The sequence below is a fragment of the Primulina eburnea genome, chromosome 4, assembly GCF_022965805.1.
Source record: "Primulina eburnea isolate SZY01 chromosome 4, ASM2296580v1, whole genome shotgun sequence".
In the NCBI taxonomy this organism is placed as follows: Eukaryota; Viridiplantae; Streptophyta; class Magnoliopsida; order Lamiales; family Gesneriaceae; genus Primulina; species Primulina eburnea.
Window position 1 is genome coordinate 11,428,664 of NC_133104.1, and position 72,089 is coordinate 11,500,752.

The following is a 72,089-nucleotide window of genomic DNA, read 5'->3' on the forward strand; positions in this document are numbered from 1 at the left end:
TGTCATCGTATCATCATGTTAGTCACAACTAAATCACTTCCTTCAAAACGTGTCATCATATTCATCACTTAATAAAATCATGCATATACGTAATTTTTCCTTTAAACCAAGCATGCACCGTATTTATCATAATTGCGTAAAAATCTTAAACATGATGCATAAACATTTAAAAGCATGATAAAATGTGCTCAGGGCGCTGTCATGACCAAAATCTCACCTCGGGTACAAAATGTCCACTTTGCCCCTGTAAACCCAAAAATTATCGTTTCACCCCTAGACGTAAAATTCCACGTTTTTTACATTTACTTAATTCCATTGACTCTAACATGTCCCAAATAATTATTTAAGCCTACAAGAATTTTCTCATATTTTTATTTGGCTTAAATCGATGACTTTTAAATTAATATTTAAATATAACATATTAATGCGTTTTAATCCCGAATTAAACCAAACCTTAGCATAAAATTCTCAAATTAAAAACTCAGACTTCTAAAAATTATTTGAGCTTAAATATAATTTTTCATAATTTTATTAAGCTTAAATCTAGGTATTTTAATTAATTCTTTAATTAACGTTTCTTGCGACGATTATATCACGAATAATTCCAAAACTGATCATTTTGACCCGAAACTTACCAAACTCCTTAAAATATCCCAAAACATATTTATAAGCATTCCTAGACGTAAACTCGAGCCTATTTTACAACTTAACCAATTCTTTTTAAAACTTAGCTCAGGGTCTAGGTTTTAATCCGAATCGAGCCGAAACTTAACCAAAATTTTACCAACTTTTTACCACCCCTTCTAAACACTTAAAAGGCTCTAAAACCACTAAGCCAGCCCCCTTAGACCTTCGAACAAGACCCTGAACAGCTGCTGGAAAATCCAGCAAGCCATCGTCCAACTCTAGCCTTGACCCTAGCATGCTTCTACCGACTTCATGCTTAAACCGACTCAAACCGGACCCGAACCAGGCCCTAGACTTAACCCTTAGACATAACTTAAGACCATGGTTAAGCCCTTTTTAACTCAGAACCAGCGCCTAAGCCCCAAAAATTCAGAAACATGACAGCAGCTACAAGGGACTCAAACTGTGCAGTTTTCATGCTTCTGGTTGTACAGCTTTCTCCAGCCAACCAAGCCACGAACCACCTTAACTAGACTCATCCTAGGACCCTTAGAGACTTCCTAAACCATAGCCAAAAGCCCTAGACCAACCCATGTGCAGAATCGAACAACGAAACCCAAACTTCCGATCTTGTACTCAACCACAACAATGGCTACTATCCCGAGCGTTTCCCCTTCGAGCTTGGAAAAACCGAGACTCCCTTATTCATTTGCCCTTACACACGACACATACAGCCCTTTGCATCATGCATTTAGCAGCCCCTTGCACAAATACTAACAAGAAACGTGAGTTGGATGAAGAAGGTGCAAGAACTATGAACAAAACCGAAGCCTTCCTACGTTATATGCAAGATCAAGAATTTTATGCAAATAAACCCACGTAACAGCAAGTATCTAGCATGTATGATGCAGAAATAAAAATACAATGCGTGCCTTGAAGAGTAAAATGCGAGGCGGTCGAAGGATTGATTAACAATGCAACGCCGAAGGATTTTCTTTGCAAGAATAATTGAAAAGCAAGGCCACCAGCTGGGTTTAAATTCTGAAACCGAGGATAAGGAAATTTTTAATAGGGATGTCGGCTGTTGGGGGAAGTTGATAATGGTGTAGGGTCAATATGTATTATTTAAATAAATATCTATTAGTTTATTGAGTTCTTAATTTAAATTAAAATGAATTAAAAGAGTTTTGAGTTCAATAAACTTAAAAGTAGACCCATTAAATCCAAACATACTCCCGAAAAATATTTCGTGTTGGAAAGTTTTTGAAAATATTAGCCGAACCTTCAAAAAGTCCCCCGTTTCGATAAAATTTGCTTATCGTTAAAAATTAAAATCTCGCGGGTAAAAATACCCAATAAATCTCAATTCTTTGAAAAATACCTTTAAAACATCTTAAATTAATTAATAAAAATTAATCTTGTAATAAAATAATTTTCCTGAAAATTTTCCGGTCTCCGCTCCTCGTTCGAGCGCGAAATGAAACTTAAAAATCACAGTGCATGAACTTTTAAAATTTCATAAATTAATCCTATCATGCCATAATAATGCATAAAATTCTTAAAAATAATTAAACACAATATAATAAAATAAAAATACATTTTATGCTTTAAAAGAATTTAATAATTTGCATGCATATGGTTTACGTGGACTTTTCGATTTTCGGGACGTTACAAATAAACTGAAGCATGAGGTCCTCAGGTTCCTACTAATGCTGACCCAAGCTAGCTCACTGGTCCCTGCCCTTGGTCCCGACCTCATCAGTACCTACAACAATCAAGTCTAATGAATCTAAAGACTCAACATGCATACATCGTGAATAACAAGTAAATATATCATAAAATTTCGCTTAACATAAAATATCGTATCGTAAAGCGTAGGGTGAAAATCATGTCATGAGTAATTATAAATACGTGCATAACTGAAAATTATACGTAAAAGCTTTGTTCGATAGAGCTCTGTCATAACATATCATATCGTAATTTTTTGGTAGAGATCATGTTTCTACGCAAGTGGCCCATAACATAACATGCACGTCTGATCTGACTAAACCACAATATACTGGGCGGTAGAGTTCATCACAACCCTTGGACTGGATATCCGTACATATACATAATCGTAAACCGGTCGTAAGTCACCAGGTGAAGCAATCCCATAAGCGTAAAGTGACCACAAGACATATCGCATATATCTTAAAAATATACATTTTATATTTTATACACGTAATATAATTATAATCCTGTTTTTACCAAATGAGTTGGATCGTTCCCAGGCTTGCTGCGACCTAATTCTAAAGTGAGAAACATGTAAATAGTCTTAACTTGACAAGAACTTAACATCCGAACCAAAAACGAGATAATTACGCCCAACAAACTTAGTATTCAACCATGGCTTCGTACCAACCCGAACCAACATTGAACCATCGTTTAGACATGATTAAAATACTCCTAAAATACTGGAAAACATAATCCTAGGGCTGTAATACACAAAAAATGTGAATGGAGGCCAAAATCGTGAAACACTCTTTCGATAGTCACTTTGGCACATTGCACCGTAAATTCTCGTACGACTTCTAAACTTAACCAAATCATGAACGGCCAAAAATATGACCTTTCTAACTCATTGAGGTATTGTCAAGTCCAAGGCCATAGGCTAAAAGCCAACCAAGAAATCGCACGATACCTCTGAACCGCAGCAAAGGTGTTGTCGAAAGCCATGACAGCAGCCATGCTTTCCTTTGCGTGGTTTGTGAAACCATTGCAATTGAGGCTTGAACCACCGACCAGAGTCTCTTCCCAACGTCCTAAGGTGTGGCCTGAACCATGGCTATGGGAACTTGGCCAACCACAACTCAAGCAAACACCTAGGACAACCGAAGCTTGAAACCGAGAACACCAAACAAATTCTGTACCATGCAATGGTGTGGATCGCTTGCTGCCTTGTGTCGTTCTAGTGGTCATATGGTCGACCATGGCTCGATCTATACATGATGAAGTGTTATATGAACCATGGCTATGGGCTAGAAGCCAACCACAATCCACCCAACACCTCAAGATCGAAACTCACACACCCAAAACAGAAAAAAATAGAATCCATGGGACACTAGTGTTGTTTGTTTAAAATTTCGATGGGACCATGAACCAAGCCTTGAAGGTTCATCTTGGTCACGTCCTAGACATGCTAAGGAAGGGTTCTAACCATGGTTACAGGCCTTAGAACAAATATGATCCGAACCTTCAACTTAGACGACCGAAACAAGAAAATCAAGGCTCAACTTGCAACTAAGGGAAAGTTGCTGTCAAGCCTTCATCCAGCGTGTAGGGGCTTGAACTAATGGACCAACATGATCTTGACACACCCTAGTACGTGCCTAGATGCATCCTTGAGCACCTAGAATCGAGCCAATCCACGAAATCACAAAAACAAGCCAACCCGTGAAGCAACAAGGAACGGCCGAGAATTCTGTGCAGGTTTTTCAAAAACTTTTTCTGTCAAGTTCCGATTTTTGCCTTTAAAATCATGTGCATGTGATGTTTAAAATACCTATAGGACTTGATTGAAGAGCAAAGAACAATATAAACATGCCTGGAATTTGTTTAAGAAGAAAACAAATACTACAACGAACGCGGCGCGGCGGAGACGGAGTTTCTTTTCTTTCTTGTTTTCTCTCTTGTTTATCTTGTTCATTTCACGATTTTTGTGTTGCTGTAAATCTCAAAATTTTTGAAGGTAAGGGGTGGGAGGAAGGCTAGGAAAAATGAGGGGAAGGTTACCAATTAAATGGGGATTGAATGACAAATGAAAATCTTTCTATCCTTGATTCTTTGGGAGATAAGGAAATGAGATAATATTATGGGATTTGAGGGAGATTTAGGGGTGGTGATGACCGAAATTTTGCTATCAAAACAAGGTAGAAATATTGCTTAATTATTAATTGTTGGTGATTAAAAGCGAGGGAATTATCTTACCAAGAAAGGATAAGGAAAGAAATAAAAATGAAGAGTTGCCAAAACATAATTAACTTGTTTAAGGGAGTGGCCGAAAATTGCTATCAAAATGGGGTAAAATATTTCTTAATTCATGAATTTCAAACCCTTAAAGTTTTATACACTTATTATGCATTTTAGTGAAATAATAAATTAATTTAGGATAGAAATTTTTCTTGCATGCATGGCTAAATCTTAAAATAAATTATTAACATGTTAAGTTACAATTTCTTAAATAAAATAAGCCTAGATTAATTTGTCCCAATTGGTTACATCTTTTAATTTAGACTTTTAATTAATTATTGGACATAAGAGAACTTATTTACTACTTAACTCCAATTAATTAAATAAATCCCTAAACATTCTTTTACATTACAATAAATTATTCTTGGGCTTAAATTAAATTTAGTAATATTTTCTTATTATTAAATTTTATCTCAATACTCCAACTCCAGTCTGGTCTCGCGTACTTAACCGAAAAGATAAAACTAAACTTCTACGATTTAAAATAAATGATCATGACTTAACAAATTTTAAAGTGCCTTAAACACTACATAATATAAAAGAAATCATTTTTAATTTAAATAATAGCAATTATGCATGGCTATACGTAATCTGATTTATCGTGTTCTACATGAACCCATGAGCTCTTTCTGATACCACTTGTTGGAATCGGTTAAGGACGATGATGTGTTTAGAATGGGGTTGAATAAACACTTCGGTTTTTGTAATCTTTTTTGGATATAAATAAGTTCTCTAAGGAACTAATTCATAAATCTTGAGTGTCAATATCAATCAGCTAACTAATTATTGTAGTGTGGAAATAAACTAAAAGAGAGATTGAATATGTTTGGATAAAGTATTGAAAACAAAAATAATAGAATGATGAACACAAAGAATTTTATGGATGTACACAAAGAATTTATGGATGTTCGGAGTCTTCATCTGTTCCTACATCACCCCTTCTATCTCAATGATAGGATTTCATTAAAAGACTTTGATTGATTACAAAGATTTGTAATAATCACTTCAGTTAGATTTATACAATGCCAAATTGAAACTCTTAGCTTATCTTTTTAATTATCAGTTTGATAACTGAATAAATATAATAAGTAGCATGAATGCTACGAATATAACAATGACGTTAGAGCAAAATTTTGCGATTTGTAACTAAATAAACTTGAAAGTAAATCGCAGATAACTGATAGTTGTTGTAAGATCTAGGAATTTCGAACTATGTAACCTGAATGCATGTATTCTAGGGTTTTATTAAAATATGTGGTTAATTATTTTAAAGCTTTAAATGCATGATTATTGCATGGATATGTGTTTTATTTCATGGTTTATTAAAATTTCATGCATTAGGGCTTTTAGTAGTATTTCGCGCTCGAACGAAGAGCGAAGACCGGGGACAGTTAAGGAAAAATATTTTTATCAAATAATAATTTTTAATTATTTAATATATGATGTAATTAAGGGTGATTTTCGAAAATGGGCCTTGGTATGGTGTTTTTACTCTCCGGGTCATATTTTAAATCGGTACGCAAAGTTTAGCAAGTCAGGGGACCTTTTGAGGGTTTGGGCATTGTTTTCAATACCTAAACGAAATATTTTCGAGAGTGTTTTGGCACTTAATGAGATTATTTAATGCATAATGAACCCAAAATTCTAATTAACATCATTATTTTTAATTAAGGGCCCATTATACACTAAATATTATATTAAACCTACAATGAAAAAACAATAATCTCCTACCCTAAACACTTCAGCCTTCAACATTATTCAAGTTTGTCAAAGATATCCTTCCTCGTCTCTCCGGTGCAAGTTCAACGTGAATATCTCTACGGTTTTATACCTCGTTTTTCTCATCGTTCACATCATTATATGTCTATTTGTGTGTTTATCCATGAAAAATATCAATACTACCATTTCACGTGCATAGGGATCGAATTTTTATGGAAGCACTTTACTTTATTCATGTAAACTTACGTTTCTTTTGGTTATGGTTGAAGGGGCTGCCTAGACCGAGTTGTAGGAGACTCAAACAAATCTAAATAATGGTGTTTAAATTTTATGTTCGGTTTTGGAAGGGGGTTTGTGAGGTACCAGCCGTGATCGGTTTGGGGTAGGGTAAGCATGTCTTAGTCGGGCTTTAGCTTAGAAGGTAGGCTCCGGGGGGGGGGGGGGGGGTTGTCCAGGAGAGTGGATGGAATCTGGGAGGCCTGAGTCATAAGCCATGGTGGCCTGCTCGTGGCCTGGTCGAGGGCAGGAGGATATGCGCATGGCTAGAGATCGATATAGCCATGCCACACTCACCATAAGTGTTTCCACGGATACCTTAATGCATGGCTCGATGGGTTGGTCCAAGGGGAGTCCTAAGGGTTCGGTTATGGTCCTAGGGCGTCTGAATAGGGTCTAGTCTTGAGGGCTTGGGACTAGGGCCGAGGGTTAGCACCTAGGGTCAAGTAGAGGTTGTATGATTCTTGCGTGCGAAAGTTCCAGCAGCTGGTCGAGGGTTTTCGAGGGTCTTAGGTGATATGAATTATGTGGTTTAAGAGTTGATCATGCGTGGTTAAGTCATGGTTTAAGTCTGAGAAAATTTAGTTGAGTTTCGGGTTAATTCGGATCAAAACCGGACCCCGGTCCAAGTTTTAAAACGAATTATAGAAATTGACGCAAGAACTCGAGTTTATGTCTAGGAAATGATTATAATTATGTTTCAAGGTGTTTTAGTAGGTTTGGTTGGTTTCGGGTCGAAATTTTGAGGTACATGGATAAAATGGTAAATTAGGGTTTCCAGGGGCAAAATGGTCATTTTGCCCCCGAGTCGAGTTAGCGGTCCTAGCAGCACACTGAACACTAAAATTTCATGTTTAAAATTTATATGATATTATGAACATGGATTTCTATGAAAATAAGAAAATTCGTTGCATGCTAGATTTTAAGGAAATTTACGTATATGCATGATTTTTATAAGTGATGAATATGATGATATGTTTTGAAGGATGAGAGTTGGTTGTGAATAACACGAACACATAAGGCCAATGCTCAGTGGATGAGTAATACTGTCGCTGATGTCCCCGCGCCGGGTACCGCGGTTATACGTAGATGGATCCATCGATTAAAGCTGATACAAAATTCACAATTAATAGTCTGAATTCAAATAAAGAAAATGAACACATATATGTTGAAATGATGAAATATTTTGTGGACACGTTTATGATTTGACATGTTATGTTTATGCCCATGTTTTAAGATCATGAAATGTATTTTAATTACAGTACTTTTCACTGTTACATGCTATTTATATGTGCATGCTATAATGTTTCAGGCGTGTTGAGTCTTTAGACTCACTATGTGTGAATGACTCAGGTGAGCATATCGATGTGGAGACTGGAGGCGCCGAAGACTAAGTAGGAGGAGCTGGGTGTGCGCACATTGACCCGAGGACCTCAAGTTTTCTGTATTATATGTTTATGAGTTAGGAGTAAAACATGGATATTTTTATACATTTCTATCTTTTATATGTTGATGGCTTGACAAGACTTTGCATGTTATATATTTAATTTTTTTTAAAATGCAATATTTTTACCTAGTAGTTGAGTACTTTTTAAAATGTGTGATTGTCAACAGTTATAGCATGCATGCATTTAAATATATTTTCAAAAATATTTAAAAAAATTGTAGTAGTATTTTAGTAGCACGAGTTGTCACAGTTGTTCGTGGATGTTTTTCTGTTGGTATTTCGTTTCGTAAATTTTCTTCAACTGAACTAATCTGCTATAAATAGTCTTCGATTTCAATGTTCACATTGAATGCATTTAATGATTAATATCTGTTGAATCGTCTTCTAGTCCATGTAGACCACTTTATTCTGACAGAAGTACGATGTATCAAAATTTTCTGTTTCATCTGTTCTGCTTTGGTACAGACTGTCAGTTTGTCTGCTGAAATTTCAAAATGCAGCTGATGACATGGGTAATTGATCAGGATTCAAATAGTTCGACTGATCAGTTCAGCTGGACTACATCAGTTGTACCTGATGTCTTCTCAGTTTGAATACTTCAGTTGAGTTAGGTCACTTCACTCCAGTTTTACAAAATCTTCAATTCTGATCTTCTATTTGTTTAACGAACTTCGAATCATCAGTTTTATGACTTATTTATACTTATAAGAACTTTACTCTATTTACTTCAGTTCTTAATCCATTTAAGTCTGATAAGTCTTTTTTCAGTTACGACCTCTCAGCTACGTCAATTCAGTTTGGTTCTTCAGTTTTTTTACGGATTTGTTTGTCAAACTCTGAATTTCATAAATTCCAACAATTTTCCATTTTTCAGTGTTTGACAAAACTTAGATTTCTGAACTGTTAAACCGAGTTTTTTTGATATTCTTGATATAACTGATTTACTGCAACTGGTTGTAGATAAAATAATATATAGATTCATACAGAATAAGAAATATATTTTCACTGAATTTGAAAGAGGTAAGTATATATCCATGCAAACATTTCAAAATGAAAATTTGTATACAGACGTTCCTCAGACTAAGTAACTGATGTAGGACACTTGTTCATTTCTTTGATTTCTTTTCAGCTGGTCCTTTATCTGTTGGTTTTTCTGGTTTACCGTGCTTCTTGCTTGTCTCTGCTACTGCTGCTTCTTCAATTATTCCCCCTTTTCTGTTTCATCTGTTCTGCTTTGGTACAGACTGTCAGTTTGTCTGCTGAAATTTCAAAATGCAGCTGATGACATGGGTAATTGATCAGGATTCAAATAGTTCGACTGATCAGTTCAGCTGGACTACATCAGTTGTACCTGATGTCTTCTCAGTTTGAATACTTCAGTTGAGTTAGGTCACTTCACTCCAGTTTTACAAAATCTTCAATTCTGATCTTCTATTTGTTTAACGAACTTCGAATCATCAGTTTTATGACTTATTTATACTTATAAGAACTTTACTCTATTTACTTCAGTTCTTAATCCATTTAAGTCTGATAAGTCTTTTTTCAGTTACGACCTCTCAGCTACGTCAATTCAGTTTGGTTCTTCAGTTTTTTTACGGATTTGTTTGTCAAACTCTGAATTTCATAAATTCCAACAATTTTCCATTTTTCAGTGTTTGACAAAACTTAGATTTCTGAACTGTTAAACCGAGTTTTTTTGATATTCTTGATATAACTGATTTACTGCAACTGGTTGTAGATAAAATAATATATAGATTCATACAGAATAAGAAATATATTTTCACTGAATTTGAAAGAGGTAAGTATATATCCATGCAAACATTTCAAAATGAAAATTTGTATACAGACGTTCCTCAGACTAAGTAACTGATGTAGGACACTTGTTCATTTCTTTGATTTCTTTTCAGCTGGTCCTTTATCTGTTGGTTTTTCTGGTTTACCGTGCTTCTTGCTTGTCTCTGCTACTGCTGCTTCTTCAATTATTCCCCCTTTTTGTCAACATCCGTCACTTTGGAAAAGAGGAGGAATAATAAACTTACTTGAGCGGAAATTTCAGCTAACTGATTCTGCACAATGTCAATCTTCTTCGACAGACTGGTGTGCACAAAGTCAATCCTGTTGATGAGTAGTTCCTGGGAAGTGATTAGTTTAGAAGTTGTAATTTTTTCTCTTTTCATCTTTTCCACAATAGAGAATAAAGTAGATACATCCTTAGTCAGCTTCTTTAAGTCTTTCATCGTATAATCTTTTGGTGTGTCCAGACTCAAAGAATGTAGCAGATGAGTAGACTTGATTAGAGATATGTTTGAACCAATATATGTGAGGTTTGAAAATATACTATCCTGCATCACATCAGTTGCTAGTGACAGTTCAGGGGAGAATTATTCAGTTGTAGCCTTTTCTTTCCCTTTTCCTCTTCAGACCGAATTCCACTACTGCTAACTAACTTGGAGCAACATCTTGGTCAATATTTTCTTGCAACTTTTACTGTCTCTTCTTGAACTGAAAGTTTCTAAGGCTGATCCTGATGATAAGTTGCAACACTTGTGCCTCAGCAGTTGTAACACCCCGAAAATTTAAAGGTTCACGCGAACCACATGCATACAAGTTATTAAATTCTCTTGTATTTCAATTAAATGTTTTAATTGCATAAATTAATTATGTTGTACATATTGACATGTTTAAATTATACTTTTCTACATGGTTGCATTAAAATATATTTTTAAAGGTTATTCGAGTTGCGATTGAGGAAAGGAGACTGATGGCTGAAAAAATTAGAAAATGTTTTTATTAAATAATTGTTTTAAATTATTTAAAATATGGGGTGATGCTTTTCATATTTTTGAAAATAATGGGGTTTGAGGTGATTTTATACGCCGGGACATAATTTTTATCGGTGTTGGATTTTCAAACAAAATACGAACGTTTAGGCAACCCGGCTAATAAATTCACAAACTTTTTTAAACAAAATTCTTTTTAAAATTATAATTAAGCACTAATGGGCCTAATTTATCTACTTAATGGGCCTATGCCTAATTAGTTATTAATTAGATATAAAATATGTTAAACCCCACCATTAACCCTACATGCTCACGGCCACACACCCACAATCAGATTCAAACTCTTTCAAAACAAGGTACACGACACACACACAATAATTTGAAGAAAATTGGACGAAGCTTCAAAGTTTCAAGGGAAAATCAAGTCGTCTTCGTGCCGCCGTTCTTTGATTTGTAAACGTAAAATCGTGCGTTTAATACGCAAAGGCACGCCATATTCTTCTTTTACTCATTATCACACCATATTATAGAATTATGTTCGAAATTGCATGAAAAACAAGTTACACTTTGCATTATTTTCGTTTTTATGCATCTACTTGCCTAAACTTATAAATTAATGCATCAAAACATGATTTATATGCTCATAAAGGGGCTGCCATGGTTAGGGGATGTTTAAGGGTGTGTTTACACAAGTTTAAGGGTCTAGAACATGCACACAAACACAGCAAAAACGAAAAAAACAAGCTGGAACGAATTCTGGTATGGGTTTGATCAAGGGGTGCGTCTTTGGGGGTTTCTGCTGGTGGGCTCGGCCAGGGATGGTGGGGGCTTGGTAAGGGGCTAGTCTAGGGTCTGGTAGGGTCCTATCATGGCTAGGACTCGTGGCCAGGCGGCTAGGAAGAGCCCATGATCACATGGACTCTTCCCTTGCATGCTTTTGGTGCAGCTGAGTGCTGCAACTTTCGAGGGGTTAGGGGCTTGGCTAGGGCAGTTCAGGCGATGAATAGGGTGGTCTAGACAGGGGGATCAGGGTGGTACAAAGTGGGTCAAGGAAGCTAGGGCTCGATGGTGGCTGTTGCAAAGAGTCCTACGAAAAGTAGGACTCTTGTGCTCATAAGGGGTTGCGCAGGTGTTGTCCATGTAGAGCGCCTTGTTGCTGGGTTCAGGGACTCGGGCTGGGGGTGGCTCGGTTCTGTGACTGGTATAGGGTCAATAAGGGTCATGGTTGCTCATTGGTTAAGGGCTGGTAGAGTCCTAGGAAACCTAACACAAGCTAGGACACCTGACACACACACATACATACAATTGGTCTACTGTCCAGCATGGATTTTGTGCGGGCCAGGGCTGGTTTTTCGGGCTGGGCTTGGTCAGTAGAGTCCCTAGGTTGGTTGGCTAGGTTTTGGCTCAAGGTGGCTCGCGTGTGGCTTGAGTAAATTAGGAGATGGTTCGGTGTGTTCGATAAGGTGTCTACTTCAAAATTTTAAAGGCTAAAAATGAATCCATGGGTCCACGGGTTTGGCTCATGACCTGGAAGGGTAGAATAAATCTTAAAAATGCTATGTTTAAAGTTTGGGATCAAAATAACGAGGTTTAGATTTATCCGAGATTTTAGCGCCGCACGAAATGCTAATTAACGAATTAATTGAAACGCCTAATTTTATGATTTATAAAATTATGTAAAATTATGTTTAAGCTCAAATAATTATTAAAAGTCTAAGTTTTTTTATTTGGAAATTTTATTTTAAGTTTTGGTTTAATTCGGGATTAAAACGAATTAATATATTTTATTTAAAGAGTAATTTAAAAGTCATCGATTTATGACAAATAAAAATATGAGAAAATTCAGGTAAGCTTAAATAATTATTTGGGACATGTTAGAGCCAATGGAATTAAGAAAAGTAAAAAACGTGAAATTTTACGTCTAGGGGTAAAACGGTCATTTTACACCTAGAAATTAGTAAACGTCATGGCAGTGTCCTGAATGCTGTTTTATGTGCTAATATGATTATTTTCTATAGTTATGCATGTTTATGGAATTTTATATGTTAAAATGATATTTTAAATGTTTAGAGAATTTTATATGTTTATGATTTAATATGTCAAAATGTTATTTTAAAGGTTTTGAGGTTAAAATATCATTTTAAATGTTTATGGATTTTTAATACGTTCAAATGTTTAGTTTAAACGATTATGAATTTTTATTATAAAACGATAACGTTAAAAGATATTTTGCATGTTTGTTTTTAAAAAGAAAAAGATATTAAATTCATGATTTTTAAGAAGTGATGAAAATGTAAAATGTTGAAGAAAGTGACGTAATTGTGACTATTGAGGATATGTGGATTTGAGGTAAGAATGAGAATATCTTGAGGGGTAAAAGTCCCAGAGGGAGCCCATTTTCGAGAGAAGGCCCCTGAGGGAACCCATGCGTGGGAAAAGGTCCCAAAGGGAGCCCGTCTATGGGAGAAGACCCCCCGAGAGAGCCCCGATGATCGTATTTTCATTCTATGAGGATAGGCCAGGGCCCAGTTGACCCGTAAGAGTATTGTCGGTGTCCCACGCCGCCCAGTACTGCGGTTTTATGTAGATGGATCCATCGACTTTTTGAGGATTGAGGAAAGTCACAATTAACGATCTGGATTCAATAAAAAGGAAATATTCATATGCTCATGATGAAATGGTTTATGTTATGAAATGAGGAAAAATAAAATGTTGAGGTTTATGTTATGCATGTGCATATGAATATGTGAGGATAATATGAAAATGCTTACAAAAATGTTTATGAAAAGTTTATGAAAATGTCTATGTTTAAAGTTGATGCATCATTATGAAAATGTTTTTGTTTAAAGTTAATGTATCATGAAAATGTTATTGTATAAATTTATGCATTTTCATGAAAACGATGTTTTAAGTACGAGTATTTTTCACTGTTGTATGTGGTCTGTATATGTATGACTTGTTATCAAGATTATGGTGTGTTGAGTCTTTAGACTCACTAGGTGTTATTGATGTAGGTGATTATGATAATGATGATTATGGAGGTCTTGATGGTTGATTTTGCTGGACTGAAGGTGCACATAACCCGAGGACCGACGCTAGTTTTCCGCACTAGTTATGATTTATGATTTTAAGTGATGTTAAAGATATTTTTACGACTATTTATTTATGTTATGAGTGTTGTTTTTTGAGAGTTTATAGTATGAAATATATTTTTCAAATAATGTTTTTGGGTTTGGTAAAATGTTAGACGATTTTACGATATAAACTATTTTCCTTTGGATTCTTAAATGTCAGTTGGTTGTTTTATTTTTAAAATAGTATCAAGGTATTTTAAAGTATTTATATATATGTATATTTTGAAGTATGGAGATTAAGGAGAAAAAAATTTCTAGCACGTTTTAAGAAAACGAGTAGGAGAAGTTTCAGCAGTCTCCTTGGAGGAGTCAGTTTGTAGGAGGCTTCTAAAATAAAGAAAGTCTCAGGAACCTCCAAGCTGGTTGAGATCAGTTCTGGTAAAACTGATGGCTCTTGGACTGTTGGTATAGTTTGACCATTAGCAGGCTGTTCAATTCCCGACTGAACTTGTAACGATCATGGGCCATTAGGCTGAACCAACATGGATCTCGGCCCAAACCTATGCACCACTACTAGTAATGGGTTGTTAGGATGGTCCAGTATGAGCCTAGCCCATGCCCATGCATCGTCACCCATGCAACACTACTGGTACCAACATTTTAAAAATCTAGATACTTAAGCCTGGAGGTTCTGGGTTCAAGTGTTGGGGGAGGCGAAACAAACCACTTTCCAGGGATGAGATATTTATGAGTGATGGTGCATGGGCATGGGCTAGGCTCATGCTGGTCCATTCTAACCACCCATGACCAGTAGTGGTGCATGGGTATGGGCTGGGGCCCATGTTGGTTCAGCCTAATGACTCATGATCGTTACAAAAAAAGGCAGCTATTTACAACACTTCATCCGCTTTCATAAGTATTCCACTAAAAGATTTAATTAGTATAACACTTGTGCAACTCAGTTAAGCTCGATTCACAAACTCTAATGAGCTAAAACTTCTAGCATATACACAACAGCTACAATTTGTTCAGAAATAAGTTTCTGACAGTTACAAACTTTTCATGATACAAATTAGCTCAAATATACAAATATTAAGTGAGAATTAAAAGATTGGACGAGTTGATCCTTAATCGACACGAGTACACGACAAACTTTTAACGTGTGAAAATCAGCTCAATATGATAGATTCATTTGGAGATATTGATAAAATTCCAGGAAATGCTATGATTCGAATTTTCAGTTGATTCGTTCTTTGTTCTTCACACTCTGATGCATTCTTCTATTTATAGATGTAGATTTCAACGTTAATAAATCTAAACGGTGCCCATGATTGTACTTAATAACTGAAAAATCTGCGGAGATAGTCATGTGTCCTTTTCACTTTCCAAAAATAGTACTTAAGCATTTAATGCCCTCATAAACTAGCTACAAAATTTAGCCAACAGTTCTTTATATTTGTTGTAGACAAAATGAGAAACGTCCTTTTAACATTAGACTCTGAGATGACTAATTGTAGTACATAGAGGATATTCAGTCAGATCAGTTAGTGTGCAACTTAATTGGTCTTAGATGAAATAGAAAATCGGATCGATACCAAAATGTTCTTTAGGCTCATCAATCCAAACTTTCAATAGATTAACTTTCTTTTATCATATTAGTTTAATACTCTATCAATTCAGCATTATTATCAGAGATCACTTCATTTTATTATCACCAAAATTTCAGTCAAAATTATATCTTAACAAAAAAATTTAAAGATGTTTTTTTAATATAACAGTGAATGACCAATTTTTATTAATGATTGCAAACACTCCCTCCACATTCGGAAATATATAACTTTTCACAGCAAACGTCCAACATTATAAACATGGAATGTAGGTCAAGTACTCTTGGATATTTGGTTTTAGGTTTCTTACAAACCCATGCCCATTGGTATGTATACAGCTCAGCAAAAGCCAATGCCAGCAAGACACGCCCTATTTCAACTATTTTAAACTACTGCCCTTAATTTATTTGAACAAATAACGTATATTAGGGATAAATTAATGTCGTAAGGTAGGATTATATTTATTATCTGTATCATAAGATAAATTCCATACAGCACATAATCTTTGAATCTGAAATATATTAATTTGGGTTTTTTTTAATTTTATCTCCCTATATAGATAAGTTATTTGTCATTTACTTTCCAAAATTTTGATATTGATAACATGACCTCAATAATAAATAATAATCTTAATATACAAGAGCAACGAAACAAACGCATTGCGGACGTATAATATATTTTTATTTATCAAATAATTATTTTAGTTTTATGAGTTTTTAACAAAATTAATATTGTTGAATATTTGATATAGTAACGACTTTTGTACATATTTAAAATGATGGACAACCGTTTTTCAAAAAAAAAAAATTGATGGATAACAAAATTAAAGAGTATATATCCTATCTTGTAGAAGTTATTAGTCAAGAAAAAGGTGGAAACAATTGGTGAGATATACTAAAATTATTAATAAATACATTGAATACAAATTACATATCAAATATGTTTTGGTTTAAAATTTGAAAGAAGAAAAAAATCAATGTAAACATGGTAAAAACTTGTGTGAGACGGTCTCATAGGTCGTATTGTGTGAGACGGATCTCTTATTTGGATCATCCATGAAAAAGTATTATTTTTTATGCTATGAATATTATTTTTTATTGTGAATATCGGTATGGTTGACTCGTCTCACAGATAAAGATTCGTGAGACCGTCTCACAATAGACCTACTGTTACATACCATACAAAAATCGGTTATTCGAATACTTTCTCGTTTTATACCAGACATAATTCGAATAACCGATTTTTGTATACCATACATTATTCGTTACATACCAGACATCATTATAGCTGGATATTTTTTTTTTCAAAAAAAATATTATATTAGGACATTATAAGTTGTCATATTAGAATCGAATATATACTTACGCAGGGAGATATCAATGAATTGGACGGACACAATCTTCTGCCGCAAGGGTTCCCAATTTTTTATTCCATGTTGTTACAATTACAGTGCATAAAATATAAAGATGTTGCCATTTCAACCAAAATTATCCCCTCGTAAGCCTTCTTTAAATTGCTCCTTCAATCACCTCAAACTCTATACATTCAACTCCTTCAACAAGAATTTGAAAAAAAAACAAAAACAAAAAGACAAGATAATGACAATTTCAAGTTTGTTCACAAGTTATTGTTCGATTCTTGTCATAGTTTCATGCCTCGTAGCGATTAGCGCACAACCTTTAGTCCCTGCCCTCTTTATATTCGGAGACTCGATAGTCGACGCGGGCAACAATAACGTTCTTGAAACTATAGTTAAAGCGAATTTCGCACCTTATGGAAGAGATTTTTTAGAACACAAACCAACCGGGAGATTTTGCAACGGAAAGCTTGCATCAGATTTCACTGGTATTTCCTTATTTTTTTTTTTAAATTTATGAAACTCTCATTTAAATTGTGGTAATTTTCATCGACATTATATATACATATATTTATCCTGGGGATTTTGCATATATATGGAAGTAATACAATTTAAAGAAAAATGAAATGCAGCTGAAAATCTTGGATTTACTTCATATCCACCACCCTATCTCAGCGAGCAAGCAAGAGGAAATAAACTCCTACTTGGCGCCAATTTCGCATCGGCTTCATCCGGATACTACGATACTACAGCAAAAATTTATGTAAGTATATATATATATATATATATATATATATATATATATATATATATATAGTTTTGATATCCTGCACACCTACCGTGCACACCTTTGTAAGCACCAATGAGGTGTCACTCACCCATTGGATGTGATGAAATATAGAAAAATTGTGCATCCAATGGGTGAGTGACACCTCATTGGTGCTCACAAAGATGTGCACGGTAGGTGTGCAGGATATCAAAACTATATATATATATATATATATATATATATATATATATATATAACCATTGTATTTATGCCTGCATGCTCTGATCCAGGATCTTTGGCGATGATCCATTTTGAATTATTTATTAGAAGACATGATCAATCCTCAATGATGTAACCCGGGTCTAATGGGCGAGCTGGTCGAACTTATTTTTGAATGAAAATCATATCTACCTTTATAGATCTGATTTTTTACAAACGACGCCAATGATGCTGCTCGGATAGATTGCCCACCCCAGCTCGCCCAATCTACCCGAGCAACATCACTCAACATGCATAAATATTTTATTTTAAATTGTTTATTAGAAAAATATAATTACTTAATACTTCCGAGCCGACAAAAAATGTCGAAAAAAAGAAACATAATTACATTTCTTTATAAATTATGTTCTTCACTCCAAGAAATCTAATTCCGTGACAATTTTATGCATATTCCATAAAAACCTACGTACATATGCCACCATTTTTTTTTAATACATGGATTTTGAGTTTTAAATTTTGAACTTAACTCTAAATTTTATATGTTGTTGATATTTCACTAGGAAATATTTAAAATAATATATATATATATATATAGACACACACATAGGGATAATACATAGTTAACCATTAATTTAGAGAAACTTTGTTTTTGCAGAATACTATATCATTGAGCAAACAGGTGGAATTTTACGAGAGTTTCCAAAAAAAGTTGGTGGGGATTGTTGGGAATTCAAATGCTTCGTCAATTATCAATGGCTCAATATACTTTGTTAGTGCTGGAAGCAGTGATTTTGTTCAAAATTACTATATTAACCCTCTACTTTACAAGAAGTATACAACTGATCAATTCTCGGACATTCTTTTGGAATCCTACACAAACTTTGTGCAGGTAATTAAATTATAACAAAGTTTGAATGATCGTATAATAATATGGGTCGGTTGTGTTATATACCGGATTTTTGAGACCGAGTTCAAGTAGCTGGAAATTCCTGATTCAAGCCTAAGAAATTTGGTACGGCCAAGATCAAATAAAAATGTTCCCATAGAGACCAAGTAGAGGATTAGAACTCGAATGCGACTCGACTCAATTACAACCCGAATTCTATATATATATATATACACACACGAAGGAAACATAATTATTTTGTGACAGGAATTGCATAAATTGGGAGCAAGAAACATCGGTGTGACGACATTGCCCCCGCTTGGATGCGTTCCTGCGGTGATCACCATATTTGGGGAAGACACCAATAGTTGTGTGGAGAAGATCAACAAAGCAGCAGTTTCATTCAACAATAAGCTGAACTCAACTTCTCAAAAATTGCAAGCCAAATTCTCTTCTCTAAACCTCGTCGTTTTGGATATTTATCAGCCTCTTCACGACCTCGTCACCAAGCCCACGGATTATGGTAATAATTCAATGCGAACTCGAACTCAAATATATATTTTTTAATATTCATTTGTCTTTGTATACAGAACATTTTGTGTTATATTTTATAGTTTAGGTACAATTTGAATGTGGTTGACAAGTTGTTTTAAGGAAACTGTAGCACACTTGTTTCAGTTAATGCTTTAACTTTACGAATCCATTTCTACGCTAGCTACTCATGTTGTTAGCATTCGTTACTGCTGCTTTGTTACTGCGGTGTCGAACCGGGGCAACAACTAACTCATTAGAGCGGTGATGACAACATTTACCACCGGTTTGTTCTTCCACTTTAATTGGTCCTAGCAACAGTGGCAACAAGTGCGCTATTCGCTCGATAACTTCTTTTTTTTTTGTAGTGGCTACTGTTGTTAGCATTCGTTCCAACAGTAAATGGAATCATCCATCTTTGATCATTGCTACTTAAAAGATCAAAGATAATAATAATTAATGAGGAAAAAAAAAGAAGAGAAGTTTAAAAAATAAATGATTATGATGATATTGATTGTAGGTTTCTTTGAAGCAAGAAAGGCATGTTGTGGCACAGGATTGCTCGAGACGTCGTTTTTGTGCAATTCCAAGTCTCCCGGAACTTGTAAAAACGCATCGGAGTATGTTTTCTGGGACGGATTCCATCCTACGGAAGCTGCAAACAAGATTTTATCCGATGATTTGCTAGCCGCGGGCATCTCCCTCATCTCGTAATCGAGAATTAATATCGATCGGCATATTTTTATGTTTATATCATATGTGTGAGTTCCCAAAATGTACGGTTTAATTAAGAATGTTTGCTGAATATATGTTATAAATATGCTATATATTGTCGTAGCCCCCGTTGAGTTTGTTTTAGTTATTAAATAAATACAATTTGTTATTTACTTTTTACTACTCGTACCGCACTTATAAAATATAAAAATAACTATTAATAAAATGGATTGTATAATATAACTCTCAAAAAACATTGCAAAAAAAAAAAAAAAAAACTGAATGAATTAGATAGAAACGCATTTACAGATTGTAAAAATGTTCAAATCAATAGATTAGCTAAGCTACCCATAAAATTTAAAAATTGTTAAAAATACAACATTAAGAAGATATATGTATGATAGATATATTAAAGGTTAATCGAGGAAGTTAAGATTCAGTCAATACGACATAAAACTTAGTTTCAACTCCCCGATTTGGACATAAGTGATAATAAACATTCTTGATTTTATTATAAGCCATAAATATTGTCAGAGCCGATGTAAAATATTTCAAATATATAATATTATTATTACAAAGTGTTTGAGGAGGAGATTTTTTTTCGAATTATGGATCCCAACATACATTCGAGATTAATTATTTACATGACTTATTCCAATATTTTCGAATATTTGAGACAAGAAGATCTTACCAAGGTTAGACATCAGAAGCAAATAAGAACATATCAAAATCCTAAAGTAATTTTATGACTCAGAGCAATATGTTGCTAGAAATAGTCACGGGTTCTTCTAAAACTTTCGTAGATAATAGAGGGATCCAAAAGATGGTACATGTTTATGACAAACTTTATGTACCACGTATAATTGAGGAAATCCTCGAGAAACAAGAATGTTATAATCGAGTTAGAGTTTAGAGATTTGTGAATAAATTCTTTTAAAAAATTTATGCTAAAACTTGTCAAATAAAGCGGCCGGTCTTGATGTTGTTAAATGTGAAGGTTAGATTTTCAGTACCACATATGTTCATATCCACATATATAAACTCTCCAAACTTTATAATTTTTTTTTGGCACTAGATGTTAATGTAGTACCCAAAAGTCAGTACACGTAAACCTCATACATGATTATAATTGTTAATTTATTTGATTGATGATTTAGGTTTTGCATGCTATATGTTTAAATTATTTTAAATGTCTATATGTTTATTTTTATGCAATTTAAATATTTTCTCGAGTTTTAGCTTTTCGGGCGAATATTTGATGCCGGAGTAGGAAAAGAGATCGGAGAAGATTGATGTGCTAAAATTAAATGTTATATTTTTGTTTTAAGACCAAAAATTATTTATTGTAAATGATTTATTAATTTTAGCACCTAATGGTCAAATTAAATTTATCGAGTGTAATAAAAGAATATTAATTATTGTAATTAGCAAATTTTTAAAAGTAGGGGATTTATTTAAATCATTCATTTGAGATATAATATTTTTATAATTTTTTATGTCTTAATTAATTAGTTTGGTTATTATTCAATTCATTAGTTGAATTTAGGATTTTAAATATCTTTGATTGTCATTTTTCAAAATTGTGAGATTTAATTATCGATCTTGTCATTTAAATTTTTAATCACTACAAGAAAATACTGAATACACAACACTTAAAAGACAAATGTTTTACAAAAATACTGTTGTCTTTTTTACTTTTTAACAACTGTTTTAGTGAAAACTGTTATTGAAAATTTTTCTAAGCAAAGAAAGGTTTTTTGACCCCCCAAAAATGCTAAAAGACAACGGTTTTTAGCGTGTTTTTTTTGGACAAACGATAACGATTTTTTAAAATCATTGTGGATTATCGTGTTTTTTTTGGAGAAACGACAATGATTTAGCGAACCATTGTTAATTAGTGACGGATTTGGAGAATATTTCGCGACGGTTTTAATAAAACCGAGCGACGGTTTAAATTTTAAAAATTGCGACGATTTTATTAAAACGGTCGCAATTTTTAAAATTAGTGATGGTTTTTGCTTAACCAGTTCCTAATAGAGACGGTTTAATAAACAACCGTCGCTAAAAGCGACATATTAGCGATAGTTTTATAAAAAACTGTCGTAAATTGTTTATAAATCTCGCGTTTTCTTTCCATTTTCCTCCATACCATCCACAAATTTTTTTTATTCTTAGACGATTTTAGTTTCGATTTAGGGTAAGTTTATGGCTTCAATTCTTGGTAAATTTCTAAGTGATAGTTAAGATCATGAATATTATTAGTTTAGTCAGATTGTAAGTTTTTTGGTAGATTTATTAAATTATAAAAGTATTTTTTATACTTAAAATATTAGCGAATGTTTTTGTTTAATAAATCTACCATCGCTAATTTTAGCGATGGTAAATCTTAAACCGTCGCTGATAGCGATGACTTAGCCAAAATTGTCGCTAATTAGCGACGATATATCATAATCCGTCGCTAATTGAAAAACCGTCGCAATATGATAGCCACGGCGACGATTTAAAACCGTTGTTGTTGAACGCACTTTCAACAACACTGCTAGTACAACAGTTTTATATTACGTACGACAACGGATTTTAGAACGGATAGAATCCGTTGTCGTTTAGCTTTTTTGTTGTAGTGAATTAAACGTTATGATTTAATTTTAATAGCTAGTTAATGTTTTTAAATGATAAAGTAGAGAATTTATTCCTAATTTTCACACATAACTCATGCCACTTTCAACCAAAACACACATTACACACACATAGCGGCCGTGAGTTCTAGCTTAGGAATTAGGTTTTTGGCTTCCTCTCCTAGCAGCCACCATCACCGAAACCTTCACCCTTCTTCTCCCGGAGGTTTTCGTCCTTTTTGAAGTAAGAAAAACGCAGCAAATCGTTCTCTGACCGGCCTCTGTCTTCCCCACGTTTGTACTTGATAATTCGTGCGTTGAAAGGCATGTTCTAGACCTTTATTTGACGCACCGACCACGTTAAATACAATATTTTGATATGAAAGATGAATGAAAATTATTTGGTTTAATTATATGAATGGTAGATCGTTACCGATATTGTTTTTTATACAAAAACCGTATGAACTTCCACGATTTCTTGAGTTTCTTGATCGCATGCTTCGCTGGACCGATCCGAAGGCATGCTACCACTACAAGAAATTCAGAAATCAACAACACACATACGACAATAGTTTTCAGTAAAAGACAACGGTTTTTAGGGTCAACGGCAACGGTTCTATAAAACCATTGTCTTTGAGCGTTTACGACAATGGTTCATAGAACCGTTGTCTATAAGCGTGTTTTTTTGGACAATCGACGACGGTTTCTCTACTACTGTCGCTAAATATAGCGACGGTGTTAGCAAAATCGTCGCTAAATATAGCAATGGTTAAACCAAACCGTCGCAATATTTCAAAATTGAAAAAAACTGCTATAATTAGCGATGATTTTAAGAATAATAGTCGCTATTAGCGACGGTTAAACCAATAACCTTCGCAAACCTTCTTTAAATACCAACACTTCTGATCCATTTTTTCCACACACTTCACAACACTTAAAATTTTTCTCTCTTACACAATTTTAACACTTTACCATACATAAATTTTTTCTTCTTACACGATTTAATTTCGATTTAGGGTAAATTTTTTACCTTTAATTTTTGGTAATATTTTATGTGTTTGTTAATATCATGAATATTGTTAGCCTATTCAAATCGTAAGTTTTTTAGATTTATTAAATTATTAAAAGTAATTTTTTTTATTTTCCCGAAAATATTAGCGACAGAAATCATGATCTAACTGGCGCTAAAATTAGCGACGGAAATTATCAGCTAACCGTCGCTAAAATTAGCGACAAAATTATAATCCAACCGTCGCTACAATTAGCGACGGAAAACATGATCTAACCGTCGCTAATTAGCGACGGTTTTGTATTATTCTGTCGCTAATGTTGTGGGCGACAGTTTGTGAAAAACCGTCGCAAATTGTAGCTACAACAGCGGAAAAAGAACCGTTGTCTTTGAGCGCACCCTTTAACAACATGAGCTTTAACAACAGTTTTAAAATACCTACGACATTGGTTTTTCGATGTTGTCGCATGCCATTTTTTCTTGTAGTGTGTTGTTTATGGTTGTGTGATGGGGTGTGTTTAGATGTTAGTAAGTGGTCCGAGATGGGTCCATAGGCTGCTGGTACAGCAAGAAGCCGTGGGAGGCGTGAGCTACGCGTGGGCTGCACGAAGGGCTGTCATGGCTCGACCATGTGGTACAATGCAAGGGTTGGACCAGAGCTTGTGGATAGTTTCTATGCATGGTGACCGACGATTTCGGTTGGGATTAATTCTAGCAAGTGGAATAGGTCAAGTTATTGTAAATGGACGAACAGTCCAAGTATCAATCCCGCAGAGACTATAATTTAAATTACTAAGAATTAATTATCTATTTAACTAGGCAACCGATAATAAGTGATTTGATAATTCTGTAACTAATTAATTTAAACTAAATTAAATACTAAAATAAAATTTGGAGAAAAGCTTGGAACTTGGGGATTTTCAAATTTAAATAAAATGACCGGGACACACGACGGTAACAAACTCTGATAATTATCACGCATTGCAATTATTTAACTACAGATTATTCGAAGTCACGATGCAATCCTCTAATTTAATTATAAACCTATTTATATAATTTATAATATTATTCTCATTTAACAGTCCAATTATTTCTAATTGAATTTAATAAACAAAAACGCATTTATCAACGATAGAATTACAGCTGTTGCCTAAAATCGCACACTGAAACCGAATACTATTTTTAGTCGCTTTAACCGCATGTTGATTAATATTTTTGAAGCTAAATTCAATCTATTCCCTTTCGAGTCAAGATCAAACACACAAACGTGCAAATAATTGGCCAGATTAAAAGCACGACAATTATGCAAACATTAATCAATAACATAGAATAATTTTATACATAAAAAAATCCAACGAATAAACAAAATCAATCGTTTGTCCCTATCGTGGTCCGATCACAGGAGAAAACTACTCCATAAATTCAAAACTAGAATCAAATCTAATATTCAAACTCATGAATGAAAATAAGAAAACAAAAGAGAGGAGAAGATCTCAGTGATGGTGCGCGGATCTTGCGTGTGAATTGCGCGATTTATCTCTCTTTTCTTCCAAGTCGTCGCCGTCTTCAGAGACCTCAAAGTTTCGCCCTCCTCCTCTGAAAATCGGCTGCCAAGGTTTTTGATCTCTCCCCCTTTTTTTCGATACAATCTTCTATTTTTTTCTTTTATTCATCCAAATCCTCGCGAAATCTGATCTGAAAATATAGTACACGGACCCCGTGTATGCTTCCGGATCGGGGTCCGTGTAGGCTCGATTAAATTATAATTCCGGGAAATATCTGGCACGGACCCCGTGTATGGGTCCGGCATCAGGTCCGTTCTGTTTCGATTTAAATTCTTCCTCAGCTGATGCTGGACACGGACCCCGTGTAAGGGTCCGTCTTGAGGTCCTTCTGGGCTCGTGCAAAGTCTTCTCTTGGCTTCTTCATGCACGAACCCTTACATGGGGTCCGTGTATGGATCCGGGTGCTCTCCTTGTGTTATTTTCCTCTTTTTCCGGGTATTTCTGACATGGCACTGCGACGCTTGACTTTTCTTTCATTTCTTTGGCTTTCATCACCTTTTGGTCAAACCTGCAATTAGCAATAATAGTACGAATTAAGCGTAAAACTCTGAATAAAAACGCCAGATAAGCACGAATACGACAAAATAAAGTCCTTAAAACGCTATAAAATTCGTGCTTATCAACTCCCCCACACTTAACCCTTGTTCGTCCTCGAACAAATCAAACATGAAATAAAGATGAGAGATATATTAGATTCAGAAATCAAGTACCACAATCAAATTTTCTCAATTTGTCAAACTCATTCACCCCCGGTCAAAAGGTCATGCTTCGTATTTCACAAGATTTGTTTTCGTCGCAATTTAAGATTCGAACATTTCCCATTAAAGATCAACAGATCGAGATGTGTGTAGTGTGCAAGTCAGAACTCGTACTCATCACCAGCTACTTGGTTTCAGGATCACTTATTTTCATTTGTTATCGAGACGCCCCATATGCTTGACTTTCATACCCCTCTCTACTAAATGTTGAACGACGATGACTTGGTTAATATGTATTTTCAAGCTTATAACGTAAGGCCAAGGTTCACGGTTACAATAGAAGGTATGGGAATCAAAAGTGAGAGGAAATAAAAAAATAATCCTGCAATACATTCATTCAACTTTTGACTCGTCAACAATCACTGTATTTTCATCATCCTTTGAGCTCTATAGTCTCCTTTCTTTCTCATTGTCCTTCAACCTTCACCCACAGATTTTTCGGGTGTTTCTAATACTATACACTTTTTTTTTCAAGAATAAAGATTCATCGACTCCTTCACAAATATTTCTTCAACCCATTAGAGTAATTCAAACATTTCAATGTGTACATGAGGTTTATTTCTCTCACATGTAGGTAGGAAAAAGTGTATAGGCTAAGATTTAGGTAGTTGATGTGGACCTTGAATAAATTACGAATAGGGGCTAATTGTGTGTCAGTGACACACAACATTCGATTTTTACAGGCTCAAAAAAGGTTACTAAGGACAATAAATGATGTGTCGGTTAGGCTTGAAGGCTCAAACAGTCCAAAGATCTCCTAAATCATCCTTAAGTCACCATCGTTCGTATTTTCGCTTTGAGGGCTAATCAAACGAGTTCTAGGGATCGTTGTTCGATATTTTTTTTTTGTTCACCTTGCACCAATTCACCATTAATGAGTAAAAGTCTGACCACGTGCATGGAATGAAATGTTCAAACAGAACTGGTTTATGTCTGATTCTCTCCTTGAAACTACGACTCCTCTCATTCAATTACTAGGCATGAAACTATCTCCCGGGTGATCCAAAATCTAACAAATTAACACGATTATCAAGTGAAACAAGAGTTCTTTGTCTAAAAATAGTCCCATCCTACATGAAAAAGTGTTGTTAAGTGAGTGTTGTGCAACGATGTGTAACAATACTGGCCCACCCCCATACTTTGAAATCGAGACTGCCCTCAGTGTAAAGCGATTAAGCAAGAATTAACAAGATAGTTAAAGCAAATACACTTCCCTGGACAAATGTCGAGTAGATGGTAACAATGGGATAGAATGCATCAGTTCCTGAAAAGAACAACATTGAATACCCGGGGACATGTAAAAAGGTATAGGAAAGACACTCAAGCACTCAAATGAAAGCCAAAAGATAATAAATATACAGAACATGTCCCAGAACAACATTAATAACATAAGAAAGAAATGCGTAAATCTAAAAAACGATCAAGTCCTCCAAAAATCCTAGAATAAAAAGAGGTGGACTACTCATCATCTGATCCTAACTCAAAGTCCTCCAAATCGTCAAGTGCGGATCTATCCCACGGGGGAGCAAAGATATCATCTGAAGAAGACTGGGTCCCGGACTGGTGCTCGATGCGAGCCAATCTAGTGCGGATGTCGTCCATGCAATCAAATATGGACGAGAAAACCTGTCGTACACCTCTGGGGGCGCGCTGTCGAGGTGGTATACCAGCTTGCGGTCCAGCTCGAGCGTCCAAAGCCTCTTCTTCCTCCACACGGTCTTCCCAGGCTCGATCATCGAGTAGGGAGAGGCACAGGTGGGTCACGCGGATGAGGACGGATATGTAGACTCCCTGGATTACGGTACCACGCACTTGGCGGAAGATAAAGTACATGCCCTGCATGGCCTGGGCGGTGAGAATTTGCGTAGATGTGGGCAGGAGAGAAGTCTCGTCGGTGAGATCGACCCCATGGGCCGCCAAGATCCTGGAGATGTTGATCGGGAAGGGAGCATATGGTGTCCTATTCTTCGTGGGGTCAGTGTGAGCGACTGATCGCATATGAGAAAGTATGATCGACGCCACTGGGATAGCATGAATGTTCCCCAAACAATTTAGCATCTTGTCAATGATATAGAGATCCAAATGACGGACCTCAATGTTCCCGGCCTTCCTTGGGATGATATTTGCCCCTGTAAAGTAACAGATGAGGCGATCCAGCAGCGGGAGGGACGTGGGGAGTACACTGGAGCGGGAGCCGGTAGGAGTTAAGCGGTACTGCAGTCAGCGCCGAACGTCAGAGATCCGAAAGGTGAGGTCTGAGAAGAAGATATCTACCTGCTTGAAGGACACCGGCGGCCCTTCATTTGGGACAGTCAAAATCACAGCCAGCATAGAATTGCCATACCAGATCAGGGTAATATGGTCCTGCAATGTCCAGAATAGGCCCCCATCCAAACTTATAGAACTCTGCCCTCATTGGTACCTCATAGTCAATCCGTGGATGAATAGACCGCTCAACAATGACCGAGTTCCCGTGAAGTGCCGAGTACCACTCAAAATTTTCGCGACTGGTGAACTTAGAAGAATAAAATGCCAGCCTGATGGCCCCGGATGATGAGGAAGCATCACTTCGTGCACGTTTACTGCTCTGTTTTCGCGGAGGCATTTTGATTCAAGCAATGATATCTGAATACTCCAACAAACCAAGCACCACAATCCAGTCAATCCAAATAACCCAACCACTGATCACCACAAATCAAGCAAAGCGCGAATCTATCCCAACTCAATGATAATAATCAACACTGAAATTGAAACAATATATGGCAATAAGCTCCAATAACAATTAATCCTCAAGAACAGACTAAATGCAATAACAATGCAACCCGTAAACGATCAAAGTCCAGTAGAACAAATCCAAGAGAGAAACCCAATCACGAACTGAAATAACGTGCAATACAATCACTCTTGTATAGTATCATAAAATTCCCAACACATGGATAATCGGCAATTGGAAGCAAGGTATAGCCACGCTTATCGGAAAATAAGAGGTGATGGCACAGTGTTTCTCGGTGGGTGGCGGCGTGGCAGACGGCGGTGGAAAGAGACGTTGATAGTGGGGGCGGCTGAGTTGTGATGGGTGTGTTGTTTTGGAGTTGAGGAGGGGTGTTAGATGGTGGTGGAGAGTGGCTGGCGGTGATGTTGGTAGTGGCGGCGTGACGGCACGGTGGATTTCGACTTGAGGCGGCGGCTGGAGTAGAAGATTAAAAAGGGGGTTAGGGTTTTTGAAGAGGGAATCGCGATTTTAGTCTGATTTTGTCTGAAGAATTGAAGGCACGGACCCCGTGTAGGGGTCCGTGTAAACATCCGTGTGTTTTCGTGAATTTGAAAAATTCTTAAAAGCTCGCACACGGACCCCGTGGAGGGGTCCGTGCCAATATCCGTGTATGCTCGCAAAAATGGTTTATCTGAAGGAATAGACACGGACCCCGTGTATGGGTCCGTGTAGAGGTCCGACAGAGCTCGCAAATTCGAAAATTTGGAAAGGATTAGAAACGGATTACGGACCAACTACACAATGCAAAGACAGATATGTACAATTCTATAAATCTACACATCAAATTTGAAACTCATTCAAGCACACAAGATGCAAGAATTGTACAGAAACTTCCCTGGCCTATTTGACGTTTTGAATCTGCTCGTCCTAATAGAATCCCGCCACTTGAGAAACCCGTCCGCCAGTGAATAAGCTACCTGCACCACCATCAACTGAGATTAGCTCATGAAAAATACATAAAAAAAAGAAAACTAAAATCAAAGAAGAAAGAAAAATAAAACCAAACAATGGGTTGCATCCCAACAAGCGCTAAATTTAGATTCGATAGCCTGACTGTGCTCCCTGTATTCAGTTTGGATCCTACAGATCCACGTTAGTTGGCTCATCGGGCACCATACCACCATGATAAGCTTTCAGCCTATGCCCATTCACCTTGAATGCTCCAGTTGTTTCACTGGTGATCTCCACCGTCCCATAGGGGAAAACTTGCGTGATGGTGTATGGTCCTGACCACCGTGAATGCAACTTACCTGGCATCAATTTTAATATAACAGTACCAGTTTTCCCACCACAAATTCTCGATGAACGATATTCTGATCATGCCAACGTTTGGTTTTCTCTTTATAAAGCTTGGCATTCTCGTAAGCCTCCATCCTAAACTCGTCCAATTCATTTAGCTGCAGAACTCTCTCGTCACCTGTGGCTTTAGCATCAAAATTCAAGAATTTAGTAGTTCAATAAGCCTTATGCTCAAGTTCAAGAGGGAGGTGACATGATTTCCCATATAACAATCTAAAAGGTGACATGCCAATGGGGGTTCTAAAAGCAGTGCGATAAGCCCAAAGTGCATCGCCGAGTTTGCTAGACCATTCTTTCCTTGAAGTACCGACAGTCTTCTCAAGAATGCGTTTGATTTCTCTGTTTGATACCTCGACTTGGCCACTAGTTTGAGGATGATAAGGTGTTGCCACCTTATGTCGGACCCAATACTTAGCCAATAAACTGTCAAATTTTCAATTACAAAAATGAGTACCCCCATCGCTGATAATGGCTCTAGGTGTGCCAAAACGTGAGAAAATATTTTTCTTGAGAAATTGAACGACAACCCTAGAGTCATTAGTTTTGCATGCAATAGCCTCAACCCATTTAGAAACGTAGTCTACAACCACAAAAATATACTTTTTCCCAAAAGAAACTGGGAATGGCCTCATGAAATCTATACCCCAGACATTGAAAATTTCATACACCAAGATATTAGTAAGAGGCAATTCATGTCTCCTAGAGATATTACCTGTGCGTTGAGAATTTGGGCATTTTGTGACATATTCATGTGCATCCTTAAATAGTGTAGGCCAATACAAAAAAACTGGAGGACTTTGGACGCAGTTCTAGTTGCCCCAAAATGGCCTCCAGTCGGACCAGCATGACAATGAGACAAAATCTCACTTACCTCTTCCTGAGGAACACACCTGCGGATTATACCGTCTGCACAAATTCTAAACAAATAAGGATCCTCCCACAAATAATATTTCAAATCTGAGAAAAATTTCTTCTTATGCTGATAAGTGAAATGGGGAGGGATGAACTTACTTGATAGATAATTAACAAAATCGGCATACCATGGTAAACTGTTGATTTCAAAGAGTTTTTCATCCAGAAACTCATCGCGAATAATTTCAGTACCTGGGATAGGATTGTCCAATTGCGAGAGATGGTCTGCAACTTGGTTCTCTGTCCCCTTCCTATCGATTATCTCCAGGTCAAATTCTTGCAATAGAAGAATCCAACGAATTAGCCTTGGTTTGGCATCCTTCATAGCCATCAAATATTTCAAGGTCGAATGATCATTGTGCACTACAACTTTGCTCCCTATCAAATATGATCTAAACTTGTCCAGAGCAAAAACCACAGCAAGGAGCTCCTTTTCTGTAGTGGCGTAGTTCAGTTGGGCAGCTGACAGTGTCATAATAGCATAGTAGATGACATGAACGCATTTATCCCTCTTTTGGCCCAACACTGCCCCTAGAGTTGTGTCGCTTGCGTTACACATCACCTCAAATGGCGACCATTAATCAGGTGCTATTATCACAGGTGCGGTGATCAATTTCTCCTTCAAAAACTGAAATGCCTGCACACACTCATCAGAAAAATCAAAGCGCACATCTTTTATCAGCAAATTGGTTAGTGGCTTAGCAATGCAAGAAAAATCTTTGATAAAGCGTCTATAAAACCCTGCATTTTCTAGAAAACTACGCACTCCTCTGAAGTTTGTTGGGGCTGGGAGTTTCTCTATCACTTCAATCTTAGCCTTATCAACTTCAATCACATTCTCAGAAATTTTGTGCCCCAACACAATTCCCTCTCTCACCATGAAATGGCATTTCTCCCAGTTTAAGACCAAATTCGACTCCTCACATCTCTCCAAGACTTTAGACAGATTCGATAAACACGTATCAAACGAAGAGCCAAACACGGAAAAACCATCCATGAATATTTCCATGAAATCCTCAATCATATATTAAAAATTGCCATCATGCATCGTTGGAAAGTTGCCGGTGCATTACATAGACCGAATGACATTCGTTTATATGCAAAAGTTCCGTAAGGGCATGTAAAAGTGGTTTTCTCCTGATCTTCAGGGTCAATAGGAATTTGCATATAACCCGAGTAGCCATCCAGGAAATAGTAAAAAGGATGTCCAGCTAACCTTTCCAACATTTGATCAATAAATGGGAGGGGGAAATGGTCTTTACGGGTGGCATCATTAAGTTTTCTATAGTCGATACAGACACGCCACCCTGTAACAGTTCTGGTAGGAATTAACTCATTATTTTCATTCTTTAATACAGTGATCCCACCTCTTTTCGGAACAATTTGTACCGGACTTACCCACCTACTATTAGAAATCGGGTAAATAATACCTGCGTTCAGTAGCTTTATCACCTCTTTCTTTACCACATCTTGCATAGCTGGGTTCAAATGCCTTTGAGGTTGGGTAGATGTCTTCTGGTCGGCTTCCATCAGAATTTTGTGCATGCACATGGATGAACTGATCCTCTTTATGTCTGCAATACTCCAACCTATGGCTTTGATATTTTCTCTCAGAACTCGCAACAGCTTTTCTTCTTCCGTACCTGTCAAAGTAGAGGAAACTATCACTGGCAATTTATCATTATCAAGAAAAAATAGATATTTTAAGTGCGAAGGAAGATGTTTCATCTCTAGGATTGGGGCTTCTTCAATGGATGACTTTAAAGGTCGTGGGACATGCCCAAGCTCCCCAATCCTAGAGTTTACCATTTTTGGGATCGGTCTGCCTGCTTCCAGATAATGCATGTATTCCTTAATATCCTCATTCTCCAACTCTGGACATGAATCAGTCAAACAAATCTCTAAAGGATCTTCACCTATCAATGCCTGCAAACTACACTCAACAAACTCGTCAGTAGCATCAATTCTAAAACAATCAGATGTGTCATGAGGGTATTTGATAGATTGGAAAACATTAAACACTACACTCGCATCATTCAATCTCAACACCAATTCACCCTTGTGTACATCTATCAGAGCTTTTCCAGTGGCTAAAAATGGTCTTCCTAAAATAAGAGGAATCTCACGATCCTCTTCCATATGTAACACAACAAAGCCCACTAGGAAGATAAACTTGTCAACTTTTACCAACACATCCTCTACAACTCCCCTAAGATATTTAATTGATCTATCAGCTAACTGTAGACAAATTGTAGTGGGTTTAACTTCACCAATCCCTAGCTTCTCAAAAAATGAATAAGGCATCAAGTTTATGCTTGCACCTAGATCACACAACGCCTTACTAAAGAATGAACTTCCAATAGTACAGGGAATAGAGAAACTACCTGGATCTTCAAGCTTCGGAGGTAATTTATTTTGTAAATTAGCAGAACATTCCTCCGAAAGCTTCAGTTTCTTCTTGTTTGATAAAATTTCTTTAAGAAATTTTGCATAGGAGGGCATTTGAGCTAAAGCTTCTGCAAACGGGATATTTATGTGCAGCTTTTTGAAAATCTCAAGGAATTTTGAAAATTGGGTATCCAGTTGCAGTTGCTTTGCTCTTTGGGGAAATGGTAGTGAATTAATATCAACAGTGGGATTTGAGTTTAGAGACATACCTGTTTCCCTTGCGGCCTCCGTCTTTTGCTTGGATGATCCCTTCTCCTTCACATTGATTTCAACATCCCTTGTTTCCTGCTTTATGGGAGATGTTACTGTGACGGCATTGACACCTTTAGGATTCTTTTCCGTGTCACTGGGTAGTGAACCCGGATCTCGTGTAGCCATTTGTGTCGCCAACTGCAATAGTTGAGTCTCTACCCTTTGCATCATGGCATCATGATTTTTCCATCTCATCTCATTCCCGGCTATGTATTTGGTTAGCATATTCGACTTGCTATCATGTGGCTTGAAACCTGGTGGCATGGAAGGTCCCGTACCTTGCGGAAGTTTAGGTGGTTGCTGAGGAGGTTTTTGTTGTGCGGGATGCTGCGGAGGATTAAACTGTAGTTGCTCGACAGAATTTTCTGGTTGCCCCCACCCAAAATTCGGATGATTTCTCTAGCCCGGATTATATGAGAAACTGTATGGATTATATTGCTGACGACCCTGGTTTCCCACATAATTTACTGAGTCCCCTCCAAAACACTGTATTCTCTGACAAGACATATCCGGCATGAATTGCATGTCACTAGATGATCCACCAACTATCTCAGAATTTCCTTGAACTTGACTCACTGACTTGACTGGTATTGATTTCTGTGCCTGTAACTGTGCCATCTGATGTGTCAATCCATCAAGCTTTGTTGTGATTGCTGTCAAGGCATCCATATCAAGGTATTCGACTTTCTTCTCCCTTCGGTTGTCTTGCCAACCCACATTGCTCTGTGCCATATTAGATTTGATTTCAAGCGCTGCGGTTGCGTTTTCCTGTATAAACTACCATTGGCTACCGCATCAAGCATAGATCTCACAGATGGATCCACCCCATAGTAGAACGTCTCCACCTGCTGGCCTATCGAAAAACCATGTCTTGGGCACATTCTCAACATCTTATTAAACCGTGCCCATGCTGAATTCAGTGATTCCTCATCTCTCTGTCTAAATGATGTAATTTCATTTCTCAACTGTGAAATCTTGGTTGGGGGAAAATACCTGTGCATGAAGACCTCGACTAATCCATCCAATGTCGTAATAGAACCAACTGGAAGGTCTTGAAGCCACTCCATAGCCTCTCTTTGTAGGGAAAATGGAAATAATCTGAGTCGAATAACATCAGTACTCACCCCATTGCACTTGATTGTATCACAGATCGACAGAAAGTTTTTCAGATGTGCATTGGGATCCTCAGAAGGTGATCCTCCAAATTTAACTTGAAGTTGAATCATCTGGATGATGGCCGGCTTAGTTCGAATGTGTTTGCATTAATTGTAGGGCGGACAATACTAGAACCATAACCTCCAAACGCTGGTCGATGAAGCTCCATCAAAGTACGATTATCCTCTTCCCCGGCCATATCTTTAAATTCTGGTTTAAATTCTATTTCAGATTCTTCCTCAGATTCGAATTCAAGGGCCAAGTTGTTGTTCTTTCGAGCTCTACGGATGCGGCGGAGAGTGCTTTCAATCTCGAGATCAAGTGGTACTAGATTTTCGACGCCTTGAGCACGACTCATATAACACGAGCTAGACTGCTGCAATCAAAATTCCAGTGCACAATTTAAGTTCCAAAGAAATCAAAAATTTGAAATAAGATTAATCAAAATGCTCGAAATTTAAAAATTAACAAAAAGAACTAATAAATAAATGCCCAGTCTCAAATAAATAATTTATCCTAATATTAAACAAATAGTCCCCGGCAACGGCGCCAAAAACTTGGCCGACGATTTCGGTTGAGATTAATTCTAGCAAGCGGACTAGGTCAAGTTATAGTAAATGGACGAATAGTCCAGGTATCGATACCGATGAGACTATTATTTAAATTACTAAGAATTAATTATCTATTTAATCTAGGCAACCGATAATAAGTGATTTGATGATTCTGTAACTAATTACATTAAACTAAATTATGCTAAATTAATGAATAAAATCAAATTTGCAGAAAATCTTGGAACTTGGGGATTTTCAAATTTAAATAAAATGACCGGGACACACGAAGGTAACAAACTCTGATTATTATCACGCATTGGAATTATTTAACTACAGATTATTCGAAGTCACGATGCAATCCTCTAATTTAATTATAAACCTATTTCAAGAATTTATAATCCTATTCTCATTTAACAGTCTAATTATTTCTAATTGAATTTAATTAAACAAAAACGCATTTATCAACTATATAATTACAGCTGTCGCCTAAAATCGCACACTGAAACCGAATACTATTTCTAGTCGGTTAAACCGTATGTTGATTAATATTTTTGAAGCTAAATTCAATCTATTCCCTTTCGAGTCAAGATCAAACAACAAACATGCAAATAATTGGCCAGATTAAAAGCACAACAATTATGCAAACATTAATCAATAACATAGAATAATTTTATACATCAAACAATCCAACGAATAAACAAAACCAATCGTTTTTCCCTATCATGGTCCGTTCACAGGAGAAAAGTACTCCATAAATTCAAAACTAGAATCAAATCTAATATTCAAACTCATGAATGAAAATAAGAAAACAAAAAAGAGGAGAAGATCTCAGTGATGGCGCGCGGATCTTGCATGTGAATTGCGCGATTTATCTCTCTTTTCTCGAAGTCGTCGCCGTCTTCAGAGACCTCAAAGTTTCGCCCTCCTCCTCTGAAAATCGGCTGCCAAGGTTTTTGATCTCTCCCCCTTTTTTTTTCGATCCAATCTTCAATTTTTTTTCTTTTATTCCTCCAAATCCTCGCGAAATCTGATCCGCAAATATAGTACACGGACCCCGTGTATGCTTCCGGATCGGGGTCCGTGTAGGCTCGATTAAATTATAATTCCGAGAAATATCTGACACGGACCCCGTGTATGGGTCCGGAATCAGGTCCGTTCTGTTTCGATTTAAATTCTTCCTCAGCTGATGCTGGACACGGACCCCGTGTATGGGTCCGTCTTGAGGTCCTTCTGGGCTCGTGAAAAGTCTTCTCTTGGCTTCTTCATGCATGGACCCTTACATGGGGTCCGTGTATGGATCCGGGTGCTCTCCTTGTGTTATTTTCCTCTTTTTCTGGGTATTTTTGACATGGCACTGCGACGATTGACTTTTCTTTCATTTCTTTGGCTTTCATCACCTTTTGGTCAAACCTGCAATTAGCAATAATAGTACGAATTAAGCGCGAAACTCGGAATAAAAACGCCAGATAAGCACGAATACGACAAAATAAAGTCCTTAAAACGCTATAAAATTCGTGCTTATCACAGGGTCTTAGGGTCTTGAGAGACTCCTAGTCTTGGTCTCTTAGAGCCTGGTTGGGCAGCAAGGTAACTGGGAAGCAAATCGAGCAGCAAGCATGGGATGGGTCGCACACGAGTTACTCATGGCTGGGGCTCTTTGGAGCTTGAACGTGTGTCATGGGCTGGGAAATGGTCAAACAAGTGTCTTAAGTGGTGTCCAATGGTCAAGTCTAGGGCTTGGTTCGGGTTGGAATCGGTAGGGAGTCGTGCGGAGCGCATATGTGTCATAGTGTCACTCCTTGGGCAGTTTGTATTCGGTAGATTGATGTGCATGGTTTAAGGAGTTCGGTCATGTTTCATGGCTGGCTTAGGGCCTTGGACAGTAGGTTACGATGTGGTTCAGGTGTGGGTCGAGTGCCAAGTCGATTGGTACGTCTTAAGTGGTTCTATTTAATTCTAGATTCGTATGCGTCCGAATGCATCTTTAGGTGTCGTTTTGGTTATTAATTGAGGAAGTAGTGGCAGCATGTCCGAGGATGATCCAACGAGGTCCACGATGTTCGTATGCATGTATGACGTGCAAAATAATTATTTTTGAGTATTCGATTTGTCTTGTGGCCAATTATGTTTATGGGTTTGGAAGCCAGAGAACGTGTCCAAGGACATCTCCAACCTCTTTGGAGGAATTATGTTATATGTTAGGGAATGTACATCCAGTCCAAGGGATGTGATGATTCCTACTGACCCAGTATTGTGGTTAGTTTGATCAGACGGTTTATGTTATATGCCACTTGCATTGAACAGAACTTTACTCAAAATGATTTACGATTACGATTATTTATGACGAGCATGAAAATATGATTTTATGAAAATGTTTTGGCAGGAAAGTCGTGTTATACATATTTATACTCATATTATGCAATGTACGAGCTATGTTTAAGTTGCATTAATTTTATTTATGTATGAATTGTTATCATGTTTTATGAATGCTAAGTTATTAGACTCACTAGACTTGATCGATGCAGATGACTTGGACGAGGAGACAGGAGGCGGTAATCAATGAGCAGGCTCAAACCAGTGTCAATACAAACGTGAGGACCTTGCAAATCATGATATTTTATTTAAGCACATTTTAAAACTATTTACTCTGATTTTTATTCATTAGTGTTGGTTAAAGCACATTGAATTTTTTTATGTTATGTTATATTCATTTCCTAAATTAAAATAGTCATTATTAACTGTGGATTTTTTTAACTGTGGTATTTAAATGTTGGAGTTTTATTATTAAATTTATTTTGTTAACTGCATGGTGATCATTATTTTATTTTAAGATCTATGTTTATAATTAATTATATATTAAGGAAATTTTTATACTTCCGCAATTATTAAAGTAGTATTTCGTCACAATTAACCAAATATTATGTCAAAACGCTTGATAAATGTTCTTTTATCTCTTGTATGTATTTATTTATTTATTTATTGCATTATATATTAAGGAATCCTAGTTACTCGGTGAAATGTACTCATTTTATTAAGCATAAAATGTCGTTTCATTGTCAAAATGAGCATGGTGAAGTGCTTGAGCGTATACTGTTTTGAACACTACTCACGTATCAAAATTTCACATCTCGCGAATAGGAATCTGGGAATAATGTGATGGGAAACCATTGTTATAAATACAGTACTTCCAACTCCTGCTAGGAAATGTGAGAATATATTGATAAAAAAAAGGACCAATGCAACACATATATATCTTGAATACCATTGGACAGCACAAATTTGCTACTTGTGATATTCGAGTGGAGTTTTTTGGGCTGGCTTGTCTATTTTATCACTTAATTCACGACTTCTCTCATACATGATTCCATTGATTTCTTTGTAAAGTAGATTTGTTTACATGTTCCAAAACATATTGTAATTGGTCTAGCAGTCTTTCGTAACTTTAACATCATGCAGCTTCTTACCATTGATTCGGCAAAAGAAAGAAGAATTATAAGACAAAATAATATAAATTTAATTATTTGGCAAGTGGATTAACCCGTTTAATTTTAAATGGGTCCGGGCGGATTTTGATTCTTTCATAATCATAATTATCGAGTCTCCTGTACGTCCTATCGAAGTTTACTCGAATCCAACCTGTTCACATCTTACTCTCCAGCCAAGACACTCCACTACGATTCCACTGTTGCTTTAATGATATCCCACCACTGACGTTATTCACTTATGCTTCCGTTGATGTAATTTACCATAGGTTTCTGGCCAGTGGTAACAAGAATATTTCTGTTCAACTAATTAATGAGATTCACTAGTTTCCAATTATTTCCGTACTTTTAAGATTTGATATTTTCGATTATTTGATATATAATAATAATAGGACATCGTGTGTGTTATGTTCCAGGTTCGGTACTTGGCATTTGTTCAACTCGACACCTTAGTTACCTTTCCAAATCTTAAGAAGATCGATTTTTTATATCGAAACTGGACCATAATTGCCGATAGCTTATAACGTATCTAAGTCTAGAGTTTAGACGAGATTTCGAATTTGAAGCCTAATTATAAGACCTTTTTTCAAAAAACTAAAACTGGACCATAATTAAACACAAAGGCCCAGCTCCAATATCGGATGAGTGTGTTGTTTTAACTCGGACAGTACCAAAAAAAAAACAAAAAGACAAAAGACAACAGTTAAAAACCGTTGTTGTAGGTAAAATAAAACCGTTGTTAAAGTTCATGTGGTTAAAGGGTGCGCTCAAAGTCGACGGTGAAAAACCATTGTCGTAGGTCTTGTAAAACCTTGTTAAAGGCCCTGTGGTAAAATGGTGCACTCAAAGACAACGGTGAAAAACTGTTGTCGTAACATTGAAAAATTGTTGTAAAACAAAATTAGCGACGGTTTTTCTAAAAAAATTAGCGACGGTTTTTAATATGATTTTCGTTGCTAATTAGCGATGATTTTTCATATGATTTCAGTCGCTATTGTTTTTCGTAAAATAAATAAAAAAATTATTTTTATAATTTAATAAACCGAACAAAAAAACCTTACAATCTTACTAAATTAATAATATTTATAATCTTTAACACTTAGAATTGAAGTGAAATGAAAATCGTGGAAGAGAGAAGAATTTGGTGTGAGAAGAAAATGACTAAGAATGTGGATATTTATAGACAATTTGCGACGATATTTATATAAATAGCGACGGTGTTTTAACAACCATCGCAAATATACCGTCGCTATTTTAAAATTGCGACAATTTTTTTGAAACAGTCGCCAAATGAAGCGACTGTTTTTTTTTTAAACGTCACGAATTTAACAATGCGACGGTTTTATGCACCGTCGCTAATTTAAATTTGTGACAGTGTTACGCAAACCGTCGCTAAATATAGCGACGGTTTTGCTAAATATTAACCGATTTTTTTAAAAAAAATTAGAAACTACGACAACGGTTTTTGAAAAAACGTTGTCGTTAACCAAATAAAATACTAAAAAACGAAAATGTTTTAAAAAACCATGTCTTAGTTAAAAAAACCATTCGAAAGACAACATTTTACACAATCCGTTGTCTTTGACCCTTGACAAAAACTTATATAGACAGCGATTTTTGAAAAAACGCTGTTGTAGCCCGAAAAAACATGCTCATAGACAACGGTTTTTAAAACCATTGTTGTAGCCTGAAAGTTCTGTTTCCACAGTGTATGTGTGAGTTGAGGGTGAGTGTTGTGTGTTTCAGAATATAGGTGTTGTGCGTAGGTGTTGTAACACCCACGACAACATGCAGCGGAAATTATAATTTTAACACACCTACACGTAGCTGGAATAATGATAATAATAAGGGAGACGAGATATAAATTATGCACAAGTATCAAATACTTGTGCGGTTCCTCAGGGCAAAATACTTCACTAGAAAAACTTGTAAGTTTACAAAAACCAATACTAGTGAGTGTACAAAACAACTCCCTTGTACAGGCGAGTGACAAATTGCATCCTATACTTCTAACAAACCGTATAACAAAACTATATCGGATGCATCAACCGAGAAGTGAAAAACTCTTCGAAACTGAACACACTAATCACAACCGTGATTAGGTGTTGTCTTCAGATGTTGGCAACACTTCACAGCAACAAGTTATCAATCACACGAGATTGCTATGCTTCGGTAAACGTCTTTGCAAATCGTCTCTTCCGTTACTAGTTCTGTATCTTCTTCTCCTATTTATATTCACTTGTCTTCACAGTCCTATAAAATATGGAAAACCCAATTTTATAAGGAAACAAACTCTTTTTAAATTAAGGATAACATATCTTAAAGATCATATCATATCTTTTCTATATTATCGATGACTATATTAAATAGGAGATCATATAATATGTTTAGAAAGGCAAAATAGCAAAGATCTTTTTAAACAAGGTAAGTACTAAAAGAAGGAAATATTTCAAGGAATAAAATTCCTTTCAATCTCCCCCTTTTTGCCTTTCTGGACAAAACTTAGTAAAATGGTAACTCCCCCTAGATTAGTCAACCAGTTGTTGACTCCCCCTGAAAAAACAAACCCAGTAAAAATTTGCAAGTTAGATGTTGTAGGTTAGATGTTGTAACACTCAGATTATAACATCGATTAGTTCAATAACAAGGAGAGACTAAGAACAGAACAGAAGCAGTTAAAGCACCAAAGTAGTCAGAATTAGAGTCAGTCCAACAAAAACATCAGTCAGTTTCCTTCACTCCTGTCCGCGTCAACATCTTCATCAGCCATTTTTGTCCCACTGGTTCCAGCAGCGTCTACTCCCCCTTTTTGTCCAGAATGGATACTCGCAGCTAGCAGAAGCTCATAATCAGCCACTTGATTTTCATAATGCTCGATGGTCGCCTTCGAACTAACAATCTGTTGTCGACCATAGGCGATTTGAGCGCGAATGTAGGAGATGGACAATGTAACATAGCCAGCAGGCGGTGTCGGGGGCAGACTAGAAATGTCAGGCAGAGGGTCAGATGTTGTTTCACCAGTGTGGCCAACATCTGCAGCAGCACTCGAACCTAGCCAAGGCAGATCGATTTTTCTGTTGCCTTTGAAGTAAGCTGGGGAAATCTTCAGGGAATCGCCAACAGGGCAGAGCTCTTTATCAATATCCGGAATGAAACCTTGAGATTCCAGGATTCCATGGATGAGCGAAGGGTAAGGGAGCTTGGTTTTCTTGAAGTCTCCTTGAGCGTATTGCAATGAATTCTGGAAAACCAGCTTCCCAAAGTTAAAAGCCCGCCCGGTTCCAATAGCAAATAGCATCATGGCCTGTGATCGAGTCACTGTGGTGGTGTTGGTCGACGGTGTCCAGTTCCAAATAGCGGTTTTGTGTAGGACAGAAAAGAAGGAGGTGAGATTGGCAGCACTCAATTTCTTGGGATGATCAGGGAAAATTTGGACCACTCCTCCAGTAAGCACAGTGGTAACAACATGAATGTCTAACTCCTCTTCAGCCTCTTCAATATCTGGGGTGTCATAAAATGCATTGATCACAGTCGGTGAGAAATTGTAAATTCGATCCCGAACGAACACTCTGACGTATTTCACCGAGTCCTCATCGGCCACACTCCTCAAAAGATTGCAATAAAACTCCAATACCACTCGGCGACAGTAGGGCATGACTGCGGTGACAGTTGAGAGAAGCCTTCGGCTCTTCAAAAATTCAATCAGATTGTGCTTTCCATACGCATCAAAGTCAATGTTCTTCTCTTCAATCAACTCTCGATGAATAAATATGGGCCACAATTCCAAGGCCTCTTCTGAGTAAAACTTCGGAGAGAAGGACTTACTGAGATCATAATCAGCAGAGTCAGTTTTGTGGGAGGTGTTGTCAACATCCTCCTCAACACCGGGTGCAGCAGCAGCAGCATTCTCAGAGGACTCGTTAGCTTCAGGGTCAGTGTCCTCAGATGCATCATCACCTTGTTCCTCTGATTCAAAGTCAGATACAGACGATGAGGAGGAGTCGTCAGAAGCGCCAGGCCGGTTTTGTTCAAATTCCTTCATCATTTCTGAATCAGGTTCTTCCTCCTGAGCCATTTATTTCTTGGCCGCCTTATCTTCTTTAAGCTGTGCAAGAAACTCGGCCAGTGATTGCTCATCGTTTTCAGCCTCATCAGGAACCCTTTCTTCAGAAGCATCTTGACTATCCATGACTGGGTGTTGCTTTTGGACACCAGAAGACGAGCCACTTATCGTTGCTGTAGCAGTTGGTTTCGGGCGAGCCACCAATTCAAAGTCCTCATCATTGGAGTCGTCTCCTGATGAGAAGTCAGGGTCCAGAATGAATGGGACGGTAGATGCCCTTGGTTTCTTTGTAGGGACAAAGTCAGGGTCAAACCCTGCTTGTCTCTTTGTCGTACGACGCATAGGGACAGGGGGAAAAGCTCTATTCACGGCCTCAAAATCTGGTGGATTTTCAATGTCGATTGCATTCCCGGGTTCACCAGGAGCAATAATTTCCAGCGGCACTGGTTCTTCTGGTACACTGACCATTGCCATCCCTTCCACATTGGTTTCGGCTGAGGGTGATTTTTCCCCCAACCTCGCAGCCATTTCATTTCTGATGTCGTGACGATCGAAGCCAGCCATCTGTAGAATAAAGAACACAGGAAATAGTGTGGATCGAAGGGACACAAGAAAATCCGAAGACAGAGATAATTTTTCGCAACAAATGAATAGTGAGAGCAGGACAATATTTTTATAATGTGCGAGAAAATCACAGACAGTAAAGTTGTGCATCATCCATTCCTAAGTATTTAAGCATACGCCTCCAACGGTAACATTCTCTCGACCCGTAACTGCAGCCTCTTTCCAAATCAAAGCTTACTCTCATCCAACGGTAACTTTCCGAACCAGTGTAATCAAAGAAAAAATCAGGCAGAATGAAACGCCACATCAAATTAACCCCACTAACCGTTAGATAACAATGTATTTCAAGATTCGGTTGGTTTGGGTTTTTCTTCGTATTTCATTAGTCAAGAACTGATAGCCCACTGGACATGACGAATTTACATAACAGCAATAAGAAACTCCTAAAATTTATGCCTAAAATATGATCAAAAATGAAATGTACACACATGTGATCAAACTGTGATTAGCCTGTACTTGGGTGTTGGCAGCACCTCTTGGCAACACTCACTCGTGAGACTAAAACTTTCTTGGATTTTTTAATTCAGACATGGTAGCTCCCACTCCAGAGGAACGGTCTTCATAGGACTCCTCTAGGTAGCTTTTTCCATCTGTATTTTGACTTAGAAGTGGTAGCTCCCACACTAGAAGAACGGTCTTCATGGGACTCTTCTAGGTAGCTTTTTCCATTTTCTTCTAAACAATTTTTTGTTCAATTTTTCTCCTCTTTTCTATTTTTCACCTTGTTGCTCAGCAGTTTTTTAAGTAATTATCTGCATAGGATAAGATCATGTGGAACACACACATCCGCAACAGCTTTATGACTTAAATTGAGCACAACTCATACCTTTTAGAGAATTTTGATAGAAAGTTTGAATCACACCTGAGAGTGCACCATTTAGTGTCCTTCACTTGTTACAGGCTTCACACAAAACAAGATGTATGCATTATGTCTAGCATCCTACAAATAAAATGCACATGCATGCTGAGTGTTGTCCGCCAGTGTTGGAACACCCAGGACAACATCCGTAAATGATCATTGTGCACACAAGCTGAGAGACTTCCTAAGATTGGAAAATCTCTCAAAATCCAATGGTTTTGTAAAAATATCAGCCAGTTGGTTTTCAGTTCCAACAAATTCCATTCGAATTATTCCCTTTTCAACTAAATCTCGAATAAAATGATGTCTAATGTCAATGTGTTTAGTTCGAGAGTGTTGTACTGGATTTTTTGAAATATCGATTGCACTTGAATTGTCACAGTATACAATTAAGGTGTCACTGCTGAATCCATAATCGTTAATCATTTGATTCATCCATAAAAGTTGTGAACAACAACTGGCAGCCGCAACATATTCGGATTCAGCAGTGGAAAAAGACACACAATTTTGCTTTCTGCTATACCATGACACCAAATTGTTACCAAGATAAAAGCATCCACCAGTGGTACTTTTCCTATCATCTAAGTTTCTAGCCCAGTCAGCATCACTAAAGCCCACTAAATTGGTGTTTGTTTCTTTTGTGTACCACAAGCCAAAGTCAACTGTTCCAGATATATATCGCAAAATTCTTTTAACAGCTTTCAAATGAGTGACTTTAGGATCAGCCTGGTACCTGGCACACAAACATACACTAATCATAATGTCGGGACGACTCGCACTCAAGTAAAGGAGACTGCCTATGATGCTGCGATACTGGGTGTTGTCAACACCGGTGGCAACATCGTCTTTGGACAATTTTTCAGTCGACCCCATTGGAGTTTTCAAGTGTTTAGTGTTCTCGGCAGCAAATTTCTTTACGACATTCTTGGCATACTTCGATTGACATAGAAAGATACCATCATGCATTTGTTTAATTTGTAAGCCAAGAAAGAAACTCAATTCCCCTACCATGCTCATTTCAAATGTGGTAGACATACAATTAACAAAATCAGTAACATGCTTTTGAGAAGAAGCACCAAAAATTATGTCATCCACATAAATTTGACATACAAGTATATCATGCTTTGACTTTTTAATAAAAAGGGTTTTATCAACCTCACCTCGTTTGAAGCTCAAGTCAAGCAGATATTCCGTAAGCTTACCATACCATGCCCGTGGAGCCTGCTTAAGCCCATACAGTGCCTTCTTCAACTTGTAGACATGGTTCGGGTGGTGTGGATCTTCAAATCCTTTAGGTTGGCTTACATACGCTTCTTCTTTGAAAATGCCATTCAAAAATGCACTTTTCACATCCATTTGATATAATTTTATGTCCATGTGACAAGCAATAGCAAGTAACAGTCGGACTGATTCAATTCGAGCAACAGGGGCAAATGTCTCATCAAAATCAATCCCTTCAATTTGAGTATACCCTTGAGCCACTAGCCTAGCTTTATTTCTCACAACAATTCCAGATTCATCAGTTTTGTTTTTAAAGATCCATTTGGTTCCAATAACATTCATATTATCGGGTCTAGGTACCAAATCCCACACATCATTCCTAACAAATTGTTCAAGTTCCTCATGCATAGCATTGACCCAGAATTCATCTTTTAAAGCTTCATTAACATTTTTGGGTTCAATTAGGGAAACAAAACAAGAATGGCTTACCTGAGAGTAGACAGACGTCATGCATACTAGACCAATCATTTTTCGATAATCTACTTTCTCCTTTCTTCTAGTTTGCATTCCTTCAAATGTCTCTCCAATGATCTGGGATGAAGGATGATTTTTCTGAATCTTGATGGGAATGTCAATCCCTTCATCGGTTACACCATCATCATTTTCAGTATACTCTCCTGGCTCTTTATTTGATTCTGCCAGTTCAGGTGTTGTCTCAGGTGTTACAACACCGGGTGCAACATCTGTGTTAGGCAGTGTCTCACTTACGTTCAGCAGCCCATCAATATCATCCTCGATTGTTTTTCCCGTCAGATCCAAGTAAAGCGAGAGAAATCATCCACACAAACGCATGAATACTTCTTACCTCCAAGACTTTCCACTTTCATTGGACCCATAGGATTCATGTGCAAGAGTTCAAGACATCGTGTTGTCCCAAAGTGTTGCAACACTTGATGGGGAACATGTGTTTGCTTACCTTTTTGACATGCACCACAAACATACGAAATTCCAGAGGATAAATTAGGTATACCTCTCACAGCATCGTACTTACCAAGATTCTTTAATGTCTTCAAGTTTGCATGTCCCAATTTTTGATGCCACAAGTTTAATTCACTCACCTTTGAATGATTGCATACTAAGTCTTCTCCAAGATGATAGCAATTATCACCAGACCTTGTACCTGTCAAAATACGAGTATTAGAATTATCAAACACTTCACAATTGTCTTTATCAAACTTAACATGCAAACCGTCATCACAAAGTTGACTTATGCTTATTAAGTTTGAGTTAAGCCCTTCGACATAAAGCACATTGTGTAGATTAGGCAGTCCATCAACATTCAAAGTTCCTTTGCCAGCAATTCTTCCTTTAGCACCACCACCATACGTCACATGAACACTCCTCAGTTCAACATAGTCAATCAAATGGTCTTTAGAACCTCTCATGTGGCACGAACAGCCACTGTCAAAGTACCATATTCCTGCAATGTTAGTCTTTAATGAAGTATAAATAACGGAACATAGAATCTTAGCCTTTGGTACCCAAACCCTTTTTACCGTCGGTTTTCTGTTGGCAGTGTTGCGCCGGGTGTTATACAACACCTGGGACAACACCTGTTCTGATTCCCATCTTTTGTAATCATCTCTTAGTTTAAAGCAGTAGGGTTTGATATGACCAGATCTAAAACAATAGTGGCAGATAAAGTGGCGTTTTCTGGATTTGGACTTCTTGGTAGATATTTGCCTTTTAGATGGAGCACCTTCTTCAGTTTGTGTAGCATTCGAAGTTTCAACACTGCCTTTGACAAAAACAGTTGGTTTTCTCTCAGTATTGGAAGATTCTCCAATTTCAAACAGACTGTTCGGATAACCAAGTCCAGCTTTGTCATTCTGTCCAATCATCAAAAGTGAATCAAGTTTGGATGAACTTGAATTCATCTTGGCAAGAATCTGAGTTGCTTCTCCAAGTTCCTCTTTGACTTTGCATAATTCCAAATCTTTCTTGCTTAAGATTACTTCAAGTCGTGAAATTTGTGACTTTAGCTCAGCATTCTCTTTGGAGAGAATTGCATTTCCTTTAGTTCTTTTGATCCAGTCTTCATATAATTATTCGTACATCGTCTGCACACTTTCTAGAGTGTCTTCATCATCATCTACCTCTTGAGTTTCAGACTGACTTGCCTCCGCAAGGGTTGTAGATTTGAGACATACTGAATTTGAAGAGGTGTTGCGGCCAGGTATTGCAACACCTGTGGCAACAACCAAAGGATTGATTTGCATTGAGCGTTTTTCCTTGATCACAGAAGATAACGATGTGTGATTTTCAGATTCACTTAATCCTTGATCATCATCAGACTCTTCATCACTCAGGGTGACAGTCATGCCTTTGTTTTTCCTAAGTCGATTGGCACACTCATTGGCATAGTGTCCATATCCCGAACATTCTCTACATTGCACTGAGTCCAGGTTTCTGACATTAGATTGGATTTGCACTTCGGTTTTTGGTCGAAACTGTCCTTTCATAGGAGTTAACTTTTGAGCTTTTGCAAAAGTGGTATTATTGGGCAGCTCAGATTTTTGTCCAATTTTCTTCTTTTCTCTCATAGTCTTCAAGTAATCACCAAATTTCTTAGTAAACAGAGAGATCGACTCTTCACCTAAATCAGACTTATCCACCTCTTTAGATATTTGAAGGATTTCATCATAAGATTCGGTTGAGGCTTCAAAGGCTATTGTCTTCCCATTATCCTTCCTTTGTAGATCAAGATTCATCTCAAAAGTTCTGACCTTTGATCGTTGAAGTGTCTTTAGAGAACTCATTAGTTCATCCAAGTTGATCGTTGAAGTGTCTTTAGATTCTTCAATAGCGCAAATTTTGACATTGAATCTCTCAGGAAGAGATCTTAGAACCTTGTTCACCAATCTTTCATTTGGTATGGGATCTCCTAGGCCATGTGATTCATTTGAGAGTTGTCTCAACCGGCAGTCATACTCAAGAATAGACTCATTGTCCTCCATTCTCAAACTTTCGAACTTTGATGTCACCATCCTTAGCCTAGTTTTACGCACACTTGCAGTTCCTTCACAGTGCTTCTGGAGTATCTCCCAAGCATCTTTGGCGCAAACACAATTGGTGATTAAATTAAACATCCTTGTGTCAACAGATGAAAATATAGCATTGAGAGCCTTGGAATTAAAGTTTGAAGTTTGCACTTCATCGACAGTTCATGTACTTTCAGGTTTGAGCCGTGTGTCTCCATCAGCATCCTCAAGTTTTGGTGGACTCCAACCATCAAGTACACGTTGCCAAGCTCTTTCTTCAATGGATTTAATAAAAACCCTCATCTTTACTTTCCACAATGCATAGTTTGATCCATCCAACACGGGAGGCCTAAAAACAGTATTTGTTGATACTTCCATAATTCCTTTTCACTCTGAAAACAAAACAAAACAGGATCTCACTTAGTAGCGTCAAGTGGAAGCTCTGATACCAATTGAAAGTTCTGTATCCACAGTGTATGTGTGAGTTGAGGATGAGTGTTGTGTGTTTCAGAATATAGGTGTTGTGCGTAGGTGTTGTAACACCCACGACAACATGCAGCGGAAATTATAATTTTAACACACCTACACGTAGTTGGAATAATGATAATAATAAGAGAGACGAGATATAAATTATGCACAAGTATCAAATACTTGTGCGGTGCCTCATGGCAAAATACTTCACTAGAAAAACTTGTAAGTTTACAAAAACCAATACTAGTGAGTGAACAAAACAACTCCCTTGTACAGGCGAGTGACAAATTGCATCCTATACTTCTAACAAACCGTATAACAAAACTATATCGGATGCATCAACCGAGAAGTGAAAAACTCTTCGAAACTGAACACACTAATTACAACCGTGATTAGGTGTTGTCTTCAGATGTTGGCAACACTTCACAGCAACAAGTTATCAATCACACGAGATTGCTATGCTTCGGTAAATGTCTCTGCAAATCGTCTCTTCCGTTACTAGTTCTGTATCTTCTTCTCCTATTTATACTCACTTGTCTTCACAGTCCTATAAAATATGGAAAACCCAATTTTATAAGGAAACAAACTCTTTTTAAATTAAGGATAACATATCTTAAAGATCATATCATATCTTTTCTATATTATCGATGACTATATTAAATAGGAGATCATATAATATGTCTAGAAAGGCAAAATAGCAAAGATCTTTTTAAACAAGGTAAGTACTAAATGAAGGAAATATTTAAAGGAATAAAATTCCTTTCATAGCCTAAAAAAAACGCTCATAGAAAACGGTTGTTAAAACCGTTATTGTAGCCCAAAAAAAGCTCTTAGACAACGGTTTTTAAAAAACATTGTTGTAGCAAAAAAAAAACGCTAATAGACAACGGTTTGTAGACACATCAAAGACAACGATTTTTAAAAAACTGTTGTCTATAAACGTGTTATTTTAGGTTACGACAACGGTTTTTGTTAAAACCGTTGTTAAAAGAAAAAACACAATGGTTTTAAAAACAGTTGTGTGTGAGTGTTGATCTTATATTTTCTTGCAGTGGAAACACGGGAACAATGTTCATGATCATGCTTGGCTCTAATTTATTAATCCACAAAATTTCACAACAGGCGAATTAAAGTACTTATGAACTTCATATAGCATGCCAAATTATTACAGCTACAAACTGCATTAAAATTTGCATCCCCAATCAAATTTTTACCTTCGATTCATTTAGCTTTATGATCTAGCCTCTAGCCCATTAATCTTGGTCAACGAATTAACAGCCGGTGTGTGGCCGACGAACAAAGCTACGTGACCCATGAGCTTATCCTTGCGAGAAAACGTGGTGCCGCACGAGCACTGCCACTTGAGGTCCCCGCAGTGCTTCTCATGGGTCCTCAAATCCGATAAAACCGAGAAGTTCTTCTTGTGGCACCTCTTGCACACGTACATTTTCGGGCAGTGGCTCCTCTTGTAGTGATTCTTGACACAGATCAGTGATTTCAAAGGCTGGAACTTGGTATGATTCTTGTTCCACCGGCAGCCTTCTTGCGGGCACGAGTATTTCTTGGGCAACCTCACGCTGCTGCTAGTACAATCGTTGTTCACTCCACTTGCGCCCGCATGATTCTTCATGGGGTTGCACAAGGCGGCGCTGGATTTATACTCCTCCCCGTGTGCTCGCATGTGCATGCGCAGATTCGCGTCGCGCTTGAACCCTTTGCCGCATACATGGCAGTAATGTGTATATTTTGCTAATAATCCAGCAGCTTCCAACTCAATAATATCGCAGTTCTTGATGCCAACCCCCTTTGACCCTTGAGTCATCTCCCTCTTTTGGGCCAAATTTCTCCCACAAACTTCGTTACTAAGACTAACATCAACAGTACCACTAACATCAATATTATTAGAGTTGCAGTTATTAAAATTCTCACCGCACCACTGGTCCATCATCCCGCCGTGATGATCCGAATAATACAAGCCATGCACCTGATCATCGGCCACACGGTTACCATCCGTTAGGTCGTCGGCTTGACCATTAGAAGACATCGAGCCGATGGACATCTGCTGACAAGCAAACATCATAGAAGATGCGGTGATGAGGATCTCTTGGATCAAGGTTCCCAACGCCGGTATAGCGACAGCAGTTGCCTCGGCCTGCGGATTGTTAGCCGGGATCAAGAATATGCTGGATAGGGACTGAACCTGTTGGACTTTGTCACTAAGCAGCGACAGATTGTAAAAGAAAGACGAAGAGTTTGTAGGTTGAGTCGCTGAATTCGCTTCAAGATCTGTAGGAATAATCTCTTCTGAGACGCCATATATTGAAGTGGTCCCTGAAATCAACATGATAGAGATTAAAAAGCTTCAATCTTCACAACTGCTCCTTTTTCGTTAGATTTTTCTCCAATCTTTTGGACCCAAACTCCCTAAATTTCTTACATATATGTCTCGGAGAGCAATATATATGGAAGTATATAGTAAAATAAAATGTGGTGTTTTGGGCTGCTGGTTGACTTGGTAAATGAAATTAACCAGAATATCATGTGGAATTAGTGGGTGGAGTGACTTTGAATAGCTGTAGCTTGGTGTTTGTACACCAATATGAATATATATTATATATATATATATATATATATATATATATGTGTGTGTGTGTGTGTGTGTGTGTGTGTGTGTGTGTGTGTGGAAGAAACACCAAACTATACGCTTTGGTCAAAAAAAGATTGAATTTTGTATTTCCTTATTTATGCATCATGGAGTTTTTTTCGATGAATTTGAAATTCATTTTTTAAAAATTTTGAATTCAAACACAATAGTATATTGATATGATCATCTATTTTTTCTGAAATATTTTGCTTCTTTAATCTGCCTTTAAAATGCAAAATATTTTGCTTTGCTATAAATTACAGTTTTTTCTCTATGTAACGAAACGACTTCCGAAATTCTAAAATCAACGTGGGCTCGGCCGCACGTATTACTTTCTTGAGGGAAGCAAAGTCAACCTTTGGGCTTCAATTCAGCACCACTTGAGACCTCCCCCGAATGTCACCAAACTCAGATTTAGACAAACTTTGAGCAAAAAAGAGTTTTCCGAATTTGCAGATAGGTTAGATCAATTTCAATGAGATTATTTTAAAAAGAATTTGTAGTGTTTAATTGTCATGTAGAATAAGGGTAGCAAAGAAAATTTTACTTACATCTTATGTTACACTTACACCTATTATATCAATAATTGTATTAATTCATTTTTTATTATTATTAATTTTTTTGGGTTAATTTTGACACATATGATATAATTAGGTGTGATATATTATAAAGCTGAAGATTTTTTTGGGGTTTTAAGTATGACACCAAACATCACCATCCTATGCTACTTTAATATGGTTTATTAATGCTTAATTTAATGAATTCAAACTAATTAATGTTTATATATTGGTCCGTGGCGCCAACCCTCACGTTGATTTTGACATAAAGTCTAGCTTTTCTCTAAGTCTAGTTTGCGATTTTCAAGTGTTACCAAGTTTCATTTCTTACACTTTTGCACTTGTTTAGGAAACCAAACAAGTAGATAATTTAAGTTTGTCTATATTATGTTCTGGTCTTAAAAGTGTTTAAAGATGGGTTTTGATCATGCGAGTTTGATTTTTTTAGTCATTTTGGTTTTCTTTATACTAGAGTACTAACGTGACATTAAACACACCTGTGTGTTTAAAATAATTACTAAATTGTTTTCATAAAAATTCTTGCATCGTTTATACGAATTATAAATATGTATAATTTAGCTGCATCATTATTTTTGTTAGGATCGGTTATTGACTAAGGAGTGTTTAGAAGGGGGGTTGAATAAACACTTCTAGGAATTTTAAATGTTTTTCGAAAAAGGTAGTTCAGTTTTGTTACAAACTGAACTAAGTATCCCGTCGGTCAATATCAATCAGTTAAACTGAATAAGCAGTTGCGGAAAATAAACTGATTGAAAGATAGAATATCTAACTGGAAATAAAGAGCTGAAGTAAAGATAACACAATATGTTTCTGGATGTTCGGAGAATTGAATAACTCCTACGTCACCCCTTCTATCACAAGGATATGATATTCACTAAAAGACTTTGATCGAGTACAACGCTTGTACAGACCCACTTCAGTTAGGACTTATCTATTGCCTGAACTGAAACTCTTAGTATAATAAAATGATCTCTGTAAGTAACTGAACTTAGCACTTATCGAATTGTCAATATTTCAGAGTGCTAGTTTGCTCAATGTGTAGCCTTGATTGCTACGAGTAGATCTGATAAGTGTGAGCTGAGATTTTTACGGAGTAATGGCAAGTTTGAGATTGGTCAATCGCGTCACTTGTCAACTGCTCTTTAGTCATATTTATAAACTTATCTTTCAACGGTAATTTTGAATTCTCGTATCCGTTGATTGCCACCTTATCATTTCTTGGACAATGTTCTCGATTGCCGCTTCATCATTTATTGTACGACGGCGTATTAATCTCAATAGCCGAAATACGTTGTTCTATGCAGTGCGGCTTTCCATATTCAGTTGCTGTCTGATATGTCTTTTTGTCTGTTGAATGATCTTTCCCGAGGTATCTTCAGTTGAGAAGCTTTAATGTTTTCGGCTGAATGTTTTAACTGATCTGTTCTTAACTGATTGATTTCAGTTGAATGTCCAGTTGCCGAATTTGCTTTCATGTATTTAGTTGATTTGATCGTTTGATTTGTGTTTTGTCAAACTCCAGAATTTAGTTTCCAACAATTTCCCCCTTTATGGTGTTTGACAAAACCAAGAGATTTAACTCAGCTCTTTGTTAATAATAGATTACGCAACTGAATCATAGAATATCTGGGTTTCTTGTAGATAATATAGAAGTCTGAGGAAATGATATCAGTTGATAATAATAGCTTGATTAATTCTTCATCTAATTCTTTAGCATAACTGAATCATAAAATAACTTGTCAAATGATATCAGTTTCTTCAGCTGCTTTCCCCCTTTTTGTCAAACATATCCATCTTGTCAGATAGCTTGCGAACGTGAGAAGAAAGAACCGTGATAGAGGATGACATATTTTCAATAGCAGTAGTCATTGTGACTTGCAGTAGTTCAATTTTCCGAGACACAAGCGATTCCACATTGTCGACGCGTTGTGTAATTAATTCTTGAGTGGCAGTCAGACTGGACATGATACCTCTATTTTTCTGAATATCACCAACTGCAAAAGAGAGAGCGGAAACAGCAGATTGAATATCTTTCAGTCTTTTCAAGGATTCCTGATTATCATCCAACTTCAGACTGTGCGAAAGTTGCGTATTTTGAATTTTGGAGATGGCAGTAATTATTTGACTCATATTGTCCTGCATATGTTGGACTTCTTCAAAAATGAGATCAAAATCTGCTGAAGATGGAGGATTGGATTGTTGAGAAGTGCTTGGTTTACTTGTATCAAGTTCAGACACGATCAAGGCTTGATCAATCGAAATTGTTTCAGTAACATTTCGAACTGAAATATCAGCAGCAGGGATTTCTGCTTGATCCCGAGGTGGTGAGGAAGGTTTTTGGTCAGTTGATGGTGACACAATTTGAACTGATGTCTCTAGGGAATGATCGATTGAGTCATCTGGCATATCAGTTGGTATGACCTGATCAGCAGATTGATCTGGTGGAACAATTTCCACTGAAGGAATAGTGACATCTGGATTGGTTTGATCAACAGAGTGATCAACTTTATTATTCACTGGTCCACTAAGGTGGGATTCCTCTACCACGGCTTGAATTACTTCATCAATATGAGCGAAAGACAGCTCTGCTTCAGTATATAGTTGTTGTTCAACAGGTGGTGAAGAAAGCTTATCAGAAATTGGTTCTTCAGTTGGAACAATAATTAAAGCTGATGATGGTTCTGTTGTGTTAGAGGGTGCTTCTTCAACTAGTTCCACATCATCATCTGAATCTTCTTGGTAGACTACTAGTTCTTGATCCAATTCCCAAAATTTAATTCGAGAAAGTAGTCCTATAAGGTCAGTGTCAAGCTGAGTAATTACAGCTTGATCAGCATATGCAGTAGGACCAGTTGGCAAGTAGTTGTTTTTAAGCTTAGCTAAAAATTGAGCCAACTTCTTTGCTCTCATCTGATCAAAGAAATAACTTTTCCTCTCTAAGACTTGAGCAATAGAAGCAGCTTTGACAGTTCGAAGAACAAAGGCCTCCAGCTTGATGAATTTTCTGAGCTCGGTCTTTTCCTTCAGTTGCTTGGCAAAAACCTCAGTACGATAGGCTACCCAAGCATCATAGGACTTAGTCTTTGCAGCAGCAAAACTGTTCACTTTTCCCCATACCAGATCAATATGAGTTTGAATCGGGTTGGAGGGTCTGGGTTCTACAATCAATTTCCCTTTCCCTTTATCAGTACTCATGATATGAGGAATTTCCAGTCCGGTTCGAGTTGATTCAATCTGTTCTACAAACTTTATTCCTTTGGGTCTGGCAGGTGCTACACCAATTGGTCGAGGTATTTGAGTAACAGGAGCTTGGGTCCTAACTGATTTCTTTATGGTACTTACTGAATCAGCTTGTGGAATAATCTGTAGAGGAACTGCTTCTATAGGCTGCTGATCATTAAAGGAAATCATTTTGTCAGTAGGAATGGATACCTTAGAAGTAGTTTTAACCCTTTGAGTTCTTGGCTTCTTCGCAATTTGAGGTGATGAAGTCTTATCTGACTCTGATGTACTCAAAATCAACTTCCTTTGGCAACCTTCAGTTGAGCCAACGTTTTGGTTTTCTTGACTGATTTGGGAGCAGCTAACTGAGTCCCAATTTCCTGTTTGATTCGCACAAACTGAGTAGGAGATATGTCCATTTTGGATTTGATTGGCATCGTGTTCTTTGCATTGAACACCTTAAATTTCGACGTCTTCTCAGATTCCTCAGCCACTAAACCTTTTGCTTTCAGCAGATAACTGATTTGAACAGCAAAACCCTTGGATTGTTTAGGAGACAGAAACATATTCTTCAAAATATTAAATATGAGATGCTTCCAGTTAAATTTGTAATTAGCCATTATTACAGTAATGGTCTGAAATTTCTCCAAAGTTAGGGCAGCAAATGATCCAGCTTTTGCCAAAAGCCCTTTAGCAATTACATCGGCCATCAATTGAACTTCATGCTTGAGTTCCTTTTTAGGATCAGAAACTTTAATCTTCTGTCCATTCGCAGAGAGAAGGGTTTGCATTTCCTCAATATCAGATGCTTTGACATCCGAAAGTTGTGCCATTCCTTCAGAAGGTAAGAGAAATAAATCACCAAGAGAATCTTCAGAGATGATCAGTAACTGACCATTGATAGTAGAATTGATATTTCCCTCAGAATCAATCATGCCAGAAGAGTAGAAATCCTGAAGTTCTTTGGGATAGATATCCTGAGAGGATTGTCCCAAAAATGTTCTTAGACCAGCAGCTTCAAGTTTCTGAAATACTTTCTGAACTTCAGCATCGCCGAAAGATAAGATAGATCCAAAATTGATGGCCATAGCATTTAGCATGAAAGCGGGAATTTGAGTCGCCATTGAATGCTGAAAAATTTCTTGAAAGAAAATTCGAATGATGAGGTAGTTCTTGCTCTAAAGATGATTTGAAATAGTCGAAAAGTAAAACTGAAATGAGGCGGGTAATTGTACTAATGTTTGTGACTGTTTGAATTTTTGGACACGTGTTAGTCCAATAAAATTTTGAGTAAAAATATGTGTACGTGTGCTATAATCGTGTTTGTAAAATAATGAGCGGTTAAAATTGATTCCACGTCATAAATTAAAATTCATCATTAGTTTAGCAGACAGTCACCTCATTTGTTCTGAAATATAATTGGTTAATTAGTTAACTTATATGAGAAGATTAGTGGAAAATTCGACTGGTAGATCAGTTGATAAGACTGGGTTCTTTCAGTCGAGAGTTCACTAACAACTGTCTTCTCAGTTAACTTCTTGAACCATTATTCCCCCTTAATAAATGCATTAACGCAAAATGACGGCTATAGTCGGTAATGATTAAAGTGAGTATGGTGCTCGGCATAGCAATCGTCACAGAGTGAAGTGTCCTTTCATTTCCCTCTTGGCCTATAAATAAGAGTGAAAGGGTTAGCCAAAATTATCTCAGCAAGTAAGTTTCAGAGATATGGAAAATGGCAGAAGCTGGAAGCTCAAGCGACGCTCAGTTTACACTGCAGGCCAGGAAGCAGTCCATAGAAGATGAAGTCTTCTATGCTAGCCTTCCTTACTGGGAGGAGATGCAGGAACTGGAGTTCCTGTATTACTCTGGGAGTGTCTCTTCTTTCAGGCGAAAGGCCCAACTTCAAGAGGTGCGAGAGCTCCTAGAGGTTCCTGCGGGGGTGAACCTTTTTAAAGAGTGTTATCTCTACAAGCTCTTTCTTCTGAAGGAGCTAGAGATCCTCCGCCGCATCGCTGCCTCCCACAATTTCTGCAAAACCTCTTCCTCAGCACTAGCTGCATGGATGAGTTTGTGGAGAATGAATATGAAATTGTAACCGGCTCCTCTCCTTAATAAAATATTTATTATGTTTTATCGTCTTTATTCTTTTATTTCTGCCTGCAATGATCTGGAAGAGATATAATCACAAACACTTGCTGACATTAGTTAAGAACTCATAAGAGTAAGCAACTCATTTATATATTCAGTAAAACAACAATAAATGTTAACAACAAATTACGATCAATGATTATGTAATCCTGTTATATGATCTATTGACATGCTAACAGTCATCAGTTTTGATAAGTAAATAAATGAACTAATAAAATTCAAACTATTATTAACTGATATCTTAAATGTCCTCGGTAAATGTGAGAGTCGAATTAATTGACTTGTGATTCTTCAACTTCTTCAACACCTTTTTCTTATAAATGAGATGATAGTGGTGATAATGTGATCAGTTCAAAATTATTTCAACATGTCTGATTCTGATGCATGCAGTAGCACGCATGTTCATGTGACTGATCAGTCAGCCCATCGTTTAGCTGAAATTAAAAGAAAGATGGAAAAATATGTTTTTCAGAAGGTATTGACAATCTGGGAAAAGATTGATGAGCTGAAGATGGTGAGTGACAGTGGTGTCATTCCTACTCGTGCTCAGGAGAGAAGAGCACTGAAATACCTTGCTCGTTTTGAGGTTAGCCACGTTAATGATTTGGTTGAAGACAAATGTCTTTTAGAGGCAATGCTATGGAAGGAGTGGCATGTTGTTGATAAGATTTCAAAGTCAAGGGCATTTGCTGGAGTTCGAATTTATGAGTTGAATGACTGGGTTAGGGCATGGCTAGATACAGTTGGATCTATGATTTCTTCTGTAAATTGGGAACGTTGGTATTCTTAATGAAATATTATTATCAATTTGTTGTATTCTTATTTTCTGCACTTAATTCTGTTAGTGAAGTTATATCAATTAAACCAAGAATATTTCGGAAATAAGAAAACTTAGCCTCTGGTAACGGTTTTGTGAAGATGTCTGCTGCTTGTTGTTCCGTTGAGACGTATTCTAATCTGATGTTCTTCTTTAGTGCATGATCTCTGATGAAATGATGTCTGACATCTATATGCTTAGTCCTGGAGTAAAGAACTGGATTGTATGCAATAGCTATTGTACTAGTGTTGTCACAGAATATTGGTGATTCCTTTGCATCAACACCATAATCTTTCAGTTGTTGCTGAATCCAGAGCAGTTGGGCACAGCAGCTTCCAACAGCAAGATATTCTGCTTCAGTTGTGGAAGTTGCTATGGATGTTTGCTTCTTACTGAACCAAGAGATCAGTCTGTCTCCAAGAAACTGACATGATCCACTTGTACTTTTACGATCAAGTTTGCATCCTGCATAATCTGCATCTGAATAGCCAACTAAATTGAAATATGAGTCTTTAGAGTACCATAAACCAACATTTTCCGTGCCTTTAAGATATCTCAAGATACGTTTGGCCGCAGAAAAATGTGATTGCTTAGGGTTAGCTTGAAATCTTGCACATATACATACAGCAAACATAATATCAGGGCGAATAGCAGTTAGGTACAATAAAGAACCTATTAAACCTCTGTATAGTGTCGTCTCAACTGATATTCCCCCTTGATCAGTGTCTAATTTAACTGATGAACTCATTGGAGTGCTTGCTGCTGAATAAGATTCCATGCCAAATTTTCTTAGCAATTCCTTGGTATATTTGGTTTGACTAATAAATGTTCCTGAATCCAGTTGCTTCACTTGTAAACCAAGAAAGAATGTCAGCTCACCCATCATGCTCATCTCGAATTTATCCTGCATCAGCTTGGAAAATTTCTTGCATAATTTGGGGTTAGTTGACCCAAAAATAATATCATCAACGTAAATTTGAACAAGTAAGATATGATCATTTTTCGAGAATTTAAACAAAGTCTTATCAACTGATCCTACAGAAAAATCATGATCAGTTAGGAATTTTGAGAGGGTTTCATACCAAGCCCGTGGAGCTTGTTTGAGACCATATAATTCCTTGTTTAAATGATAAACGTGATCAGGAAGATTATGATTGACAAAACCTGGAGGTTGTTCAACGTAGACTTCTTCTTGCAATTGGCCATTTAGGAATGCACTTTTCACATCCATTTGATAGACTTTAAAGTTTTTGAAGGATGCATAGGCAAGAAATATTCTGATTGCCTCCAGTCTTGCAACTGGTGCATATGTTTCATCATAATCGATTCCTTCTTCTTGTCTATACCCTTGTGCCACTAACCTTGCTTTGTTGCGCACAACTGAACCATCTTCGTTTAGTTTGTTTCTGTACACCCATTTTGTACCTATAACAGTTTTAGAAACTGGTCTTGGAACTAAGTTCCAGACATTGTTATGAACAAACTGATTTAGCTCTTCTTGCATTGCATTAATCCAATTAGGATCAGTAAGAGCTTCGGCAGTTTTTGTTGGTTCGATTTGAGATACAAAAGCTGAATGAATAAATAAATTGAGCATCTGATTTCTTGTTCTTACTGGATCAGATGGGTTACCTATTACCAGTTCTGGAGGATGTGATTTCTTCCATCTAAATTCAGCATTGGGTGCTTCACAGCCAGCAAATTCTTCATTAGGTAACTAAATGTTCTCAGTTTCAGTTGGAGCTGATTCAGTTGATAATTGATTTTCATTAATTTGCTCCACTAACTGATTGTCAAGATTTGCTTTCAATTCAGCTGGTTGATCCAATATCTCAGGTTCAGGTGTATGAAAGATATTCTGATTATTACGACTTTCGTCTGAGTCATCATCTTCCAGACTGATATCTGTAAATCGATCAGCTAGCTCAACTTGATCAGTTGGCTTATCGATTAGTGCAGTTTCATAAAAATCAACATGTGCAGATTCTTCAACATTCAAGGTTTTCTTATTAAATACTCTGTAAGCTATGCTAACTGATGAATATCCAAGGAATATTCCTTCTGCTGATTTGACATCGAATGCTTTTAGATAATTTTTACCATTGTTATGAATAAAACATCTACAGCCAAATATTTTGAAGTAAGTGATTATGCTTTTTCTTCCATGCCAGATCTCATATGGTGTTTTCTTGTGATTTTTATTAATCATTGATCTGTTCTGAGTGTAGCATGCAGTGTTTACTGCTTCTGCCCAAAATCTTTGAGAAATACCTGAATCAGCAAGCATCGTTCTAGCAGCTTCCTTAAGAGTCCGATTCCTTCTCTCAGCTACACCGTTTTGCTGAGGTGTTCTTGCTGCTGAGAACTCATGCTTGATTCCAGTATTTTCTAAAAAGTTTGAAAGTGTTTGATTGATGAATTCAGTTCCTCGATCAGATCTGATTCGATCAATCCCGACTGATTTTTCATTTAAAAGTCTTTTGAAGAGTTTAATCAGTTGTGCAGCAGTATGGTCTTTGGATTTGAGAAATATAACCCAAGTAAATCTTGAAAAGTCATCTACGACCACTAAGGTGTATTTCATTCCCCCTAAGCTCATGACTGGTATCAGACCAAAGAAGATCCATGTGCAATAATTCTAAGTATCGGGATGAAGATTTACAGCCTTTGTTTTTGAAAGAGGATCGATCTTGTTTTCCATACTGACATGCTGAACAAAGTTTTTCTTTTGAAAAATTTATTTTGGGCAAACCAGTTACAAGTTCATGCTTACTCAGATAGGCAATAGATTTAAAATTTAAATGATTTAACCGTTTATGCCACAACCAGTTTTGAGATGATTTAGACGCAATAAAGCATACTGGTGTATAAGGTTGATCATTCCAGCTGACTTTGTAAGTGTTTCCACACCTTTTGCTAGTTAGAATAATCTCTTCAGTTGAGTTTTTGACTGAACAAGAGTGTTTGTCAAAGTGAACTGAGAATCCATTATCGCATAACTGACTAATGCTTATCAGATTATACTTAAGATTCTCGACTAATAGAATATCATTAATGGTGAAGTTACCATGGATAAGCTTACCCTTACCCACAGTTTTACCTTTGGAATTATCCCCAAAACTGATGTTTGGACCATTGTATTTGACCAGTTGAGACAATAAATTTGAATCTCCTGTCATGTGTCGTGAACATCCACTGTCCAGATACCATATTGATCTAATGCTTGTACTTATTTCCTGCAATTAAATACAAAATAAGATTCTGGTACCCTTTTCTATTTGGGTCCAAAGTTGATTAGTCCTTTAGGAATCCAGACTTGAATCAGTCTAACTGACCGTCCTGTTGCTGTATTCCATATGGTCCTTCCCTGTTTGTGTGTGCTTGGTGTATGGTGTGTAGATGATTCAACATGTGTTTTGACCTTTTTCAACTGATGATTCAGCCGATATCTTTTCTGAATTGGCTTACTGTTGTAGTAGTTTGAGTAGCCATATGAATGTTTTCTGCTGAGAGTTTTTGGTTGCTGATTCCATGAGTCAGTCTTACCCTTTGGATTATATCCAATTCCACATCTCATGCCTTTATTCATATTCTGAGATGGCTGTTCAATCAGTTTGCTCGACTCTTCTTGATTTTGTACCATAACTGATTTTACAAAGTGAATGTATTTCCCTTTGTTCATATTCAGTTTTGGTTGAGTATCTTGGGAAGACAAATCATCTTTACTACAGAATCCTAAACCAGTTTTATCATCAACTGATTTCTGAGAATTCTGTATATTAGTTAAAGCTTTAGATGATTTGTTCCAAACTTGAATGAGCTCATTGAGCTTTGTATTTTCAAGCGACAATTTTTGAATCATTGATTGATTCCTGCTTCTTTCATCAGTGAGTTCAGCAATCTCCCTTCTCAGACTCAACATTTCAACTGATTCATCAGTTTTTGTTTTATTGTCTTTGGGATCATCTTGCTTTGCTCTGAGTTTTTCAAATGATAAAGCAAGCTTTTGATACTCATTGACCATGTCATGAAGAGTTGAGATGAGTTCTTCTCGTGTAAAATTAATAGAGCTAAAATCAAATACCTGCTCGCAGCTTGATTGATCTTCTATGTTATCTGTCATTAGACATGTTACTTCTTCCTCATCCTCACTTGAACTGCAGGAGCTTTCTGGATCTGACTCTTCGCTGTCAGTTTCTGCCCATTTGGCTTTGCTGTCTTCAGCTAGGAGTACTTCATGTTTCTTCTTGTAAGGCTTCTTTTCGTCCTTAGATCTTCTTTTGTGCTCATACATTTTCTTCTTTCTTTCAGTTGAGGTTTGATTATCCTTTTTAGGCTTTGGACAGTTGGCAATAAAGTGACCGGATTTGCCACAGTTGAAACATACATTAGACTCTTCTCTGGAGTTGTTTCTTTGATAATTCTTCTGAAAATTTCCTTGATTTTTCCTCATGAATCTTCCAAATTTCTTAATGAATAGAGACATGGCATCATTGCTCAGCTGATCAGCAGTTTTCTCAACTGAACCAGTTGATTCATTTCTAACAGCAGTCAAGGCAGTAGTTGCTGCTGGAGTAGATGGTTCTCCTTCTCGAGTTTGAAGTTCAAACTCATATGCTTTTAGATCTGCAAATAAATCGTGAAGTTCAACTTTGTTAAGATCTTTGGATTCCCTCATTGCCATAGTTTTGACATCCCATTCTTTGGGAAGTCCTCTGATTACTTTCAATACTACTTCTTTATTTGTATACACTTTTCCAAGTGCATTTAGTTCGTTGATGATACAGCTTGTTCTTTCATCATACTCATCCATTGTTTCTCCCATCTTCATTCTGATGTTGTCGAATTTCTGCATAGCAACTGAAAGTTTGTTTTCTTTTGTTTGATCATTTCCTTCGCAAAGTTGAATTAACTTCTCCCAAATTTCTTTGGCGGTTTTGCACATTTTGATCTTACTGAACGTTACTTTGTCCAGTGTCTTATACAATATATCTTTTGCAACGTTGTCTAGATTTGCCTTTCTCTTGTCCTCTGTAGTCCACTCATCTCGAGGCTTTTCAATTCGGTGAGGTGCCCCTTCAGTGATAGCAACAGCTGTGTTTGCTTTCAAAATTTTCATGGGTCCGTCAGTTATGACGTACCACATGTCATCGTCTTGTACAGCTAGATGAGCCTGCATTCTGATTTTCCAATCATCAAAATCTTCCCTGGAGAACATTGGAATCTTATTGAATGAAGACATAGTGATTAGATTGAGGATAGATAATCTTTGACAGGATATGCCTTGCTCTGATACCAATTGTTAGGATCGGTTATTGACTAAGGAGTGTTTAGAAGGGGGGGTTGAATAAACACTTCTAGGAATTTTAAATGTTTTTCGAAAAAGGTAGTTCAGTTTTGTTACAAACTGAACTAAGTATCCCGTCGGTCAATATCAATTAGTTAAACTGAATAAGCAGTTGCGGAAAATAAACTGATTGAAAGATAGAATATCTAACTGGAAATAAAGAGCTGAAGTAAAGATAACACAATATGTTTTTGGATGTTCGGAGAATTGAATAACTCCTACGTCACCCCTTCTATCACAAGGATATGATATTCACTAAAAGACTTTGATCGAGTACAACGCTTGTACAGACCCACTTCAGTTAGGACTTATCTATTGCCTGAACTGAAACTCTTAGTATAATACAATGATCTCTGTAAGTAACTGAACTTAGCACTTATCGAATTGTCAATCTTTCAGAGTGCTAGTTTGCTCAATGTGTAGCCTTGATTGCTACGAGTAGATCTGATAAGTGTGAGCTGAGATTTTTACGGAGTAATGGCAAGTTTGAGATTGGTCAATCGCGTCACTTGTCAACTGCTCTTTAGTCATATTTATAGACTTATCTTTCAACGGTAATTTTGAATTCTCATATCCGTTGATTGCCACCTTATCATTTCTTGGACAATGTTCTCGATTGCCGCTTCATCATTTATTGTACGACGACGTATTAATCTCAATAGCCGAAATACGTTGTTCTATGCAGTGCGGCTTTCCATATTCAGTTGCTGTCTGATATGTCTTTTTGTCTGTTGAATGATCTTTCCCGAGGTATCTTCCGTTGAGAAGCTTTAATGTTTTCGGCTGAATGTTTTAACTGATCTGTTCTTAACTGATTGATTTCAGTTGAATGTCCAGCTGCCGAATTTGCTTTCATGTATTTAGTTGATTTGATCGTTTGATTTGTGTTTTGTCAAACTCCAGAATTTAGTTTCCAACAATTTTCCATAACATCACAAATTATCTACACAATAATGATAAATCAGCACACATTAAAAAAATTATTTTCAATATAATTGTTCATATTTCTACATAAAAATAAATAAACTACTAAAAAAATTATCTGCAAAAAATCAAATGTACAAGTACCTAAAATGTTTTTGGGTTTTTGAAAGAAATACGTGACATGTACACAAAGATACTAGTTTATACGAAGATTGTATTCTCTAACATGATAATCTTTTACTAATTAAGAAGTTGACGGGGATAAAGTTACATTGTGTTTATGTAGCTAAGTTTTCTAAGAATCAAACTTACTAACGAACCAAACTGATAGTGTTATAAGATGGATACTGATATGCCAACTCACTCTATATGTGTTACCACATTTATTTCCTGTCATTATGATATCACCAGTTGTATTTTTGACAGTGCGTATATGTCTATTGAATTCTACTGAATGATTATGATCACATAATTGACTAATGGTAATCAAGTTATATTTCAAATTATCAACAAGTAGAACATCATCTATAATAATATTACCATGGATAAGCTCACCATTATCCATGGTAATTTCATCTTGTGAAGTGTCTCAAAAACTGATTTTGGGACCTGAACACTTGACCAGTTGTGATATTAAATTTGCATCTCCAGTCATATGTCTTGAACTTCCACTGTCCAAGTAACATATTGAATTTTTGTTCAGTTTACATGTAACATGCAATCACAAATAATAAATAAATTTTGGTACCGAAATCTATTTGGTCATGAACTGACCAGTCTTTTGGGAACCCATGAACCATAAACATAGGAAAAATTTAAAATGTATAAAACAAACAGTTCATCCATGAACCATAAACATGTAGTGCGGAAAAATGCAAGGTCCTCGAGTTTTCACATGCACCCCCAGTTCAGCCTACTCAGTTTTCAGCGCCTCCAGTCTCCTCAACCACATGATCACTTGCATCAATCACACCTAGTGAGTCTAAAAACTCAACACACTTGAAACGATATAAAAAGTATTTATATATATATATATATATATATAAATATATATATATATCATGCAACAATGAAAAGTACTGTAATTAAAAATACATTTCATGAGCTTCAAATTGTAAGCATAAACGTAACATGATAAAACATAAACGTGTTCTTATCGCATCATATCAACATATACGTATTCACGTTTCTTTATTTGAATTCCATTCATTAGTTGTGACTTTCGTATTATCGTATTAGGCAATGGATCCATCTACATATAACTATGGTACCCGACGGTGGGGACATCATCGACAATATTACTCATCCACTGAGTCTTGGCCTTACATGTCATCATATTATCGTATCATCATATTATTCGCAACCAAATTTCATTCTCTAAAAAAACATATCATCGTATTCATCACTTATAAAAATCATTCATATACGTAAATTTCCTTAAAATCAAGCTTGTTGCATATTTTTCATATTTCCATAAAACGTCATCCTTGTGATATCATAAACATTTAAAACATGAATATTTTTGTGATCAGGGTACTGCCAGGACTGCTAACTCGACCCAGTGTAAAATGACCATTTGTCCCAAGAAACCCTAATTGACCGTTTTAATCCTGGACCTCAAAATTTTGACCCGAAGCCAACCAAACACCTCAAAACATATTTATAATCGTTTCTTAGATGTAACTTCGAGCCCATATCATGACTTGTACGATTCATTTTAAAACATGGACCAGGGTCCTGGTTTTAGTACGAATCAACCTGAAACTTAACCAATCTTTCCCAACTTTTAACCACATTTAATCATATAATTTTCAACCTTTCCTAACGCCCATTAGCCAAATTCTTAATCATGTACAATTCCACCACAAAACTAACGTACGTGAAAATCATATAATTTCTTATTTCATGTTGTAACATGCATAAAAATTCTAAAGCATCTAATCTCAAAACATATAAACAAATAAACATGTACTGTAAAATGTATATCATGTAAACATACAGGTGATAGAATTAAAAACATTTAAAATATTTAAACTTACAGACTTGAGGCTTGACGACTGAACTTCTGAAGCTAGCGGTGGCACAAACGTTTACAGGACCCTTGCTCTAATACAAACTGAAACATCTCGTGCTACTAAAATACTACTAGACGATTTTTTTGTAACCATTTTCGAAAATATATTTAAATATATGAATGTAATAACGTACAACTGTCAATCATGCATTATAAAAGGGTAAACGACTACCAGGTAAAATACTGCAGTTAAAAAAAATTTGAAATCCTCAAAACCCTAGAATGTTGTTTAAAACAATTCAACGTACCATTCAAAATCCTGCTAAATCATTGTTCATTCATGACCTGTTGGAAACTAAATTCTGGAGTTTGACAAAAACATAAATCAATCGATTAAATCAACTAATACGCGAAAGCGAATTCGGCAGCTGGACTGATCAACTGAAATCAGCTGACACAAACTGATCAGTTGAGAACTGATCAGTTAAAACATTCAGCCGAAAATATTAAAGTCTCTCAACTGAAGATACCTCGGGAAAGATCATTCAACAGACAGAAAGACATATCAGACAGCAACTGAATATGGAAAGCCGCACCACATAGAACAACGTATTTCGGCTATTGAAATTAAAACGCCGTTTTACAATCAATAATGAAGTAGCAATCAAGAACACTGTCTAAGAAATAATGAAGTGGCAATCAACGGATACATAAATTCAAAGTTACCGTTGAAAGATAAGTCTATAAATATGACTAAAGAGCAGTTGAAGAAAGACGACGATCTATCAATCTCAAACTTGCTATTACTCTGTCAAAATCTCAGCTCACTCTTATTAGATCTATTCGTAGCAATCAAGGCTACAAGTTGAGAAAACTAGCACTCTGTAATATTGATAATTCAATAAGTGATAAGTTCAGTTACTCACAGAGATCATTGTATTAGACTAAGAGTTTCAGTTTAGGCAGTAGATAAGTCCTAACTGAAGTGGGTCTGTACAAGTGTTGTACTCGATCAAAGTCTTTTAGTGAATATCCTATCCTTGAGATAGAAGGGGTGACGTAGGAGTAATTCAAATCTCCGAACATCCAGAAACATATTGTGTTGTCTTTACTTAAGTTTTTCATTTTCAGTTAGATACTCTATCTTTCAATCAGTTTACTTTCCGCAACTGATTATTCAGTTTAACTGATTGTTATTGACCGACGGGATACTTAGTTCAGTTTGTAATAAAACTGAACTACCTTTTTCGAAGAACATTTAAATTCCTAGAAGTATTTATTCAACCCCCCCTTCTAAACACTCCTTAGTCAATAACCGAACCTATCAAGTGGTATCAGAGCAGGGCATATCCTATCAAAGACTATCTATACTCAATCTGATCACTATGTCCTCATTCAACAAGATTCCTATGTTCTCTAGAGAAGATTTCGATGACTGGAAAATCAGAATGCAGGCTCATTTAGCTGCACAAGACGATGACACGTGGTACGTTATAACAGACGGAACCATGAAGATTTTGAAAGCAAACACAGCTGTTGCTATTACTGAAGGGGCACCTCACCGAATTGAAAAGCTCAGAGATGAGTGGACTACTGAGGACAAGAGAAAGGCAAATCTAGACAATGTTGCAAAAGACATATTGTATAAGACACTGGACAAAGTAACGTTCAGTAAAATCAAAATGTGCAAAATCGCCAAAGAAATTTGGGAGAAGTTAATTCAACTTTGCGAAGGCAATGAACAAACCAAAGAAAACAAACTTTCAGTTGCTGTGCAGAAGTTCGACAACATCAGAATGAAGATGGGAGAAACAATGCACGAATATGATGAAAGAACCAGCTGTATCATCAACGAACTGAATGCACTTGGAAAAGTGTATACAAATAAAGAAGTAGCGTTGAAAGTAATCAGAGGACTTCCCAAAGAATGGGATGTCAAAACTATGGCAATGAGGGAATCCAAAGACCTAAGCAAAGTTGAACTTAATGATTTATTTGCTGACCTGAAAGCATATGAGTTTGAACTTCAAACTCGAGAAGGAGAACCATCTACCCCAGCAGCAACTACTGCCTTGACTGCTGTTAGAAGTGAACCAACTGGTTCAGTTGAGAAAGCTGCTGATCAACTGAGCAATGATGCTATGTCACTATTTATTAAGAAATTTGGAAGATTCATGAAGAAAAATCAAGGAAATTTTCAGAAGAATTATCAAAGAAACAACTCCAGAGAAGAGTCTAATGTATGTTACAACTGTGGCAAATCGGGTCACTTTATTGCTAACTGTCTCAAGCCTAAAAAGGACAATCAAGCCTCAACTGAAAGAAAGAAGAAAGTGTATGAGCATAAGAGGAGATCTAAGGACGACAAGAAGCCTTACAGAAAGAAACATGAAGTACTCCTAGCTGAAGATAGCAAAGCCAAATGGGCAGAAACTGACAGCGAAGAGTCAGAACCAGAAAGTTCTTGCAGTTCTAGTGAGGATGAGGAAGAAGTAAAATGTCTGATGGCTGATAACATAGAAGATCAATCAAGCGATCAGCAGGTATTTGATTTTAGTTCAACTGATTTTACAAGAGAAGAACTCATCTCAACCTTCATGACATGGTCAGTGAGTATCAAAAGCTTGCTTTATTGTTTGAAAAAACCAGAGCAAAGCAAGATGATCCCAAAGACGATAAAACAAAAACTGATGAATCAGTTGATATGTTGAGTCTGAAAAGGGAGATTGCTGAACTCAGAAATGAAAGAAGCAGGGATCAATTAATGATTCAAAAATTGTTGCTTGAAAATTCAAAGCACAATGAGCTTATTCAGGCTTGGAACAAATCATCTAAAACTTTAACTAATATACAGAATTCTCAGAAATCAGTTGATGATAAAACTGGTTTAGGATTCTGTAGTAAAGATGATTCGTCTTCCCAAGATACTCAACCAAAACTGAATATGAACAAAGGGAAATATATTCACTTTGTAAAATTAGTTATGGTACAAGAACAAGCAGAGCCGAGTAAACTGATTGAACAACCATCTCAGAATATGAATAAAGGCAAGAGATGTGGCATTGGATATAATCCAAAGGGTGAGACTGACTCATGGAGTCAGCAACTAAAAACTCTCAGCAGAAAATATTCAAATAGCTACTCAAACTACTACAACAGTAAGCCAGTTCAGAGAAGATATCGGTTGAACAATCAGTTGAAAAAGGGCAAAACACATGTTGTATCATCCACACACCATACACCAAGCACACACAGACAAGGAAGGACCATATGGAATACAGCAACAGGACGGTCAGTTAGACTGATTCAAGTCTGGATTCCTAAAGGACTAATCAACTTTGGACCCAAATAGAAAAGGGTACCACAATCTTATCTTGTGTTTGATTGCAGATAGCAGGTACAAGCATGTTAGAGTAGGTGCCCGTCGAGCCAAGTGTTGGCCGAGTGTTCACAATGAAACTCTATGTATAAGCAATCTTTATTTTAATAATATTTGAAATTATTATTTTGGCAAATCTTTATCTGTATACCCATGCTAGCTGCATAGATAAAGCCCTTGAATATACAAATAGTAGAAAGAATATGAGATGCTCATATGATGAGTATCATGAAACTCATATTTGTAATACTGTATATTCTAAACGGTTCCTAGTCGATTCAGCCGCCACTAAGAAGGATATAGGCCGCTAGAGTTCGAGACTAGTATCTGCGATGTGAGTACCATGTTTCATTGGTAGGGGACATTGTGATGTCCGAACATGCAGATAGGTGCACCTTGTAGAGTGCACTGAACAACCCTCCATAAAAGGACTTTCCAAGTGGTTCTCACTTATCGAGTGGAAATGTCCTAGTTTATGGTTGTACAGAATTAGTCCTTATGACCCGGGACAACATTGAGACTCTATGTGCTAGAATTACACTTTGACTTGTTTACCGACTCTTATGGGGTCATCAGGTGGCAAGGTTGGGTGTTCTGTCGAAACACATAGGAGTCGATGCATTGTAGTCGGGGATTCACCGCTTACCTTCGGGTATGGATATCCTATGTGTTATCATGTGTATGTAGATCGAAATCTCTGGCCAGAGTATGGTTGTAATTATGAAAGGTGTTTCATAGATTACACCATCGATGCAACTACGACATGACACATAGTATCGATTCATTGACAACTCTCGATAAACCAATGGTTGTCGAATCGATCGGGATATATGAGTTGAAGGGACCGTACTGTGCGCTAACCATAATTGAATGGTTCTTGCAGGCACTATCATGTGATACCTAGGGAATCACGTAAGCGATGCTGCTAGGCGTTTAACGTGATTGGTTGGGTACTATCAGACTTGAGTTCTGACGTTCTTATTATCAAGGTGTTGATAAGTAAGAATGGAGCAATTAGGGTATGCTCGAATAAGGACATGTTTAGTCCGAATCACATGGAGATGTGAACCCACGGCTAGTTGTATCAATGAACCATTGAGGGCCACACAAGTACTAGCTTTGTAAATCCCGATGAGAAGTAAAATAGTTCAATGTGTTGAACGGCTTATAAAGGAGTTTATAAGCGTAAGTAAAATTAGAAGTTTGACTTCTATAAAGGAGAAAATGGTTCAATGTGTTGAACGGCTTATAAATGTGTTTATAAGCGTAAAGAAAAATAGAAGTATGACTTCTATGAGAGAAGTATAAATTTTAATTTATGAAAGTGTTCCTAGATTAAAATTTGGCCAAGTAAATAATGTAGTTGAAAATTGTGATTTTCATAAACATTATTGGGGACTAAATTAAATTAATTCAAGTGTTGAATTAATTAAACACTAGTAGACCTAGTAGAGTCTAAATAATTAAAATTAATTCAAGTGTTGAATTAATTAAATAATATTGAGTCTTGTAGAGCTCAATTAAAATAATTATTTAACTAGTGGGACTTGAATAAATTCAAGTAGTATTTAATTAATCTCAAATATGTTTGAGATAATTAAAATTTAGTCCATGGTTTTTTTAATGTGTTAAAAACCATATAATATATGTGAGACATGCTAGGGTTTGCATGCTTGGGAGGTGAAGAGTCTTGAATACTTTTGATTAAAAAAATTGCAAAGGCATACAACTTTTGTATCTAACTTTTTGCAACCCCAAGAGAACTCTTCCCTCCTCCATTCCAAAAAACTTGGCCGAAAATTCTCCTCCCAATTTCTCTCCATTTTTCTCTTCTTGTGTGTTCTTCAATTTGTTGAGGAACACTACACTTCTCTTTGAAAAATCCTCACATTTTTCTAGTG

The 72,089-nt window shown here is 36.7% G+C and overlaps 3 protein-coding genes across 3 annotated transcripts; 1 reads left to right on the forward strand and 2 right to left on the reverse strand.

Moving 5' to 3' along the window:
* The first annotated feature begins 17,042 nt into the window (after positions 1-17,042).
* Positions 17,043-20,194, forward strand: LOC140829783 (GDSL esterase/lipase At5g22810). The gene is made up of 5 exons (XM_073193072.1): positions 17,043-17,383; positions 17,528-17,658; positions 18,539-18,772; positions 19,037-19,292; positions 19,821-20,194. The coding sequence occupies exons 1-5, from the start codon at positions 17,137-17,139 to the stop codon at positions 20,012-20,014; spliced, it is 1,062 nt and encodes a 353-aa protein (XP_073049173.1). The 5' UTR covers positions 17,043-17,136; the 3' UTR covers positions 20,015-20,194.
* A 22,714-nt stretch (positions 20,195-42,908) lies between these two features.
* LOC140830090 (uncharacterized) lies at positions 42,909-49,019 on the reverse strand. The gene is made up of 8 exons (XM_073193371.1): positions 48,833-49,019; positions 47,777-48,712; positions 46,874-47,695; positions 46,577-46,780; positions 45,961-46,343; positions 45,388-45,816; positions 44,767-45,312; positions 42,909-43,460 (listed from the first exon to the last, which is right to left on the reverse strand). Exons 1-8 carry the CDS (start codon positions 49,017-49,019, stop codon positions 42,909-42,911), a joined length of 4,059 nt encoding a protein of 1,352 aa, XP_073049472.1.
* Positions 49,020-49,301: 282 nt separating this feature from the next.
* On the reverse strand, positions 49,302-51,668 carry LOC140829784 (protein SENSITIVE TO PROTON RHIZOTOXICITY 2). Its single transcript, XM_073193073.1, has 2 exons — positions 50,327-51,668; positions 49,302-49,659 (listed from the first exon to the last, which is right to left on the reverse strand). The coding sequence occupies exon 1, from the start codon at positions 51,454-51,456 to the stop codon at positions 50,344-50,346; it is 1,113 nt and encodes a 370-aa protein (XP_073049174.1). The 5' UTR covers positions 51,457-51,668; the 3' UTR covers positions 49,302-49,659; positions 50,327-50,343.
* Positions 51,669-72,089: the final 20,421 nt, after the last annotated feature.

Coding starts and splice junctions, on each gene's coding strand:
- LOC140829783 (XM_073193072.1), top strand. CDS start 17,137: ATGACAATTTCAAGTTTGTTCACAAGTTATTGTTCGATTCTTGTCATA. Junction 17,384..17,527: donor GCTTGCATCAGATTTCACTG/GTATTTCCTTAT, acceptor AATGAAATGCAG/CTGAAAATCTTGGATTTACT. Junction 18,773..19,036: donor CCTACACAAACTTTGTGCAG/GTAATTAAATTA, acceptor ATTTTGTGACAG/GAATTGCATAAATTGGGAGC.
- LOC140830090 (XM_073193371.1), bottom strand. CDS start 49,019: ATGGAAGTATCAACAAATACTGTTTTTAGGCCTCCCGTGTTGGATGGA. Junction 46,344..46,576: donor TTGTGGTGCATGTCAAAAAG/GTAAGCAAACAC, acceptor TGCCTAACACAG/ATGTTGCACCCGGTGTTGTA. Junction 45,817..45,960: donor GGAATGATGTGTGGGATTTG/GTACCTAGACCC, acceptor GATTTTGATGAG/ACATTTGCCCCTGTTGCTCG.
- LOC140829784 (XM_073193073.1), bottom strand. CDS start 51,456: ATGTTGATTTCAGGGACCACTTCAATATATGGCGTCTCAGAAGAGATT.